Source organism: Coptis chinensis, chromosome 5, assembly GCF_015680905.1.
Source record: "Coptis chinensis isolate HL-2020 chromosome 5, ASM1568090v1, whole genome shotgun sequence".
Taxonomy (NCBI): Eukaryota; Viridiplantae; Streptophyta; class Magnoliopsida; order Ranunculales; family Ranunculaceae; genus Coptis; species Coptis chinensis.
In genome coordinates this window covers 94,994,288-95,045,099 of record NC_141460.1, presented here as the reverse complement: position 1 = coordinate 95,045,099, position 50,812 = coordinate 94,994,288, and the positions used below count along the sequence as shown (strand labels likewise).

Below are 50,812 nucleotides of genomic sequence, written 5' to 3'. Positions count from 1 at the left end.
CTAGGATAACTTTTCTCATCAAATCCTACAGTTTCCGACCACCTTCAATTTACACCTTTACTTTGTCCACAATCACTTATTTCCCAATTCCTTTACATAAACCCACCAAATATAACTGATAATGGATGTAAACTTGAAAAGATTAACACTTTTTTGCTAAACAGCAACAAAACATTACTAAATGCTCGATCATAATTTATTCATAGTGTAGCCCAGTATCATTATCTAATAACTAGATTGAAGCAATATTACGTGGATGACTATTTTTTTAACTTAAGGTTATTTCGCATCTCTTTCTTCAACGGAGAGATATATTCGATTAATGATATTCATATGAATCATATAAAAAATTTAGTGAAAGCCAATATAATATTCATATCTCATAACTCTACATAGAACATGTAGATAATAAGCATACACAACCGAATTGAGAAGACAAAAACCGGCCCACAAAACCAATATAATATTTATATCTAATAGCTCTACATAGAACATGTGGATAACAGTTATATAACCGGCGGAGAAGAAAAAAAGAATCACCCACATTAAAAATTAAGTACAATAATTTAATATAACGGCACCCGTTCGTAGGACGGGTTCGAAAACTAGTTTCTTTTAAATGACTACAATAGTTTTATGTTTACAATCACATAAAATTAACTTTAAAGTTTGGCTAAGCAAATCAATGATAATTCATGCCATATTTAATATTTATATTATTTTTTATTTGATATATCTATTTTTTTTATTACTACGCTTCACTTCAATCAAAGCGCCATATTCTTCAGCCTTAAGGCACAAGAGGGTGTTATTTTTTAGGAGCCTTTTACTTTTACTACACTGGTTTTAAGATTAGTTCGATGCAATTTCATCCGGTTTTTTATTTCCTATTAACTATTCTTTAAGGTTATTTCAATGCATTTGCATCTAGTTTCTGATTTTCCGTTAATTATTCTATGAGCTGGTTAGTTCAATGCAGTTGCATTCGATTTTTGATTTACTGTTAATTATTTTTTTAGGTTAGTTCAATGCATTTGCATCAAGTTTCCGACTTCTTGTTAATTATTATTTGAGGTTTGTTTGATGCATTTGTATACCGTTTTAGATTTCCCGTTAAATATTTTGCAAGGATTTACATCCAATTTCTAATTTCTTGTTAGTTATTCTAACATTTAATACAATTGTATCAAGTTTCTAATTTCTAGTTAATTACTTTTTGAGTTTAGTTTATTGCATTTGCATAAAGTTTCCAATTTACCGTTAATTTTTCTTTGAGCTCAGTTCAATATATTTGAATCCAGTTTTCGATTTCATTTTAATTACCCAATGTGATGTGTAATAACAACTTTCTACTGATCCATCTGTAATGTCTTTGCAAACATATATAACATAAAAATAAATTATGCTTGATTTACTATATATGATCATCAAAGATTATCCAGTTTCTGATTTCCCGTTAATTATTATTTAAATTATATATACCTGACTCACTTTGTGGGATCTTCAAATATTATCAATGAACAGGTCCTGTCATATTAATTATTATGAAAAATATATGCAACTATATATGCAGAACTATTATATACAAATATTATATTGATCACTCATCTAAATTTCTTATAACATGAAAACCCCACATATTCTCTATTAAAAAAAATAACTCGCCATTGATAAAACTCTTTAACTTCATTTTGTTGTTTAATAATATAGGTATGTGTTTCGACCCCCACATACGTGACAAACGTCCATTATTAGGGGTCTCCATTTTATTCGTTTAATCAATAGGGCTAAAGCCCAATTTACAATAACATGGATCAATGTACAGGCCCATTAACTCATGTGTCTAAGGCTGAACCTTAGCCACATGGCTTGCCACTAATGTACGTTAATTTATGTCCAGATTCATTTCTTATCAAAGGGATAATTATCAGTTGAGAGTTATATTCTATCACAATTACTCAAGCTACAAGATTACTTGAGCTACAATGACTCTCTACTCTACCTATATAAATACCAAACTATTTTTCATAAGGAACTACGTGGAAACTTGATCCTTAGAGAATAGATCTTGGGTACGTAGGCATCAATTATCTTGGTTCAGTTTCATCTCCCCCAACATCAAATTCCTCTATTTCTTAGTGCGTTCTTTACCATTGCTCTCGTTGTGTTAAAGCAGTTTATTGCCGAAACATAATTGGGGCCGTCTGTGGGTTTTTTGAATCCATTATCACGTAAAACAATCAAGATGGTAAGCACAAGAAGCAGACCGAACAGACAACATATTCCTCCTCCCAATAGGAATCGCAACCCTTGAAATTCAAGTCGGGCAAGCAAAACAATTTGAACAATCGAAGTTTGCTCCTAGTGGTAGGATCAATTCTCAACATCCAACTGCAAAGAAAAGATCATCGCCGCCGCTACCGCGAAAACCGCGATACAAACGCCCGAAGAAGGCATCACGGAAAGTATAAGGAAAACCTTCATCCCAGATGGACCGACTGACAGGAAGGCCCGACCTCGCAGATTTGAGGAAAATCGTCATCCTAGACAAGTTCACCCAGACGAGGAAAGAAGGCGCCACGAAGAAAGAAAGTAAAGGAAAACCTTCATCCTAGATCGGACCGACCGGACAGGAAGGCCGACCTCTCAGATTTGAGAAAAAAACCGCATCCCGCATGTGTCCAACCGGCAGTGGAAAGAAGGCATCACAGAAAAAAAATATAAGGAATACCAATATCCCAAATGAGACTGACCTGACAGGGAAGGCCAACCTCGTTGACCTGAGGAAAATCGCCGCCCTAGACAAAATTACGATCCAATAAGGAAGGAAGGTGTCACATAATCAACTAGAGGGAAGACCACAATCCCAGACAAACTACCGACCTAGATAGGCTGGTTACACGCAAAGAAAAAGACAATCTCCAGTCGGACCCGAACGTGTGTATCGCCTAAAATCTCTAACTCTTGTAAGAGGTAATGACAGGTGTCATCTTCCACATAGGCTCGACTAGGGGCGTCTGTCTGTTTAAATCTTCTCGATAAAATGGATTTCACCCCACTTAACACGAAGTCCCTTTAATGTAACTTCCCACTCATCGTAAAGTTCATCTGAACCTTAACGAAGCTTGTCCGATTCATCCGTATCCGTTGCCACGAATTTCCGAACTGGTAGATGCCACTTCGGGCTTCCAATGCCTATCTTTCATGGATGCTTCTTCAGGGTACTACCATATCTCTTTGAATGTGGATGACCAAGAGTTCACCGCCTTCATTACCGACCAAGGCATTTTCTCGCTAATCGCTATGCCTTTTGGTCTGAAAAATGCCGGTGGAACCTACCAAAAGCTTGTCAATACAATTTTTTTCGATCTGCTGGGGATAATAATGGAGGCTTATATCGATGATATAGTCGTTAAATCGAAGCTTACTGGTGATCTCTTTCCGATCTTCAACTTGTTTTTGATAGGCTTAACAAGTATAACATGAGACTCAATCCCGCCAAATGTTCTTTTGGCCTCTTTTTCGAAAATTTCGGATACCTCATGACTCGTAGAGGTATTGAGGCTAATCCCTCGATCAGATATGTGCTATTGATATACCATCACCAAAAAATAAGAAGGAAATTCAACGACTTACTGGTCGGCTTGCCGCTCTTCATAGATTTATTTTTAAATATTTTGATCATTGTCATCCCTTCTTCTAGACTTTAAAAGGGGCTGCAACTTGGAACGTTGATTGTGAGATGGTATTGCAACAACTGGAGAAATACTTAGTCAGTCCTCCTATATTGACAAGTCCTTCAACGGGTCAACCTAGTGGCATATACTTGGCAGCTACAACTCAAGTTGTTAGTGCTGTTCTTTTCATTGATGATAGTAGACTCGTCTTTTTTATCAGTAAGACTTTAACCGAAGCTGAGTCTCGTTATTCAAAGATGAAAAAAATTGCACTTGCATTGGTTCATGTCGCTCGCCGATTGAAACCATACTTCCAGGGGAGGTTGGTCAGAATTATACTGAAAATCCCTTACGCAAGATCTTTCGTAATGCACAGGAATCAAGTAGATTAGCCAAATGGGAAAGTTATCTTAATGCATATAGCATTGTCTTTGAAAGTCGTATTTTCTCAAAAAGGACATGCTCGCTTCTTTGATAGCTGATTTTCCGATTGATGATTCTCCTATTGACGATTCCTTGTGCCAGGAAGAATCTATGGAAGACATTCTGCCGCCAATAACTGGGGGCGATGAAGACCAACATGAAAACGCAATTCCTAATCTTATTGACCTATGGATTGTTTACTCATATGGCTCCTATAGTAAATCTAGGTCTGTAACTGGATGCATTTTTAGTTAAACCCGGCGGAGAAAAGATTGGGAAATCTGTGCGACTTGGCTTCGCCGCTTCAAATAACGAAGCCGAGTATGAGGCTGCCATTTGTGCCTTGAGAATAGCTTTGACACTGGGGGCGCGAAAGCTCCAGTAATACACGGATTCTCGCCTTGTTGCCAATCAGCTTGGTGGGTCTTTGGAAACAAGATATGAGCGTATGGCGACTTATCTTAGTTTGATATATAGTCTTGCTCGACAATTTGATAGCATCTCTATCACTCAAAGACCCCGATATGACATACGTCATGCAGATTTATTGGTTTATCTCTTTGCCGTCGTTAGAAGCGAAGGGTCAAGACACATCACTTTTGCAGTAATTTTTTTCGTCAGTTTAAGTTTGAACGCTTTTACACTCGCTTAGTTCATTACTATCATTACGAAAAAATCTGACGAAGTTACCACATTTAGCTTTGTCAATCTAAGTTTGAACGCTTTTACGCTCGCTTAGTTCATTACTATCATTACGAAAAAAATCTGACGAAGTTACCACATTTAGCTTTGTCAGTCTAAGTTTGAACGAAAAAATCTGACGAAGTTATTACGTTTAACTTCGCTAGTCTAAGTTTGAATGTTTTTACGCTCGCTTAGTTCGTTAATATTGCTACGATAAAATCTGACGAAGTTATCGCATTTAACTTTGTCAATCTAAGTTTGAACGCTTTTACGTTCGCTTAGTCCATTACTATTGTTCCGAAAAAATCTGACGAGGTTACCACGTTTAGCTTCGTCAACCTAAGTTTGAACGCTTTTATGCTCACTTAGCCTAATTTTGTAAAGTTAAGTACGCATTGGGGGAGTTTTTCTCTACATGGGGGCGTCTCGTTCTATTTCATTTCAATTACATAAATCTACAATATTGTCAGTTTTCCGCAGGTATGTTGTCTGACACAACAACAATATTCAATAGCAAACCCATCTTTATTTTTATTTTTCATCAAAAGAAGTTTTAGCTCTATGGTATTACATTCACACAATTACCTAATTAATTGTCTTATGATTGTTCGATTAAATCTTTATTTTCTTCTTCGAAATCTGCATTCGCTTCGCTTAGCGCTTTCGGTTAACTATTTTCCACAGTTATTATTTTTTCTAAGGCATTGTGTCGATCTTTCTACGAAATATTTTCCGAGCAAAAATTTTCGTCAGCATCATTATTTTTTCTAAGGCATTCTACCGATCTTTCTATGAGAAATTTTCCGAGCGAAAATTTTCGTCAACTTCATTATTTTTTCTAAGGCATTGTGCCGATCTTTATTTTCTTCTTCGAAATCTGCATTCGCTTCGCTTAACGCTTTCGGTTAACTATTTTCCGCACTCAATATTTTTTCTAAGGTATTGTGTCGATCTATCTCTGAGAAATTTTCCGAGCGAAAATTTTTGTCAGCTTCATTATTTTTTCCAAAGCATTGTGCCGATCTTTATACGAAAAAAATTTCGAACGAAAATTTTCGTCAACGTCATTATTTTTTCTAAGGCATTGTGCCGATCTTTCTCTCAAAAAAAATTTTCCGAAATTTAAAATTTTCGTCAATATTCTTCTTTTTTTCTAAGGCATTCTGCCGATCTTTCTACGAGAGATTTTTCGAGCGAAAATTTTCGTCAGCTTCATTATTTTTTCTAAGGCATTGTGCCGATCTTTCTACGAAAAACTTTCTGAGAGAAAATTTTCGACATATTCGTTATTTTTTATTTATTTTTAAGACATTCTGCCGATCTTTCTACGATAAATTTTCCAAGTGAAATTTTTTGACAGCTTCATTATTTTTTCTAAGGCATTGTGCTGATTTTTCTGAACGAATCTTTCCGAGCGAATTGAACCGTTCCAACAGTTTCATTATTTTTTCTAAGAAATTGAGCTGCTTTTTCTGAGCAAATCTTTCCAAGCGAGTTTAAACTTTCCAACAGTTTCGTTATTTTTTATAAAACATTAAGCCGGTCTTTCTTAACGAAATTTCTGTCAGCTTCTTTAATTCTTCTACGGCATTAATTGACACTTTTTTGTGCGACTATTTGTGAATATATTTTGCTCGTAAAACCGTCGTTTCTCCGTGCAGCGTAAATTCACATTACATCAAATTCCTAAGCGAAAATTATCTTCACCTTCTTTATTTCTTCTAAGGCATTGAGATCATGTAGAGCAAAACTTTTCTTCACCTTCTTTATTTCTTCTAAGGCATTGAGATCATGTAGAGCAAAACTTTTCTTCACGGCCTTTCCGTAAATTTCTTTCGCCCATAGTACCGCCGTTTCAACCTGCGGCAAAAAATAATAATAATAAATATATATATATATATATTCTTTTTGGATCGGTGAGTTGGCTCAGAGACAACTCATCGTCATCAACCTCAAGTTTGTACCAACAGTAATATAAAACACACCTTTTTCCGTCCACAACCGTACTGCCACCCCTCAAAAGCCTATCATCAGATTATGTAAACTCAAATCCAACCGTATGGATTGATCTCTACAATCACAATACCTCATCCACCAAAATTCATCACAATCCAAAAGCAGATCACAAAGATCCAACGACTTAAAATTGAGAAAAAAAAATTAAGCTATTTCACGGGCTATCGACGACGACGAAACACATAATATTTCTTCCAATACTGGAGAGCGAGTTGATGTGGGACACTACTAATTTATTCATCCAAAATAATGGTGTGGCACTTAAGGTCCATGAGTGAGTCCAGCAGTTATGTTGAGGCGATGCTTGCTTAACCTTATATCACTTCTTTTTCACCTACATTTATAGTAAGTAGTTTGTCATATTTGGACTTCTTTATGTTTTTTGTGTCAGGGGCTGGTACTATGAACGTTTCAAACTTAAGTTCCTTTTTATTGTGATTTTTATTGTGATGACTTTTATAACAAAGCCCAATACAGAGGCCCAGCTAATCCATCCAACCCCGTACAAGTTCCGTCTAATCGGTCCACCGATTACTTCAACGATTAAATACCAACTCAGTTCGGCTATGCGCCTAGCGCCGAGCCACTGCCTAGCCTAATTTTTATACCACTACATTACACATCCTACTCCTGGTTCTTTATTCTGTTTATCTTTTCTCATTATTTTTCCTCGTTGATTTTATTTTCTCTTCTTTGCCATATGAACTTCGTTCATTTAATTTATTCCGCTGGCATGCGTCGTCGAAATCAATTTTTGTATTATTACGTAATACGTTCGGTACAGTTTCGGCCATCAATTTCTTTTGCAATTTTTTCTGTGCATTTCCAGCCATCTTTTCTTTACCTACATTGCGTCCCGTATACGTTAGTTTGTAATTATTTCGTTTATGATAATTCACGAAATTTTCCCAACTGTCCATTTTCCTATCATTTACGTTCACACGACACTTTGTTATACATTCCGCTTACTCTTTTCTTATTCCATTTTTTCCTTGCTTTTTCTTCTCTTCTTTGCCATGTGAACTTTGTTCGCATGACAAAGAGGAGGCGGTATTTCGACCCCCACATACGTGACAAACGTCCATTATTAGGGGTCTCCATTTTATTCGTTTAATCAATAGGGCTAAAGCCCAATTTACAATAACATGGATCAATGTACAGGCTCATTAACTCATGTGTCCAAGGCTGAACCTTAGCCACATGACTTGCCACTAATGTACGTTAATTTATGTCCAGATTCATTTCTTATCAAAAGGATAATTATCAGTTGGGAGTTATATTCTATCACAATTACTCAAGCTACAAGATTACTTGAGCTACAATGGCTCTCTACTCTACCTATATAAATACCAAACTATTTTTCATAATGAACTACGTGGAAACTTGATCCCTAGAGAATAGATCTTGGGTACGTAAGCAGCCATTATCTTGGTTCAGTTTCATCTCCCCCAACATCAAATTCCTTTGTTTCTTAGTGCGTTATTTACCATTGCTTTCGTTATGTTGAAGCAGTTTATTGCCGAAATTTGCTCTTTACTTATTGCTTAAGATTTTTCTTTTAAATGACTACAATAGTTTTATGTTTACAATCACATAAAATTAATTTTAAAGTTTGGCTAAGTAAATCAATGATAATTCATGTCATATTTAATATTTATATTATTTTTTATTTGATATATATATATTTTTTTTATTACTACGCGCCTCACTTCAATCAGGCACGCGCCACGCCTCTCGCCTAAGGCATAAGAGGGTGTTGCGTTTTAGGTGCGCTTTTACGCCTTTACTACACTGGTTTTAAGATTAGTTCGATGCAATTTCATCCAGTTTCTGATTTACCGTTAACTATTCTTTGAAGTTATTTCAATGTATTTGCATCTAGTTTCTGATTTTCTGTCAATTATTCTATGAGGTTAGTTCAATGCAGTTGCATTCGGTTTTTGATTTACTGTTAATTATTTTTTGAGGTTAGTTCAATGCATTTGCATCAAGTTTCCGATTTTTCATTAATTATTATTTGAGGTTTGTTTGATGCATTTGTATACTGTTTTAGATTTCCCGTTAAATATTTTGCAAGGATTTACATCCAATTTCTAATTTCTTGTTAGTTATTCTAACATTTAATACAATTGTATCAAGTTTCTAATTTCTAGTTAATTACTTTTTTAGTTTAGTTTATTACATTTGCATAAAGTTTCCGATTTATCGTTAATTTTTCTTTGAGCTCAGTTCAATATATTTGAATCCAGTTTTCGATTTCATTTTAATTACCCAATGTGATGTGTAATAGCAACTTTCTACTGATCCATCTGTAATGTCTTTGCAAACATAACATAAAAATAAATTATGCTTGATTTACTATATAGGATCATCAAAGATTATCCAGTTCCTGATTTCCCGTTAATTATTATTTAAATTATATATACCTGACTCACTTTGTGGGATCTTCAAATATTATCAATGAACAGGTCCTGTCATATTAATTATTATGAAAAATATATGCAACTATATATGCAGAACTATTATATACAAATATTATATTGATCACTCATCTAAATTTCTTATAACATGAAAACCCCACATATTTTCTATTAAAAAAAATAACTCACCATTGATAAAACTCTTCAACTTCATTTTGTTGTTTAATAATATAGGTTTGATTGAAGTTTTGTGGGACTGTCTAATAAGACAAAGTTCATATTGAAATTACTTGAATAGCAAGCTGTTCCCAATCATACGAAAAAAGATAAGATAAACACCATTTTAAATGCAAAACTATATTTATTGAGACATTCCCACAACATATAACACAACTATATATTAAAGTTAGTTCAATGCATTTGCATCCAGTTTATGATTTTATGTTATTTGTTTTTTTAGGTTAGCTAGTTTAATGCAGTTGCATCCAATTTCCAATTTTTTGTTAATTATTATTTGTAGTTAGTTCAATGCATTTGCATCTAATTTTCAATTTCTTATTAATTGTTCTTCGAGGTCAGTTCAATGTATTTACATCCAATTTCCAATTTTCCGTTAATTATTTTTTGATATTAGTTTAATACATTTGCATCCAGTTTCTGATTTCTCGTTTATCATTTGATAAGGTTGCATTTGCATCTAGTTTCCGATTTCCCGTTAATTATTGTTTGAGGTTAGTTTAATGAATTTGCATCCAGTTTCTGATTTCCCATTAATTATTTCTTGAAGTTAGTTCAATGCATTTGTATCCAATTTATTTTTTGAGATTAGTTCCGTGTAGTTGCATCTGGTTTTCGATTTTCCGTTAATTATTTTTTAAGATTAGTTACACGCATTTGCATCTTATTTCCAATTTATAGTTAATTTTTTTTAGGTTCGTTCAATACAGTTGCATCTAGTTTCCGATTTCTCATTAATTTAATCTTTGAGGGTTAGTTCAATGCATTTCCATCCAGTTTTCGATTTTCCGATAATTATTTATTTATGTTAGTTCGATGTATTTGCATCCAAGTTTTGAAACTATTCTTTGTAGTGTAAGGATTTTAGGAAAATCGTTTTTGGTTGAAACTATTATTTTTAGTAATTTAGTTTTTTGTCTTTGTTTTTTTTCCATAATTAGCTATATTGTTTAGGAAAAGTTGGAGACTTTGTAAAACTTTAGATGAGATTGTTTCTTTATTTAATTATATCATATTTTTTCGTAATTAGTAATAGAGTTTTAAAAAAATTGGAGTCTCTGTGAGTGCTCCAAAAAATGGATTAGTGAGGGTATAGCCTATAATAAATATCTAAGGATTTGGATTTTTTTTTTCTCGTAATTAGTATTGGAGTTTACAAAAAATTGGAGACTTTGTGAAGCCTTGAAAATTAGAGCCAAGAGGGTATAACTATAATATATACTAGCTTGTAGGCCAATACATATGCACCGGCTCTTTTGAAAACATTTAGATGTTTTTTAGAAAATTGGGACTACCGTTTTAGTCACTAACCCGTTTTAATTTTCTAATAAATTGTTTTAAATAAAGTTTTAATTAAATTTTAAAAACCCTTTTTTTCAATCGGGAGAGAGATCCTGTTTTAATAGGAGAGGAATTCTCATTATAATAGGAGATGAATTCTCGTTGTAAAAAAAAAAATCTCGTTTTTCAAATTGGAGAGAAATTCCCGTTTTAATAAGGGATAATGTGGAATTTTAATAGAGTTCGAAAAATACCCTTTGTGGGAGCTTTAGTATTAAGACTAGCTTGTAGGCCCGTGCATATGCACCGGCTCTTTTGAAAACATTTAGATTTTGTTTAGAAAATTAGGACTACCGTTTTAGTCGCTAACCCGTTTTAATTTTCTAAACATATAATGATACTATCATCTTTAGGCTCATCACTAGGGGCATGAGAGTTTATTCTCCCCCTTCTATTTCTCGGTCTACCACGACCCTTGTGCATGTGCATCCCTTCGCTCTCGGTACTCAAAGCCGAACCCGATATCAAGCCCCCATCCGAACTCCTTCGAATTTCCTTCGCTAGTATCATACTAACAACATCGTCGAATTTCAACTTATTCATTCCCACCGAGCCACTAATAGTCGCAATCGTAGCCTTCCAACTTTGAGGTATTTGTCCTATTATCGCCAACGCTCTCACTTAATTCATCACTAAATGTAATCTCAACCGACTCCAATTGGTCTTTCGTTGGGTTGAATTCATTTAAGTGATCCTTGAATGAATCATTCTCCGAGATTCTCATGGAGAAGAGCTTGGTAATCAAATAGACCTTGTTCGCGGCCGAAGGTTCTCATACATGCACGTGAGTGCCTTCATGAGAGACACCGCTATAACACCTTGTCTTTTTATATTATTTTTCCTAGTATAATAATAATAATAATAATAATAATAAGAATAATAATAGATAATAGATAATAGATAAAACAAAAGATAGGATATACATTAGTAAGGATAGGAAACCCAGTAGGGTTAAGAGATAAACCTTTCATCCTTGTTTTTAGTGGGGGTTTTTTTTAAAAAAAAAAATAAATAAAAAAATTCTCACGTAGAGTTTTTGGGGGGAAATTACAGAGAGTTTAAACACATAGAAAAAAAAAAGGAGAGTTATACTGAGAGAGGAAACGGAAGATTTTTCTGATAGCTAATACCAGCGGGTAGCAGGAGCGTATCACGGGTGAGTAGATTAGTTTTCTATTTCACGTCTAACTTTACTGTTCAAGGTTTCCGCTCATGTTTTCGGCTCATTCTTTTGTCATTATTATTCGTCCTGACGTTGTTAAAACTGGTTAAACTATCGTTGTTAAAACTGGTTAAACTGTCTGTTGAACTCGGAAATCGACATTGAACTATCGTAGCTTGATTGGGCCCGTTAATGGCGGCGCGAGCCCAAACAAACATTTTTCTTGTATATTGTTTGAAACCGTTATAATGTGTTGTTGTGTGGGTTGATTTCGGATTGGTGGTTGAACTGTCGGGGTGTATGGGAAGTCGGGTTTAGAATCGGTGGTTGGGTGTTGTCGAGATTGAAATTTGGTGGGTTGTTGAAGCTTGGGAAAAAAAGCTTGAACAGCTATTAATGGCCGCACTAAAAAATCGCCAATAAAACTTATGTGAACTGTTATTATTGTTTTTGTTGTTGATTGAAGATGGGTGGTAGTGAGGGGTTGATGTTGGTTGTTGATGTTTGGTTGGGGTGCCGTTTGAAGCTTTGGATCCGGCGTTAATGGAGGTCGCGATTGAGATCTAGTTTTTGATGTTAATAAAGTGAGTTTTTGTGTTTGATAAAGTTGTAGGGGCTTTTGCAAGAAGTGAAACTGATGTGTTGACGAAATGCGGGGTGGTGGCTGGAAAATTTGGGCTGGTGGTGGAGAAGAAGCCTAATGGAGAAGAAGACCTGTTGATGTGGTTGGGCCTTGGGCCAAAACCTATTAGGGGGGCTTGGGCCTTAGTTGATTTTCTTTGGGCCCGATTTTTAGTTTGTTTCTATGGGCTAGTTCTATTTTGTTTGGTTGGGCCAGTTTCATATCTTAAGATATTTGGGCCGAAACTCATTTGTGTTGTTTGGGTCGGACCACATTAGTTGTTGGGGATAGTTTCTATTTCTTTTGTTTGGGGCCAGTTTCTATTTTATTTTGGGCCGACCCACTTGACTTAAAATAGATCGAAGTGAGTCTTAAATGTTTAGACTTTTGGGCTTTGATTGTGGACTTTTGTTTGTTTAATTGTGCTACATTTTATGTTGTAAATTGTATGGACAAATCCAATGCTAAAATGTTGCGGAAGCATGTATAAATTAGTTTGTCATATTATAAGAGAGAATTGACGTTGATATTATCAAATTATAGACACGTGACGAGATTTATATTTTAAGAGACATAGACATAAAAACTTTTGACTTGGCTATGATTAGGTCTGTTGGGATAGGTGCTTGGCTTTAGGCTAAGACCTGTATATATACATGTGTACGTGTATTAACTACTATGTGATATTTCAGTCTTTATGATATACGACGCTATGACACTTAGACATCGATATATTAATAAACAATTTTACCACCCCTTTTTTAATCTCTCCACGCCTCAAGTTTTTGAAATGAGTTTTTATGACTGATGATGTCATATGCTAGGTGGGCATTTATTAAATATGCCATAAATGACCCGTTAGCGTTATAAATGGGTATTCATTGACTGTGCCATGAATGACCCGGGTATTCATTGAATGTGCCATGAATGACCTGAGGTACATATGTACTAAAGGGTGGGTGTATAAGAAAAATAATTGATTAATTGATAAGAGAAATTAATTTGATTATGCGGGTGTGCTTGGATTTGCATTTAAATACCTCTAGGATATCTACACATGTTATACAAAATTTCTAACTTTCTTTTGCAAGAGGGTAGGACTTAATAATATTTTGTGCAGGGATGCGGTCCTACCCTTATACAACAGTGGATATCGGTAAGTTTTAATTCAATTACTTAGTTATTAAAACGAGTTATTATAATGAGTTAATAGAATGGAAGTCTTGCTTGGGAAGAAGCTATGCCGGTTGAAATGACGGAACTACATGTCTTCCAAGCTGTGAATGATTAAATTATGGGAAAATATAAAGTGATTGTTTGGATAATTAAAGTATGACATTGTTTTTATGTGGTTAGTCTACTCATACCAGCAAATTCTATTTTGCTGATCCATGTTTGCTTTGTTTTGGTAACGTGGGTGTGTTCTTGGGAACATAGGTGGAAGGCAGTGGAACCACGGCGTTTGATTAGGATTCTTGTCTGGAGCAGTCCATTAGTTCTTTTATTAGGTCTGATATTTTTTGGAAAGATGTAATAACGTAGGTTACATATTCATATGACATGAGAATACGATATTGGAGACTGTTATTCTTAGAGTTTGTTTGATGTTTTTTTTTTTTTTTGGCATGAGTTGTATCCACCCCGTCATAGCTTGGGTTTTTAGACAATTGAACATAGTGATGTTTGAGATATTCATATTTCAAATATTCACTTTGTAATTGTTTAGAAATTCGGGCTGTGACATTTTGGTATCGGAGCCTAGGTTAGCCTAGATAGTGAAGGTTTAGGTGATCCTCGGATTGTGGTAAATGGGTAGTAGGAGTGTTTTTTTGTGGTATTTTGTTTGGCTTTCTGTTTTGTGTGTACTTTTATAATGGAATGTTGGGATATGATTAGAAAAATATAATGGTTGAATTTTGGTAGATGTGAACAGTTGGGACACTTTGTTAAGAACTGCACTGGTTAATATTAGGTATATTTGAATTTGTTGTTTACTAGTTCCTCTATTGGTACTTAGCATGTAAGAATTGATCGTATGATTATGAAAATAAAATGCTTGTTGTTTTAACGATTAGTTTCTTATGATATTTATAATCGAAATTTTTCAGCATGTTATAGTGTTGTTTTCCTAACAGAGTTTTCTATTTTAAGTAAGTATTGACTAAAGAAGAAATGGTTATTTTAAAATTTCATATTTGAGTAAATTGGAATTATCCAAGGAATAAAGAAACCCTTTTGGAAAAGGTTGGATTTGATTTTTTTTTTTTTTTTTGATATTGTCCAAGTTATGTATATCGTTGGTGTGTGATCCAATATACATAACATCTCTCTGTATGCATTGTTGGAGTTTGATCCAGTGTGTGTATGTACACCGTTGGAGTGTGATTTAGTGTGCATACCACACATCGTTGGTGTTTGATCCTATGTGATGGTAGAAAGCTAGTATGCATCTTTAGTGTGTGAACCAGTGTATACTTACACATCGTTGGTGTGTGAGCCAATGTGCACGCATCACATTGTAGGTGTTTGATCCTATGTGATAGTGGACATAATATAGGTCGTTGATGATAGGAATCAGCCTATATAATGGAAATTTTTATTTTTTTCGAACATGTGGTGTTTGTGAGACCCTAAGAGAAAGGTTAAATTTTTCTTTACACCAAGATGGTGGATGGAATTTGTGAGTTTTTAAGCGAAAAGATTTGACTGGGAAGATTGTTAGGAAATGAAATTATTAGATGTTTATTAAATGTGGAACGCTTGGACTAGTTGAGAAATACTAAGAGAGGAACTGATTGCCTCGGTGTTAGAAGAACTACCTTGCCTTCTTAGTATGATTTAACTTGAAAAATATGAATCTGTTGAACTGTGAAAGAATGATTTTAATTAAGTGATTGGCAATTGAAGAAACTAATTATGTTTATTCTTTTGAGTTGTGTATGCTAGCATGTACACGTATTTTTGGGGTTCTATACGTATATAGACACACTTTCAAAGTATGTGATTTGCATATTAGTATGCCTATCTATATGATATTGTATATGTGTATTCCTTTTAAGGTGTGTATACTTGCGTATACACGTATGTCTACTTTCTGATATTGGTTTACTATGATCATTGGGTGCAAGCTGTAAATGATGTGTTTAATTTAATCTCCCTGGTGACATGTACTACATTATTACTTAAAGTTTAGTTGTTGGGATATAATTTGTTAACTTTATACTCTATAAAAATTATTGTTTGATGTATTGTTTGTTTGTTTGGGGGGAAAATACAGAGAGTTTAAACACAGAGAAAAAAAAAGGAGAGTTATACTGAGAGAGGAAACGGAAGATTTTTCTGATAGCTAATACCAGCGGGTAGCAAGAGCGTATCATGGGTGAGTAGATTAGTTTTCTATTTCACATCTAACTTTATTGTTCAAGGTTTCCACTCATGTTTTCGGGTCATTCTTCTATCATTATTATTCATCCTGACGTTATTAAAACTGGTTAAACTGTCTGTTGAACTCGGAAATCGACATTGAACTGTTGTAGCTTGATTGAGCCCGTTAATGGCGGCACGAGCCCAAACAAACATTTGTCCTGTATATTGTTTGAAACCGTTATACTGTGTTGTTGTGTGGGTTGATTTCGGATTGGTGGTTGAACTGTCGGGGTGTATGGGAAGTCAGGTTTAGAATCGGTGGTTGGGTGTTGTCGGGATTGAAATTTGGTGGGCTGTTGAAGCTTGGGAAAAAAAGCTTGAACAGCTATTAATGGCGGCACTAAGAAATCGCCAGTAAAACTTATGTGAACTGTTATTATTGTTTTTGTTGTTGATTGAAGATGGGTGGTAGTGAGGGGTTGATGTTGGTTGTTGATGTTTGGTTGGGGTGCCATTTGAAGCTTTGGATCCGGCGTTAATGGAGGTCGCGATTGAGATCTAGTTTTTGATGTTAATGAAGTGAATTTTTGTGTTTGATAAAGTTGTAGGGGCTTTTGCAAGAAGTGAAACTGATGTGTTGACGAAGTGAGGGGTGGTGGCTGGAAAGTTTGGGCTGGTGGTGGAGAAGAAGCCTGATGGAGAAGAAGACCTGTTGATGTGGTTGGGCCTTGGGTCAAAACCTATTAGGGGGCTTGGGCCTTAGTTGATTTTCTTTGGGCCCAATTTTTAGTTTGTTTCTATGGGCCAGTTCTATTTTGTCTGGTTGGGCCAGTTTCATATTTTAAGATATTTGGGCCGAAACTCATTTGTGTTGTTTGGGCCGGACCACATTAGTTGTTGGGGCTAGTTTCTATTTCTTTTGTTTGGGGCCCGTTTCTATTTTATTTTGGGCCAATCCACTTGACTTAAAATAGATCCAAGTGAGTCTTTAAATGTTTAGACTTTTGGGCTTTGATTGTAGACTTTTGACTGTTTAATTGTGCTACATTTTATGTTGTAAATTGTATGGACAAATCCAATGCTAAAATGTTGCGGAAGCATGTATAAATTGGTTCGTCATTTTCTAAGAGAGAATTGACGTTGATATTATCAAATTATAGACACGTGACGAGATTTATATTTTAAGAGACATAGACATAAAGACCTTTGACTTGGCTATGATTAGGTCTGTTGGGATAAGTGCTTGGCTTTAGGCTAAGACCTGTATATATATACGTGTGTACGTGTATTAACTACTATGTGATATTTCAGTATTTACTTAGACATCGATATATTAATAAACAATTTTACCACCCCTTTTTGAATCTCTCCACGCCTCAAGTTTTTGAAATGAGTTTTTATGACTGATGATGTCATATGCTAGGTGGGCATTTATTGAATGTGCTATAAATGGCCCGTTAGCGTTATAAATGGGTATTCATTGACTATGCCATGAATGACCCAGGTATTCATTGAATGTGTCATGAATGACCTGAGGTGCATAGGTGCTAAATGGTGGGTGTATAAGAAAAGTAATTGATTAATTGATAAGAGAAATTAATTTGATTATGCGGGTGTGCTTGGATTTGCATTTGAATACCTATAGGATATCTATACATGTTATATAAAATTTCTAACTTTCTTTTGCAGGAGGGTAGGACTTAATAATATTTTGTGCAGGGACGCGGTCCTACCCTTATATAGCAGTGGATATCGGTAAGTTTTAATTCAATTACTTAGTTATTAAAACGAGTTATTATAATGAGTTAATAGAATGGAAGTCTTGCTTGGGAAGAAGCTATGCTGGTTGAAATGACGAAACTACCTGTCTTCCAAGCTGTGAATGATTAAGTTATGGGAAAATATAAAGTGATTGTTTGGATAATTAAAGCATGACATTGTTTTTATGTGGTTAGTCTACTCATACCAGCAAATTCCATTTTGCTGACCCATGTTTGCTTTGTTTTGGTAACGTGGGTGTGTTCTTGGGAACATAGGTGGAAGGCAGTGGAACCACGATGTTTGATTAGGATTCTTGCCTGGAGCAGTCCATTAGTTCTTTTATTAGGTCTGATATTTTTTGGAAGGATGTAATAACGTATGTTACATATTCATATGACATGAGAATACGATATTAAAGACTGTTATTCTTAGATTTTGTTTGATGTTTTTTTTTTTTTTGGTTTTGGCATGAGTTGTATCTACCCCGTTATAGCTTGGGTTTTTAGACAATTGAACATAGTGATGTTTGAGATATTCATATTTCAAATATTCACTTTGTAATTGTTTAGAAATTCGGGCTGTGACAACCGCCGTCTTCTCATTTTTAATATTGAAGGCCACCGACTTTGAGAGACTCAATCGAATTGTCGCCAATGCTTTTCTATCTAGCAAATCCCATTCACTTTGCTCGTAACTCGTTGGTTTCTCCCCCATCAAAGGTTCATACAAATCCTTCAGGTAGAGGTAGTCTTCAATTTGCATCTTCCAATAGCCGAAGTTTGTACCATCATACTTCTCTATCTTGTGGCTTTTTTTATTGGTCGTCATGACTTCCAATGAACCAAAACAACGGTGGAGACCCTCTCAGAGGAATTTCTACAAAGACCTAGCTTTCAATGCTAAAGGTGGAATCTTTTCCTCACACACCTTGTATACAATGATTTAGGAACCAAGCTCTGATACCACTTCTTGGGAGGTTTTACTAGGAAGTCACACCTTAACCTAGTTACTTTCTATCCCAAATGGTTTCAACTTGGAGCTCACACTAAGAAAATCACCCACCCAAGACTTTGGTAGTTATCACAACAAACTCAACAAAGCAAAACCACTAGTTTATCATCACAATTCATAACAACAATAAATATGAAAGTAAATAATACAAAGAGACACAAAGATTTAGGGTGGTTCGGTAAATGTTATCTACGTCCACATAAGAGCCGAGTTTCCTTTATAGTAAAGATTGGAGAGTTTACAAGAAGTAACAAGAATAAAGAACAAGAGGCCTCACTCAAACCCTAGCTTAATAGAGCTCTCACAATTCCCATGAAATGAATCTCTCAAAGTTGTCTCAAAACCCTATTATATTTCCTTTATATAAGTACACATAAAAAAAGGTGAGAAAATGGGCTTTGGGCCGAAATATCGAAACACTATCAAAATTTCGGTAGGCATGAGCACAGGGTGCGCCCTGACCAAGGCATGGGCGAACGCGGGTCGCGCCCCCTTCTTTGCTGACTTTCAGTGAATTCTGCAAGGCATGAGTGCAGGGTGCACCTCGACCAAGGCTAAGCCGAGCGCAGGCCGCGCTCCCTTCTTCGCTGACTCCCAGCAACTTTCTCGAAGCACGAGCGCGTGGTGCGCCTTCTACAAGGCCAAGTGGAGCGCAGGTTGCGCCTCCTTCTCCAAACAGAAAGTCGTGAACGCGGCATCGGACACCGGAGCAAACCTCGACGGTTCCACAAACCTAACACTTCCTTTCTCTCCGCAACTTTTTTGTTTTATATAAAATTTGCATGCTAACTATTTTTTATTTGGTTTAAACAGGTGTGAAGAAAGAAGAGATTAAAGTGGAAGTAGAGGATTCAAGATATCTGATAATAAGAACAGAAACAGTGGTAGAGTCAAGAGAGCCAGCAAAGAGCTTCATGAAGAAATTTAGACTTCCTTGTTTGGTAGATATTGGAGGAATTTCAGCTGGTTTTGAAGATGGATTGTTAACAATTACAGTACCAAGATCAAGACGATTTCGTATTTATCCAGCTGATTTACCTGATAGACATGAAATTTTAGCACCAGCAGCTTGATTCATTAGACATGATAGACATGAGGCTAGTGTTGTTAGATTTTATATTTTGAATTTTAGTTTGTTGTCTTTTCTGATGAATTAGTGTGGTACAGCGTATGTAAAAGAGTTCTTCTGCAAACCTGTAGTATGTTCTGTCTGATTAAGTGGTATACTGGTATCTGGTCCAAAAATAAACATAGCAATCATATTCAATTAGATTGACTATTGGGCAGTTAAGCCTGAGATACGGTCAGAAGTTAGATATGGTTCTAATGATTTAGCAATTGATTGGCGTTAAAAGTGATAAATTAAGATGATATGTTGTCATGTGGATTAGAAAGGGGCCTCTGTATTTGGTGGAGGTGTGTGAGTTCAGGACAAGTAAGTGGTAGGGAAACTTTCAGGCATGAATAGCATGCAATTTCTAGTCCACCCAAGTAAAACACAAGAAGTTCCCTAGAACAAGTATAGCTGTGAATGCCAAATTGACAATGATTGATCTCCCCTTTTTATTTTTAATCGCACCTCATTCTCAGTTATGTAAAACGAAATTAAATCCAATCAAAGTATAAGACTAAATTAATTATCTAAAACGAAAAACATTGTTACTTAACTGAAAACAATGACAAACTACATGAATAATCTTCAGAAATTGGGACTCCTCCACACTAACAACAAGTCAATAACAGAAGGTGGATATTTTGCATCAACCAACCAAACCCTCAAACAACATTATAATATAAGGTAAAACCCATTGGCGATTAACATAACTCTGATGAACCCTGATATCAGCAACTCGAAAAACCCTCTCTTCCCTACTATTTACTATTTTAACAGTATACTTCCCCTCAGTCTCAATTTTCACGAGTTTGCCTAACCAATAACTACTATTAATCCACACCTCAACAAGTCTATCTAGTTGTAATGATCCACTTGGTGGCTGGGGAGGTAAGGGTCGTACAAGATCTACACCAACAGTTTCCATACGTTGTCCAGTTTTTGTATCAGGGATGTTTTGATGTTGTTCCAAGTAATGACCGTTAGACGTACGAGTGAGTATTGTTGCTTCGTAAACAGAACCATTGTATTCCTTGTCCAGCCCGTGCCCTATGACTTCAACTCTATCATGTGTATTGAACTCCATTATTTTAGTAGACCGAAGAGGAACAGACAAGGCTGGTCTATATAGAAACGACTAAGAGGACTTGGTCTGTTTATTCCTTAAGAGACCAAGTCCTTCAGGAAAAATAGTTTATTCCTTAAGAGAATCCGGAGTCTGGCTCTGCTCCTGCTCCTGGCCATCTTAACAATGACCGACTACCTTAAACCACGATAGGAACAAGGCACCCATCCCTGCATTGAAGAGAAGGAAAGAAACGAGGACATGAACAAACATGCATACAGCATCACCATAATAGAAAACCAACACCGTAGCTTATTTTTTACATGACAATAGCAAACTGATGAAATAATATAACTTGTCCGATGAAAATTCTATCTGTAGGACCGAGCGAGCATACCTTGTGAGAAACTAGCATATATTTGGTGAATACCACATAGGACGCGGACAAACATATTTGGCATCAACTGGACAAATTGCCTCAATACTACCATCCTTCAAGTTGAATATGCCATTATCGTGACCTCCTGTGGAAATGTACTGTCCATCATCATCAGCAAAGTAGATACAATTCTCTCTGCATCCAGGAAAATCCAAGGCAATAACAGAGAAAGAATTATTACTGCCAACAAAAAATGCGTGATCGCCTATATCCTCAGCCTCCACCCACTTGGACTTACTAAAATCTAGTTTGAAAACATTAAATGTTTTAGTAAAGGGGCGATATGATTCATCCTCAATGAAGTCATGAAGAAACCTAACTACCTTCCATAAGTCATCAGAAGATGCCAGGAGATAATGATAGGCTTCATACTCTTCCACTGATAGTGATGCAACCAAAGAGACAGTGGGTGGAGACAAACCATCAAGGCCATTCATTATATCAAGCGTTCCATTGAATCTGAGAGCATAAAAGTTGCCTTTGTAGAACGTAAAATCATGGTAACCGTAATCCCCTTTCGGTATTACGTTCCAACAGTCATCCTTCCCAGGTCTACAAAAGTGCAAATTACAACAGCCGAAAATCCCCGGGAGCACTACGACTATGGAAGGGTGAGAAGAAGATCTATCAGGATAAAAAAAAGTCTTTGCCTTATGAAGGAGGGTATCACGCATATATCCCCCCGAACCAATATCAAAAACTGTTCCGTCGGGAATGTAGACGGAATATATGAGGCGTTCTTCTTCGTCAGTTCGAATGCCAGCCACGAAAGGGAACTTTGAGATAGCAGGAAGACGCACAATTTTTTTGGTTAAAGGCTGGAAAAGTTGCATCTCTGAATTTCCATGAACTGTTGTGAACCATCCAAAGGAAGCTCCCAAAATTCGACGTTCACGTAATTCAGGTGTCTCTATCTTGTAAGTAATTCCATCTAAAATACTAAAAAACCCGAGAAGACCATCCCGACAGTAATTGTCAGATTCGTCAACATTTCTATCAGCTGTATAAGGAACTACAAGCCATGGTAGACGACCTTTGTGGCGTAGTGCTGGGGCCGAAACAGATTTCCACGATGGACATACACAACCGAAACGGATCATATCAGGAAGAAGAAATCTTTGGCTTATTGAATATACAAGTTCTTCAAGAAGCTCGCTCCAATCAAAACCATATTCCCCACCCGTTATTGTTGTAACCTTCATGCTCTTATTTTCCACATCGGATTTCGACTCCTTCAACTGAATAATTGTTTTAGTAGCCATCATTGGGCAGAGAATTGAGATATCCAAGAGTATTTATTTGAACGAGAAATCCCACGTAGAGACTGTTTATGAGACAGACGGACGGACTTTAACCCCGTTACCCCTAGAGTCGGAAGTTGAAAGTTGCGAACCAAGCCCAGAGAAGAGAACCCGGGAGATGATTGTTTAGCGAAGTGAGTGGAAGATGTAAACGCTTGCTTGCAGCAGGTGAATAAGGCGGTTTGGCAAAGTATGTTGGTAGTTTAGACATGCATTGGGAATGAAAAAATTGTCCACCTTGCGTGGCATGGAACTCATTTGGGCAATGTGATTTTGGAAACAGTTGTAGACTAGGAGTTATGGTTTTGGCACGCATACTTTGTAATGGCTGGACCGTATAATGATTTTAATGTGTTAGATAATTTTTATTTATTTGATAACTAGGTATAACCCGTGCCTATGACACGACTGGTTATGAGTGTTTATTATATTGAATAGAGGTGCTTATTATGTTTTAAAGACATGTACATTTTGTGATCCAATGTGCAAAAGGAAGCTTTAAGCTCAGTGCATGAGAAATTAGGCACAAAGTATACTAAATACCATCATTGAAGGTGCATGTCTCTCAATTTAGAATCACATTCAATCAAAGAAGTCTATGAATTAGTGATAACTTGTACCCAAAAATTAAATTTTATTTAAGTTGACCTACCTAGGTAGTCAAGACAAGAATAAAAAGTGACTACCAGGACATCTTTGATAAGGCTCTCAATGAAAAAAATCTAAGCCACAAATTAAAAACAAAGCGTCCCGCATTAGATAAGATAATGGACTGAATATGATTGTTCAATTTAACATAATATGTATGTCAGTCACCACTTTGCAATATTACATCATTAGGAAAAATGGCTCGCAGACTTGGGATGCAATGTATTTATATCATGGGCATTCACACGTTTTTTTTTGGATAATTTCTCATATTATTTTGACAAAGTGCAGGTTTTTGCCACTCCAGAAGCTCAAGTAGGCTTCCATCCTGACGTTGGGGCTTCATATTACCTCTCTCGGTTACCTGGCTATCTAGGTAAGGTCTAGCTGTTCAAGTGGCCGTCGATCCGCCTACATTATCATGCCGCTCTGCAATGTTATATACTTATATATAATTTTGCATACTGAGTTTACCTTTTACTTTATTTGTGTAATTGTTTGAGTTGGTATATATAATGAATAGTTTTGTTTGGAGTTACTTTAAATCTATGTTACATGGGCACGCCATATTTCAAAAATAATCCATGTAGGATACGTATCCACGTGTCCATAGACACGGACACATATTATATGTGATATAACTCAATATTTCGCTGTGTCAGACACTTTGTATCCATGACGGATACGGACACACATATCCGTATCAATGTAACTAAGGTTTAGATAATCATGGTTTGTTGCAATGTTTCTCGCTTTTTCCTGTTTGGATATCTTGGTAAGAGTGGGTGAGATAACGTAGGAAGATTGTCATCATATTACTAATTATGAAGATTGGAACCGGAAGAAGTTACCAAATGTCATCCATGGGCGGTGATGGGTCTGATGGGTTCAGGTCAGTCGCTACTCTCTAACTATGTTGAGTTGTGTGGGAGAAGATATGGTTGGGAGTTGGGACACCAAAGGGAGGTCAAGTATACATATCAACCTCTTTAAGAGGTTTTGCCTTTTCTACTAAACATAATGGAGGACTTAAAAAAAGAGGATCTTTTGGCTTGGAGTTCCAGAGGAGCTATAAAGTAAAACCTTGTTCATTTCATTCTTTCGTCAATGTTGCAAAGGATTCAAAGACGGTTACGAAACCATAGGCTGATTGTAGCAAGATCCTACTTGGCTAGCAAAGAACCCCAAAATTACAACATGAACCTTCAAATTTCAAGAATCGATCTCTAAATGTCGTTCCCTCAAAAATTTGACAAACGCTTGCCCAACCGAGGAGCACTCCTGTATAGTTCCCTTTCTTGTTGCTTGAAGACCCTCATCTACTCTTCCATAAAGTCTATATGATGGCGGTTGGAGATGCTTCATGGACATCTAAGCTTACTAGTGGTGGAAGTAAAATAATCTTACTGGCCAAGGCTTCTCTAATGTTGGAGGCCTCATGGTTTAAGAAAAGATGTGAAGAACAAAAAAGGGCATGTGATGATTGATCAACCTTTCCCTCATTCACCTTACAAAGAAAGCAAAATTTGGTCGATCCATGTTTTGGATTCTCCCCAAGTAGCAACTCAACAAAAGAAGAGGATTTTGATGATCTACTCAATTTAGAGGATGAGATGTTGGATTTGGAGTTATTGGATGAGGTGATGATGAGGTGGAAGTAACGGAAATAGGGGAAGGGGAGGAAGATGAAGATTAGGTGGGCTTCGTAGGGATGTTGGGGTGGGGTTTTGGTATTGAAGAATTAGCTGCTGGAAAATAATTGAAGTTGGTGTAGTCCGATGTTTATGTTAAATTGCTAATATATCAAATTTAATGTATCAGGAAGAAAAAAAATACCAACAAGTGAAAGCGACTCTATATATGATCACCTCATTGTTCACTACGACCTCAACTGCACACTCCTTATTAATATTGTCTTTACAGAACAAAAACCAATTATCAACACATAAGACGCAATAAAGAAGGTTCTACTAGCTCTAAGCCTGTTCTCTAGTCTCTTGACTATGAGCGAGTCCGAATAGCTTCAATAACAAGATTTGAGAAGATAGGGAATATAGGATTTTCTGGTCTAAGACCTCTCCTTAGGACAATGGTATCACCACAAGATCCATTAACCAAAACTTAGAAAGCAGAGGATAAATGCAGCTATGGTTCATATTAGCTCACTTAGAAGCAATCCAGTTCTACCGAATGTTACAAATGTTAGACCACTTAGAAGTAATCCACTTTACCATGTCTAGCTTCGGGGGTGCTATCTAGTCTCCGCTTTGACCTTCTTTTGTTATCTTCCTCATTAAACTTATGACCTCGCGTGCCATATGAATTTGATGGGGATCTAAGAATTTGTTTATAGGTTTAATATCCCGCTATTTATTATTGTCATACAGGGAATACTTGGGTCTAACAGAGAAAAATCTCGATGGAGAAGAAATGATTGCTTGTGGCCTTGCTACACACTTTACTTGAATCAATGCGGTTGGTTGTGTTTCTCCCTTTTCTCGATATTGTACCTATTTATTTTCTGCTATATACCTTTACCTAACAGACTTCCATGGGTCAAGAACGACTCCGAAAATGATTACAGATGATCCATCTCTGATAGGGTCTTCTCTTGCACAATATGTTGACCTTGTTTACCCAGATAAGGGTAGCGTACTTCACAAGTATATTATTCCGTTGTAATTAATAATTGTGAACTGCATCTACTTTTCATACATTAAATATCAAATTTTGTGTCTGGTAAAGTTCCCAGCACTTCATTTATAGTTTAAGTGATTGTTCGTCTTTCCATTCTGGACCCATCTACATCTTGGTAGATCAATTCATGTGGCTTAGTCAGGAAAAGAACCTGGTAAATGAGTGAAACTCTTACGCTAAATGAGAAACCAAAGACACGTGAAGGAAACATGGAAATGTACGAAACATGTGCGCTAGGCAGATAAAAGTGGAGGAATTTGTGGATGCGAAGATAGACACTTTTGAAGATATAGGACGAGCTTCTATAGTTGAACGGGATGAATATGCCTGTTGCCATCACCACAAACATATGTATTTGTCGTCATAATTGGATACAAAAAAAGGCTTTAAGCCAAGCAAATCACTACTTCTTTAGTGGGACTAAAAGCTAGTGCAACTGTGGGCGTACACACAAATTACCTGCATATTTGTTTGACGTATACATTGGCACAGTGCTATTGTTAAGGATTAAGGGATCTGCCTACCGCTATTGTTAGTCTTAAACTTTAGGAGCATCCAAATGTGGGACTATACTAACATCTCAACATGCCCTCTCACGTGTGGTGTTACTTGAGCCTAACCCGTTAAAGACATACTTGGGTGACGTGGAGTAAATAGGCCCTTCTGGGCGAAACACAATACCATCTTAAAATTTTAAAGTGTCCAAGTATGCTTTCCACGTGTTAGGCTCAAGTAACGCCACACATGGAGGGGGGGGGGCAGGGCAGTATAGCATAAATGTTCTTAGGCTTCTCCACTCATCACCAATTGAAGTGTTTATTAGTTTAATCCCAAATGGGACATTGAAAGCCTCTAATCACAATATATGAGTTCACTTTGTACAGTATTGTATGGCTTTAAGCATGCCATGTGGGACTACACTAAACATCTCAACAATTATGTCAATTATGTCATATGCTCCTTTGTTAAGTGGACTTGTTCAACCATAAACCCTCTCTACTTGATTTTGATTCTAATTATTCATGCTCTCATATTCGTTTTTCCACTTCTGTGACACTTATTCAGGATCGAGAAAATTGATAAATGTTTTGGTCAGGATACAGTTGAGGAAATTATTGATGCGTTGGTAAGCATGAGTGTTTGCAATGTTCATTCATTTTATTTCTGCTCTCCTTTTTTCCCTTTAATTACAAAACTCCTGTTGGGAAAAGTACCGCCCCTTTTTCCCAGTCCTTATAGGTTTGGGCAACTATGCTTTGTGGAGCTTCATATCTGGTGGTGAAACACATGTTCAAGGAATGAGGTTGCACAAGCTCTAGATGGAAAAACCTAAACTTAGGTGGACTGGGAAAACCTAAACTTTGGTGTACTGAAATTTAGACTGAGTTTTATTTCATTGTTTATTTACTGGTACACTAAGTTTTATTTCAAAAGATTATTAGATAGAAACTTATTTAAGGGACTTTGTGGTAGACTGACAAATAAACCAGTGGCAATTCAGATGTTTATGGAAATCTGGAATTGTTATATCTGATAAGGTTTTTTGATGATTTTATGGTAGGGTCAGGCTATATAGGTGATCACCTTAGAAAAGTCAAACACGTGTGACGGTGTTATTGTAATTTCAGTAGAAAGAAGGCAAAGTTTTTAACTGAAATTGTAAAAATAGTCAACTGGAAATAGTAAATAAAATACAAGAAATGTAATCATGTCATTTTTGGTGCAACTCAAAAAGTTTGGAAAGGCAGGAAAGATATCGGAGCCGCAAAATGTGGTTAAATTTAAAATTTGATGGAGATAATAAAGCAATGCACGAAATCCAATACTGGAATATGGATTCTCACAAGTAAATATTCCTCGTATGGTCCTCAGCTGATTCTCATACTGACTGAACCGTGTCATAATGATATCCCTTGCTCAGGAGAACGAGGTAGCTACTAATTATGATGAATGGTGTACTTTGGCATTGAAGAAACTGAAAGAAGCCTCACCGTTGAGCCTAAAGGTTTCCTTAAGATCAGTAAGTTACTATTTTTCAAGTATAACTGAAACTTACTGTTATAGTTCATAGCTTAACTGCTTTTAATTTCCTGAACATAGATACGGGAAGGCAGATTTCAATCGCTTGATCAATGCCTCAGTCGAGAGTATCGTTTGTCCCTTCGTAGCACTTCCAAACATGTCTCTGATGATTTCTGTGAGGTAAGATCATATCGGTTATGTACCTGCGCATGTAAAATGTCACTATTATTATTATCCCTTCTCTTGTTAATTAATTAATGTTTTTTCCTTAAGGGTGTTCGGGCACGACTGGTGGACAAGGACTATGCTCCAAAGGTACCTTCACTTCCTATATGTTTCATGATTTGCTGTAGACTCTAACAGACCCACTCAACTCGTTATCATGTTTTTTGCATTGGGCATTCAGATATCTAATTAATATTGGGTTTGTGATATGAAATATGCAGTAGGACCCTCCTTGTTTGGATCAAGTATCAAAAGATATGGTTTGATTTTTATTTTGCGCCGTTTAATGAACTTGAGCCTGAATTGGAGCTACCCACAGCGGTGCGGGAGCCTTTCATCTGATGCATACCTGTAGTCCAGTGGTTGTGAATCCGACAGTAGGATTGTTAGTTATATGAGATTAGATGGACCGAGTTTTGTTGTAATGGTTATGGTCATCTTTTTAAAAGGGCATGACTTTATTCCTCAAATTTTGGTAGAATCAATCACTTGGGAGTTTTCGAAACATGGTCGTGCTAAAATAAGCCCCATGAAATGGCAAACCACGAAAACACAGAAACGGGAAGAGAAATTAGAAGAACTGAAATCGTGTTTAAGTCCTTCAAAAGCATTAGTTCATGTGAATAAGTTAACGTGTATTCAAACTGAGTGCTAAATTCGGTTGATGCTGACATGCTGTAATTTAGTAGATGGCTTCTTGTTTGCACTTCTTTCCTTTCTTTCTGAATATGATACTGGGAGAGCTGGACAGCTTACAGACCAGCATTTACAGACAGTACCAGGACTGAGGCGGAGGAATGTGAAGGAGCTCAAATCTGTGCCACCAAAGTACCAAAAACGTGCGAAAAAGTGCAACTCAATGTTCGTGACGAGCTCCTTCGCATTAGTTAGGGGCAACCAGCCGACCTCTTTTCACGGTGTTATTGTGACTCTGTGAAAGGCACTGAATCACTGATGCTGGTAGAGTGGATGTAGTAGGTATTTAAAATAGGTGACATAATGTTATGCTAAATTTGAACTTATTGAACCTTAAACCCAACTATAGTGTTACTCTGTGCATATCAGTTACACCCGCATGTTGGCATGAATATATATATATATAGTCCGGCTTCTCAAAGGACCTTAAATAAGTACCAAATCTAAAACACTTACAATTTCACATACAAAATTATTTATAACCTAATCTTTTGTACACATGATCTACTAACCATAAAGAAATTTAACTTGTTTGACAATTTTTAACATTGACAATGATTGCAAAAACTAGACATTTCTAGATCTTTATATATATTTTCAAAAGTGGAAAACAATTTTATCTAAGTTAAAAGATATCAAACGAGTTGAATTTTTGTAGAAATGTTCTTTATGGTTAGTAGATCATATGCACAAAAAATTAGGTTTTAAATTATTTTGTAGATAAAATTGTGGGTGTTTTAGATTTGGTACTTATTTAAAATCTTTTTATATTACTATATTAGAGAAATATAGGGGTCGATGAACAGTATTTTTCACGTGCGTCACAGGGGCATTTTTGTCTTTTCGATCTCTATCTCGACGATTCTGGAATACTTCTCTCTCCGTGTGCTCCCTAATATCTCCATTCATGATTTCTTTCTCTCCTCAATACCAAATCAAAAATCACGTTAGGGTTTTTAGTTACAAAAGCCACATAAAATCATATGTTTTGATTAAGTTTAAAGGAAGGACTGACTTCTATTGAATTTCGCCTGTAATAAGGTAAGCAATTTTATTTGGGTCTGTTCTCTTGAGTTTTTCCGCATCTGGTTTGAATATTTGTAAAATCCAAATACTAATTTGGATAGTTGAAACTCATTTTAGACGAACGAATCTAGAATGGAATTGGCGAACGAATCTCTGCTGTTATCTCTCTATTGCTTATGAACCTCCAATCGATCAGGTATGATTGCATTTGGTCCAATCCACATGAGTTATGCTGTTATTCATAGATGGGAAAAAAGACTTCATTATAGTCAATCCACTTAAGAGAGCTTAGATCGATCAAAATTAATCAGTAGGTGACTCTCTATTCTTTTTACAACCACATTTTGTTAGTTATGTAATATTTATGTTGTTGAAACATACATGATAAAGGGAGGACAATGTGTTAGGTACTTTGTACCATTGTCCGAACTGAAGTACCTGCCGAGTGCCCATCAATTGTTATACTTCACAGTTTTTATGTATGCTAAACATTTTCCAACCTAAACTGTTTATTCAATTTAAGACATAATCTCTAATAGAAAAACTGAAAGAACGCTTAAAGATCAACTTGATTTTCCTCCCAACATTTGAAGTAATTGTTCTTTCCTTGATTTCTTGATTGCCTTTAAAATGGATTTCCCTGATTATTCTTGAATTATTTTCTTGATGTTTTTAACTTCCATATGATTCGTGTTTGTGCAATTAAGCTATAAATGTTTGACATGATTTCACTTCGACTATGTAGAATGCCAAAAGCAAGGAGAATGAAGACGTCATCACCCTGTCTGGGGATCATCTTTATCGAATGGACTATATGGACTTCATACAGGTACAAAACTGAACGTAGGTTAGTTCGTTAGGGTTGTTCACTTAATAGATTCGATCTTGACAATCTACTTGCCTCAATTATGAAATTTAATGCTATGAATTTAGAGTCATCACAGGGAAAGTGGTGCTGATATTACTCTTTCCTGTTTGCCCATGGATGACAGGTAATTGGTTCATTCAATTTTTAACATAAGATTATTCAAGTTATTCAAGGTACATTACTTATCGGTTCTATTGTTGACAAAAGGACGCAGAGGGCATTCGCGAGGAAGTCGCGCGACTGAAGGGAGCTGACATAATACGGGAAACGGAATTCACCGAGTGGTTGTCCAACGTGGTAGCGGTACCGAAAAAGAATGACAAAGTACGGATGTGCGTTGACTTCACGGATGTAAATAGAGAGTGTTCGAAGGAGTTACCCCATGCCACGGGTGGATGAGTTGGTGGATAGAACAACGGGGTACAAAGTATTCTCATTCATGGACGCATCTATGGGATACAACCAGGTTGCGATGTATGGGCCAGATCAAGAGAAAACAGCCTTTGTGGTAGAAGGCGGCACGTACTACTATACAAGGATGCCATTTGGGCTGAAGAATGCGGGAGCCACTTTCCAAAGATTGGGGGAGAAAATGTTTGAAAGCAAGATTCGAAAGAGGATTGAAATATACATAGATGATATGGTGGAAAAGAACATGTCGGAGGATGAACATTTAGAGAGCTTGCGGGAGACATTTGGGATACTACGGAAGTACAATTTGAAATTGAATCCAGAGAAATGCACCTTCGGAGTGACCACGGGAAAGTTCTTGGGTTACATCGTGACTCATCGGGGAATAGAGGCCAATCCTGAGTAGATAAGAGTTTTGATAGAGATGCCTTCCCCGCAGAGTGTTAAGGAGGTACAGCGGCTAGCAGGAAGGGTGGCGGCATTGAATAGGTTCATTTCCAAGTCATCCGATAGATGCAGGCCGCTATATCGATTGTTGAGAAGAACTCCGGATTTCGTATGGACCACGGAGTGCGAGGAGGCCTTCCAAGAGCTGAAGGGGTATTTGGGCAAGGCTCCTTTACTGTCCCGGCCCGAAGAGGGGGAGAAGTTGTACTTGTATTTGGGTGCCACTGAGTATGCAGTGAATTCTGTATTGGTCCGTCTAGTAGACAAGGTGGAGAAACCGGTGTATTTTCAAAATAAAACATTGTTGGACGCAGAGACGCGGTAGAGTAGAATTGAGAGGTATGCCCTGGCATTGATTTTTTTGGTGCTAAAGCTGAAGCCCTACTTCGAGGCTCACTCCAACGTAGTGGTCACAAACCTACCTCTCAAACAGGCACTAAGGACAGAAAGGTGAGGGAGAATGTTGAAGTAGGTGGTGATGCTCCGCGCATGAAATAACAGATTTAGTATGACACGGTTGAGCTAATTATTTACTCAGGCTATAATGATGACACGCTATATTTACTGAGCAAGGGATATCATTATGACACGGTTCACCATTCTTTTGTCTTGAACTAATTGAGTCAGATTGAGCTGAGCTGTATCCATAAATACACTACAACGATTTGTCTCAGGATCCATTACAGATCTGACCTAGCAGTCCCTGTTCCAAATGATCTGTAACAAACGTTTTGGCCTCATATGGAAATATGAACCAATTGCATGATATCTTAAATTAGATGTTCCGTTGATGGAATATGTACAGTGGAGTTCTCAGTGTTATACATGGTCAAATACAAGGACATTACTGTGCTACTGAGTTTTGGACAACAAAGGAATGCAGTATATCAATGCAACACGGACATTTTTTATGTCCCATTCTTTTATTTCAAATCCCATTTCATTCATTGGTGAAATCAGAAGAAATTCAGTTTAATAAAACCAATTCTAATGGTATCATGGACAAAAAATACATAAACATACAGTAGATAGAGGCGTAAAGCTTCATAGCTATTTGGTGCATGTAATAGTTTAATAATATTTGCTCTGACGAACTGTCATTTTGTTGTGGGGAGCAACCCACACATTGTTCCTGCCTATATTCAATCATACGGAAAACTACCAAGGCCCTCATTAACAATGTAACAGCAAATCAGTGGCATCTGGAAGCTAGATATAAACTTAAGTGAGAAAATGTGTGTGTAAAAAGAATGCAACAAATTAAGCACCTGTGCCAGCAGCTCTCGATTATCGACACCCACAATGGGTCCAAGTCTTTCGGGATCTCAAGCCGGTGATTCATAAATCCTACAGCTCCCATCACCTACATAACATACCACGAAAGGTTGAAATCTATGTTTTGATGGAACTCTATAGTTTATGCAGTGCGGGAGTTATATTCTAAAATTCTTTGGAACAAGCATCAAGAAATTAGTAGATATATGGGGGTCAGACGAAAGATAAAGCTGACGTATCAGAGAAAAAATTTTCTAGTTCATGCAAAGAAAGGGATCTCTTTCCTTGATTTTGTTATTGACAGACTTCTATAAAGCATCCTAACTTCTTCATAGTACGTTCATACCAAAAAGTGTCATTCATGCAATCATACTCAACTAGTGCACTGGAACTTGTCATGAAAGTACCCGATGACATTTCAGAAGCAAGTGGGTTAGTGACATGATAATTAAATTCCACCATAACTTGATGTTTGTACTTTTGTCGACCAAAACAAGAACAAGGAGAGAGCTCAACAACCTACAACACAAAAGTCATTAGTGGTTTACGCATATTTAGTTATTGAGTTCATCTTCCTAGCAACTTAGCATGAGCTTAAATAAAAAATTGAATGAAAAAGAGTATCATGTTGATGAGCCAATGCTTGGGTAAGGCTTAAACAATATTTATGTATAAACCATTTTTTGTCATGTTTTGCATGATACCTATTATGCTACAAACTTCACTGTCAAAATAAGTTCAAATCTACTACTGTATTAGTGTATTATGTTCACAAATCTATGGTTTTATACATTAGTTATGAATTAATTGTGTGGGTGGATATGATTCCTCACTTTTTGAGTGGTAAGCAAATTAAATTCCTGGCACTTCACCTACTTATAAGGTAAATTGAACCGACATTGTGATAGTACTTGTCATGCACTCACATCAGTTCAACTGACTAGTAGTGCAGTGACAATAAGTGCCGTTATCAGAAAATAATACCTGCATTGAGTTGTGATTTTCCCAAGGGATCTTCTCAGTGACAAGTTCCTACAATATTACACCATAGCTATACACATCGGACCTAAATTTTTCCACATCTCAACAAGAAAAACAATAACTTTTAACTAAAGAATATTAGAACTATAAGTAATGAAATAAATAATAATCAATTGCCGCTTAAAGATTTCGACTTACTTCTCATCTGCGGGCTCATTACGAAGAACTTCTGGAGCCATCCATTGTGGCTAAAAAGAGGAAAATATTGTCCTTGAGTTAATTACTTTCTTTAAACAGATCGACCCAAAACAAATGACAACAAGAGTAATAGCAACCTAAAAAGTAAAAATAACTCATGGAAATGTTATGTTATATACCGTTCCTTTCCCATTCTTTGTCAGGTACATTTCATGTTTCAGACGCGAGAGACCAAAGTCGCCAACCTGATAAAAGGAAATAAGGACAACAAGTGATTTTTGTTTTCTACATAGAAACAGATTTACAGAAATATAGCTGAGAGAAAACAAGGGAAAGAAATTGCTTGAGAATATATATATGATTCTACCTTCACACTCCAGTTTTTATCAACTAGCAGGTTTGACGACTTTAAATCGCGATGGATGACAGGTGGTTTGCAACGATGAAGATAATTCATGCCCCGCGCCTACAGAAAGGTTAGACAAGAGTATGATAAATAAGCAGTGATGATATATAAAACTGGACCCGATGTATGAAACTTGCTTCTTTTCAAGTACTTATGTCATTAATCTTTATCAGATTTGATTAGACAGCAGAGCCCATAGCAAAATATTTTATCAAGTTACATGAAATGGTATATATAGAAATATTGCATATACCAAATGCGTACATAGTTTTATATTTTCCAATCTGATGAAATGATGAGAACTACCAATACTTACAATATCCAAAGCCATGTGAACTCGTCGCCTCCAGTCTAATCTAGAAGTGTTTCTTCGAAGCAACTGAAACAAACTTCCACTGCATCCAGATGAGCATAATCCTGATAAGCAAGACTTAGAAATGAACTATGCTAGACAATTCCACAGCAGCAGGAAATGTAGTACTAGGAAATTAAAGTGAACACTAACTAAGGTGATCCATCCCAATATTGATGGTTTTCAAAAGGAAAAGTAGAGAGTAAACCGTGGAAGGAACTCTGTGACAATGCAAAGACGCTCCAGTGAAGTCACTGCTCCCATAAAGAGTAGAACATTTGGATGCCGGAGCTTCTTCATAAGCGATACCTTCATACATAGGAACTAATATTTAGACCAGACAACCATGTTATATGTAGTCACAGACACTACAAATGTTAATTCAACAACAATGTCTGCCAGGTTATGGTATCGGTCAAAAGGGAAAACAAATTCCATTAAAGAGTATCTAGTTTAAAGAAGTACCAAACCGGATAAGGTCCTTGGCAATATATACACAACATTCTGCCCTGGTATTGCATTCTATTTGAGTATTTTCACATGCTTTAAGTACAAATTTAAACCTTCCACTCTCATCTACTCTGGAGAACTGAGCACAAATTGCAGCAGAAAAGATCCAAAGACAGCGATAGGAAATTAATACTCGGCATAGGAATACTCTTGTAATGTAATGCAATTCGAGTGTAATTAGGTAATGGGATAATTGTTAGAAATTGCTAAGAAAATAACCCCATCATATATATATGTCTTCTTAATGCAGACCGTATATCTTACTAAGTGTAAATCTAAACCAAAAGATTTAATACACAACTAAAGTAAGAACATCAGCACAAGAACCAGAAAATTACTTGAGAAAACAATACTGAGTATGCTGTGAAAACTTACCTCTTTTCTGAAAGAAAGAAGCAGGTCGTCAGAATATTCTTGCTTGGAAAATACCTTGATCGCAACATCCTGCAGCAAAGTAGAAATATTTTACTTCATACATAGTAATGAGGTATACAGCATTTTAGTACACTGCCTTTGTTTTAAGTTAAGAAAATGTGCAACTGGAGCTGGAGAAAGATTGAAAACCAACCAACTAGAGAAGGACAAGGTGGACTAGAAGAACAAGAAAAGAAAAACGCTGATCACAAATTCACAATGATGAGCTCCAGAAGTAAGAAACCTTGACCTGAAAGAGAGATTTTGAAGAAAAAATGCATGCATTAATAGGCACTTTGTCCATTGTCTAGCATAATCTTGGAGGAACAAAATATCGCAGTGCACCCTTTGTAAGGATACTATTCCAGAATGGGGATCAAAAGTCACAAAGAATATATGTTCCCAGCCTCTGCACAGCTTATATTGCCATGTTTAATATCTTCTATTTAGTTTTCATAATTATAAATAAGAGCATGTTTCAAGAAACAACTGTTTTGTTGATTTAGGAGTTTGTAAAAGATCGAAAGTTATAGTTTTAGGGTATCTATCAAGAACCGTAGTTGTTTTTCAGAGTACTTTTTAATTAAATTCTTCCTTCTTGACTATATACATTTTTTTTTTATATACATATGATTTTTATTGGCAAAATATGTTATACTAAAATCTAAATCTAAATTAGTAGGATGAGATATTGAGGTATCCTACAATAACAACGAAAACAGAAAGATGAGAAAAACTAAAAACTAAAGCGGATAACGAGATAATGATAGGCCCAACCTGAGAGTTTAAATATTTCTATGTTTGGTTTTTTTTATTTAGTTTCACATTTTGTTTTTTGTAGCCCAAGAATTCCAATTTAATTTGTAGACTTAAAACTGGCGAAAGCAACAGTTTAACAAAATCAACACTTTAATTAAAAACAAATCAAAGAAAACCTAAGTGGGTGTTTGGTTCTCATTTTTTCAAAAAAATTATTTTTTCTTAAAAAACACTTTTATGAAAAAGTATTTATTCTAAAAACAGTTTTTCAATAAACATGTTTGGTTGTGACTTTTCTTAAAAGCAATTTTATCAAATCAGATTTCACACTATGTTTCTCGATATATTTTGGCATATCGTGGCATAAATCACTAAAGTCTAAAACATCCGGAGAGTTCATTTGCCTTTAGCACCAAAAGTGTTTCCTTCAAAGAAAAATAGTTTTTAACTTAAAAACAAGTTTTACCTAATTATCATAAAACAAGTTTTTGGGACCAAAAAGTGTTTTTTGGATGAAAAACTATTTTTTTTTTTAAATAGAAACCAAACACATTTATTTTTTCAAAAAATGTTTTTTCACTAATAAACACTTTTTGACAATAAATAAATAGGATCCAAACACCCCCTAAATGTCTCTCTTTATTTCTTCTCAAAAATTTATAAACATCAACTACTGAAAAACTCTAATTACAGGCCCTTATCTATACTAGCTGACAACAAAACAAGCCAATTAAGTTAAGACACATGGTTGCTACTAATTAAAACAATTTAAGTTGGACCAACTTAGAGCATCTTTAGGAGAGAAACCAAGAAAACACCAAATATTTGAACCAAACAAAATACCAAACCAAAAAAACACTAACCAACTTCAGGAGTGATATCAAATAGTTAACATCAAATGACGCGGTTTTGGATAAACCGCACCGTATAGTCCACACAGCTTTCGCAAAACCGCTCCACAGAAGCCCACCTTAGAAGCCCAAGCCCACGCGGTTTTCCAGAAACCGCGCGATGTGTCGCACATCAACTTTTTTCTTTCTTCTCTTTTCAAATCTCTCGCGCGGTTTTCGCAGAACCGCGTGATTGAAGCCCACACTCTAGCCCAAGTCCATGCGGTGTTCAAAAAACCGCGAGGTTTTTCCAAAACTGCCGCAAGAGAGATTTGATACAACACCAAAGCAAACACCAAATCGGCCAAATTTTGGCCGATTTGGTGTTTGCTTTGATGTTTTTTTGTGTTTTCATCAACATGTGACTCTCCTGAAGATGAAAAAACACCAAATTATTGAAAATTTGGTGTTTGATGCTAGGATAGTGTCTCACCTAATAATGCTCTTATATAGGGTTCTCCTAATGCATGCAACCCAGAGACTTGACATGACTATGACCTAACTCATGTCCACATCAGTTAGTGAAATTTCGGTAGGTTCCAAGATGATATAAGATGAGCTGCACAGAGTATTCGTGGCGTAACCAGAGAAAAACAGCACAACTCATAAATGGCAGGTGGAAGACCAAAACTGACATGAATGAAGAAAGTATAGAAAAGACACGTACCTTAACCTATGTTCCATGGATCTGGCAAAACACACATCCTCAACATGACATGGACAAAAAGTTCAGGTTTGGGATGGGAGAGGATGATACAATCACAGTATATAATGAATGCCACAGGCTACTCGTTATGAGAAAGAAAGGCAACATACCGATCCATACCAAAGACCATGATAAACAGTGCCACAAGAACCTGCAAAAATGGTGAAAATCTCATAATGAAATCTCAAAGGAGTGATTTGGCACAAAATTTATTGGAAGAGAAGTAATTTTACATAAGAGTAAAAAAGATACAAAGAGAATGGAGTTAAGTAACATGGACAACTCAGATTCTCAAAAAACATCCATGTCCAATACGTATCCGTGTTGGACACACAAGCACATCATGCATACAATTTTGAACTAAAATCCTACAAGATTAAAATCTCAATCTATTAACATTGTCATAACCCCATGATATCCCACTTGCGTAATAATTTTATTTGAGGCGCTTTGTAACGTCTTGATCCCAAGAAATAGTTGTGTAACAAAAGAATAGTAATAATATTGATTTTAACATAGTTGTGTCCCGTCCTACTTTATATACGTTGCCGTTTCTGACACTCCTTATCGGTGCCCGGATACCAACAAGTGTGCCCATGTGAATGTAACTTAGCTTTATAGTATACAACAGATGGGAAATATGCCAGACTTTTACATATCAAATGTATATAATCTATTCGTTTTCTCATTTTTCTTTTAATTTTCGCTTTAGTAATGCAAGTAACAATTCTTTGAAAGTCCTTTTTCCTTCACGATGTTCACAATCCAAAAGGGGTGAACCAATAAACAATATAAGTATACTTCTAGAGTTCTAGTGAAGATCACATTGTAACCTTTTTTAGCAAGAATATAACAGGTAACGTATTGAAATATTCAGGTAGAGATATATAGATTAATCCCACATCGGGGGTATAAAGCCTTGCAAATTACTGTATAAGTTTCTGGACCGCTCCATTCATAGACAAACTATTTCGAGATGGAAGCTCTGAAGGTTAAGAACTTAAAATCAAGTGGCTATGTTGGAGCGGCACACCTTGCCCTATCTGCTCTCCAATTAGCAAGTCTTCCCACAGAATTTCACAGTCCAAGCAATCATTTTCCATATCCATTTTATAAACAACACAGCTACTGGTACTCCCACTACTGCTCACACTACTTGTGCTGTTAACATTAAATGATGAAGACCAGGATCCGGAGGCATCATTGTTTCCCACACGGTTATATTCTCCCACCGGCATTCCCGTCTTTGCATTAGATTCAAAATTGGTCTCATGACTAAAATCATCTACTTGATCATGATTCAAAGCGGGGCCATGGTTTTTGTAAGACGACGAAAGTACCAAGTCAAATAAAAAAATATATCTTGTGTCAAGATTCAATTGCCATTTAACACACTTTTGTTTTCTTGGTCAATCTAACCAGCAGAAAAGTTCAGCTCATCTCAAATATTGTGAATGCAGACAATCACATGAACTAGGTATTCTTCATAGCTTCTCAAAATCTTAGTTAATCTTAAAATATCAAGGAAGGATTAAGCCGTGCATTCAATGCTGAATTCAAACAGAAAACTCATAATTTCTTATCTACTTAATATTTTTCACTTTGAAAACTTAGTAACTAAAACATCATTGCAAATGCAAAATACCCACAGCTCGAATTCACCAAACTCATAAAATAACTTTTCTAAACAGAAGAAGTATATGAACAATAAACTTCATTAACAGAAACTCGATTTCGATACTTCACCTGTAAATTATTCTTCCCAAATGTCAAACTCAAACACCCTTTAATCTAAAAACTAAGGCAAATCCCAAATTCCCCACAAACCCAACTCACCAAATTCATAAAAACAATACACCTCTATCAAAAACAAAACAATAAAATGAACTACATTTCAGTGACTCACCAGTAAATAATCTTCCCCTTGAGATCAAATATATGAACAGACTGACCCAAAACAATTCTTTATTAGTTTTAAACCTAAAAACTACTTCCAATCCACATGTGTATTTACTAAATATATTGTTGTGACATTGGAGGTGACCAAATTATATGTGTTGTGATTTAATATAGAAACTCCTACTACTAGGTCTTCCTCACTTGAGTGACCATTTTAGTAGAATTTTGGCGCACGGGAAAAATGGATGCTTACAATTTGCTTGGTCAACTAACTCTTTATTCACACTCGATCCGACTTTCATGCCTCACTACCTGAGGACCTTGGTCCAAGTCAATTCCGATAGCAGTTGTTAAGTTTAATATAAGGAGTGATTTTTTGCTCCCAGCGTTCTTGCCTCCAAGGGCTCCAAGCGAATTAATAGCCACACACGTATCACTAGTTCCACAAAAAAAGGAAGCTACAGCTCGCAGAAGATTCTCAAAAGTTCTGAATTTACATGTTTGTCCCTCCTCCTAACTAAAAAGGAAAAAAAATACGAAATAAAGAAACGTACATGTATTCATTACTTGTGGGCGCTATCTCTTATCAGGGTTAGGATTTGGTTGATCCTACATCATCTTTGATAATCAAATATGCATTGTTACTATGTCAAACAACTAAGGAACAACCGAACCTTTTGAAAAATGATGTTATTACTTACTGGAAATTCAATAGGAAATCTGCAACAAAGTAGGATCATTGTTTCTCATTCAAATACTAACTTTAAACCTTGACAAACTTTGGGTATATGTTTGTTTCACCTAAATAATACTCATGCATAGGAAGTATTTTTTATGAGAGAGAAGTGTTCGTTTTTGGATTGGAGAAGAGAACTGGGAAATATGTATGGGAAAAAGATGAAGAGGTTCGATCTTTTTATCTTTTTGTTCAAATTCTTTTTTGTATTCCATCGCCCCGTTTTCGTCTTTTGATTTTGTTTTCATTTTTTTTTAAGAAGGACAAATCAGTAAAACTGAAATTTTGATAATCTTAACTTCCCCTTTTTTGTGGAACTGGTGATACGTGTGTGGCTTGTAATTCGCTTGGAGCTCTTGGAGGCACGAACGCTGGGAGCAAAAATTCACTCTAATATAAGGTCTCCCCATATTTCTCGTTTCGTTTTCCCATCCATTCCATAAGCCAGGTGCCCAGGTCTCTTGACGTTATCTCATTTCCATTCTCTTCTTCACTCCTGCTTTCTTTCTCATCCACCAACTCTTTGTTGCTTTTTTTTTGTTTCTGTAAGCTCAAACATGAGCAAGCCAAGTTATTCAATCGGAAATTCGACGTACGTATGCCAGTATCCGGGTCAGATCATCTCCGTGAGTTCTAGGGGTGTGTTCTTGGGTGATAATCCACTGCTCTACTCGGTACCTCTCATCATGTTACAGATGTCTATTGTCTCCTTAATCACCCATGCTACTAATTTCTGCCTCAAGCCCTTAGGACAATCTTCAGTCGTTTCACAAATCCTTGTGAGTTTGTTTCTCATTAACTTTGTGTACGTTTTTTCGCCGTCCCTTTTGTAAATGCAGATGCTAATGATTTGTTTTAAATTGATTGTTCATGGAACCAGGCAGGTATAATTCTTGGACCATCCGTTTTAGGCCAAAGTGACGTCTTCACATCACACCTATTCCCAAGAGGAAGCTACAGCACACTAGAAACAATCGCAACATTTGGTGTCATGTTTTTTCTATTTCAAGTTGGAGTAAAGACAGATCCAGGCATGATAAAGCAATGTGGAAAAAAGAGCATAGTTATAGGTGTTTTAGTGTTTTTACTTCCATTGGCTTTTGCAACATCAATGGCATTTATCCTAAAGGCTTTTGTCACCATGGACAAAAGTCTAGCAGACGCTCTTCCTATGATCGCTGCGTCGCAGTCCCTAACAGGGTTCATTGTTATAGCTTGTCACCTGACTGAGCTCAAGATCATCAATACTGATCTTGGTCGTCTAGCAGTATCTTCATCAATGATCGGCGACGTACTGGGTATTTCCTTAACCGCAGTTTCTCTAGCCTTACAACAAAGCAGAATTGACCCACTTGATGCGGTGCTAGGAATAGTAACAGTTATAGCAATGGTCGGATTTCTAGTATATGTTGTCCGACCATTGGCACTGTTGATGATTAAACTTACTCCGGTAGGAGAGCCTGTGAAAGAGATTCATATCTTTGTGCTTTTCGTAGGAATCCTAGTATTTGGCTTCATGAGCGAGTCCATAGGTCAACATTTTGTCTTGGGACCGTTACTGTTAGGATTAGCCTTGCCGGATGGTCCGCCATTAGGAGCAGAATTAGTAGAGAAGCTCGACTCTCTTGTTTCTTTTGTGCTTTTCCCAGTTTACCTTGCTGTCAGCGGGTTGAAGACCGACATGTTTTCTATAGAATTAAAGTCTTCCTGGATCCTGGCTGTTGTTGTATTTTTCGCTTTTGTAGTGAAGGTTGTGGCCGCTATGTTACCTTGTCTTTATACCAACATGCCTTGGCGTGAATCTTTTGTTCTTGGCCTCACGCTAAACACGAAAGGAATAGTTGAGCTTCTCCTATATAACATCTGGAAGGATACCGGGGTACAGACACTTTGATAACTCTAAACCTACTTTATTGATGTATTTATCACTCTTTTCTGACACCACATTACAAACTTGCAGTATATACGAACTCATATTTGTTGTTACTTGTGGTGACAGGTTTTGAAGGAGCAAGAGTTTTCCCTCACAGTTTTGTCAGTGTTGTTTCTGACAGCAATCATATCACCATTGATGAGAATCCTTTATGATCCTTCAAAAAGATTTGTATCCTCAAAGAAGAACACCATACAACATGCCAAACGCAATGCAGAGCTTCGCATACTAGTCTGCGTTCACAAACAAGAAAATGTCCCCAGTATCATCAATATTCTTGAAATCTCTCATCCCTCGGTAGAGACTCCCATTGGTGTTGTTGTACTCCAACTCGTCAAGCTTGTTGGTCGTTCAGCACCAATGCTCTTGTCCCACCAACCCCAACATAATTTTATGATTGGCAGTTCCCGCACTCAGAACGTTGTCAATGCTTTCAGACAATTTGAGATGCAGAATCAAGGGCTAACCAGTGTTGAACCCTACACAGCAATTGCACATTTGGCGACCATGCACGATGATATCTGCAACCTTGCAATTGATAAGAAAGTGAACTTTGTTATCACCCCATTTCATAAGGAATGGGCTATTGATGGTAAGATCGGGTCAGAAAATCGTTCCATTAGAACAATGAATCGCAACATCCTAGAGAAGGCACCTTGCTCTGTAGGAATCTTTGTTGACCGAACTATACTAAATGGATCCCTGTCAGTGCTTGCAAGTCGTTCATTTTATCGTGTTGCAGTTCTCTTCATGGGTGGGACTGATGATGTAGAAGCACTAGCCTACGGCATACGCATGGTGGAACATCCACAAGTAAACCTCACAATACTTCGGTTCCTTGCTTTTGGTTGTGACAATGCAAGGAATAGGAAACTGGACAATGATCTTATAGACGAATTCAGGGCCAATACTGCATATAACAGAAAAATTGAGTATAGAGAAGAGGTCGTGAAGGATGGCGAAGGGCTTTCCGCGGTGATCAAGGACATGGGTAAAATCTTTGACCTTGTGATGGTGGGGAGACACCATAAAAAGGAGACACAGCTCTTAAGTGGCCTCACCGAATGGAACGAGTGCCCGGAGCTGGGTATCGTTGGAGACATGCTTGCATCACCAGATTTCAAGGGTATGTGTTCTATTTTGGTGGTACAACAGGCTAGAGTAAAACCGGGAATGAGAAATCGTGACCCTGAGTTTACGGTTCATACTGCGCCACAAGAGGATACTGCAGTACCTCGTAATGATGGAACGTGGAGAATTTCCGTGGAGAGATGAAGTTTGATGTGTAGTACTGACCTCGAACTTACACATTTTTTAACTTTTTGTTCTTCCCATTCTGTAATCATCAGTGATAAGTGTCAACTACTGTAAGATACGTACAGACAAATTAGAAATCAAAGTTTCGTGTTCGTTGTAGAGCAGAACAACAAATATGTTTCTTTTCCCTAGGCCGAGTTTAAGATTCAATCAAACTTCTTTAAGCACAACACATGAATTGAATCAAAGTGGCGGGGGGCTAACAGAGGAGAGCAATTCAAAGTGGACATAGGAATTAACATGAACTTGTGTTTTGGTATCAAACCAATTAAAGTGTTGCTCCTCATTGGAAATGTCACCGAGTGGCTGATGCCCTGCCCTCACCGGCGTACTTAATTAACTAGTAGAGCTGGGGATGCAAATCGCCTTAAACTAGTACATTAGTACAATTTTAAATGGTATCATAGCTTCATCAGATGTGTACACGGTTGTGAAATGTACTTACTGTACCAATATATCAAAAAAACATTTAAGAGTCCTTATGTGGAGAGATGGAAGGAGTGCACATTATTGTAAACCGTTAGATAGAAGCAAATCCCATCCCAAAAAGAGAACACAACTATCCTTTTGTTTGGGGCTATGACGTGGCTGGCATTGAAAAGAGAACCAAAATATTTAACAGAGAAATAGCCAATATTTTGAGGCCTTCCAAATCCGAGGCCTTAGGCAGCCGCCTAAGTCGCCTAATGATGAGCCGGCACTGGCTGTGAGAATTCTATGACGAGGCTGCAAGAGTCTACCGAAAAATTGTACCACCATAATTTGTTTTGTAAGAACAGCTAACACCACCTAACATCGCACTATTACCCCACGAGCTTTGTAAAGACATCTCCGAAGTAATTGCAGTATTTTTTTGAACTTTTAGGGGGATAGATAAGACCATTAGCGAGAAACTTTGGTTCGTAAATGGATTTTTCTAATGAAGAGATAAATGAAGGGGGAGATTTTTGTTACTCGAGCTCATTTCTAGCTCAAGAGAGAGGTGAGAACATAAAAAGTACAATCACCTGGAAAGTAAGGAGAGAGAACTTGTTTCGTTAGAAAAAAACGGGGAGAGCAATTTCAGTAGGGCTGGTCATCGAGCAGTTGAGTCGAGCTTTAGCGAGTTCGAGTCGAGCACGTGTGTCTCTCGAGTCGAGCTCAAATTCTTTCGAGTCGAGCTCGAGTTGGCTCATCAAGTATCCGAGTAGCTCTCGAGTTTGGATCTTTACGGTTCAGAGCTATATGTTCGAACTCCATCACAAGTTTTCAATATTAATTTGATTTGTTTTGTGCATAAGTTTGAATTCAAACATATTCTAGATACAAATGAGCAAAAATAGATATATAATACTTACTAAATATCAACCCACAATATACGTGAGTGTGATTACAATTCACTAAAATAACAATGAGCCTCTATCTAACAAGTATTATAAGGTGAACACACTATTATTACAATTAATATGTGATAAGCTATTATAATTCAAAACACTATTATAACAATTATCCTATATTTTAACAAAATTATGTAAAATACGAGTAGTTTCGAGTAGCTCTAGCTACTTGATTTCGAGTTTGAGCTTTAAAACGTGCTCATATTTGACTCGTATTTTTAAATGAGCGAGCTCGAGCCGAGCCCAAAACGAACACCGAGCTGCTCACGAGCATCGAGCCTGATGACCAGCCCTAAATTTCAGTTCTCGTACTTTAATTATTGTCGGCTTGGCTAGTAAGCTGAATAAGTCACTCAAAATCTATTTAATGTGTGTCGGCCCACATCTAATCTCCACCATCAATTCTGTTGTGCTGTGCGGTCAAAATTTAAGATAAAAGATGAGATATATCCCTTGTGGAAGTTTTAATATTAAGATATAGATATAGATGTAAGGATATGGGCAGAGATAGGAGAGATATATATAAAAAAATATTAAAACAATATTGCCTTGTAAAGGAGGGGCGCCATTATTAAAATATTTTAGATATATCGGACCTACGGGATTCCGTAGCCGGTGTATTGCTGATATATCACAAAACTTTCGGATGATTATATATCGTATAAATTTTCCAATCAGCAAAACTTTTTCCAACTCTTCTGATCAAGTTTGAAGGCCAAATAACTTAAATACTCTCCAATGTAAATTATCTACTATCTATATACTAAAGGAGAGACCTTTAAAGAAGGATTTTCTCTCTCCTATGTGGCACTCTAATATGAGAGTTAGCTTTTTTTTTCTATCTTATTTGGCACTCTAATATGAAAGATAATATTTTCTAATAGTCTCCCACGTACATGGAACTCTTTGGGAGAGTTTGAGTGTATTTCTAATTCTTATATTTTGAGAGTTTAAGTGTATTTTCAATTCTTATATATTTGATCAAATAAAAAAAAATTACTTAAAAAAATAGGTGATTTGTAGAAATACGAATCAAACACTTTTAGTGTTCCAATTCTTATATATTTGATCAAATAAAAAAAAATGCTAAAAAATAGGTGATTTGTATAAACTAATTTCCTATTACAAATCATACAATTTTAGTATCTATGATAAAACACCGACTTATTTCGAATATATCCTTAACATGGCTTCAAAACATAGTTAAAAACAATTATACAAAATATATAATAGAAAATGAAAAAAAAAATAACGGCAAATCAATAATGAAAAATATTTTAAAATATATATAATATTGAATGAAACTAACGACAAAAAACAATTAATGGGGAACGGAAAAATGGATGCAAATGCATCGAACTAACCTCAAATAATATTTAACGGGAAATCGAAAACTGGATGCAAATGCAAGCATTAAACTAATATTAAAAAGTAATTAATAGAAAATCAAAATATGGATACAACTGCATTAAACTAATCTCAAAGAATAATTAACATAAAATCAAAACTTGGATACAAATACATCAAACTAACATCAAAAAATAATTGTCGGAAAATCAGAAACTGGATGCAAATGCATTGAGCTAACCCTCAAAGATTAAATTAACGGGAAATCGAAAACTGGATGCAACTGTATTGAACTAACTTCAAAGAAAAATTAATTATAAATTGAAAACATAATGCAAATGCGTGGAACTAATCTTAAAAAATAATTAACAGGAAATCGAAAACCGGATGCAACTGCATTGAACTAATCTCAAAAAATATATTGGATGCAAAACCTCAAGAAATAATTAACGGGAAATCGGAAACTGGATGCAAACTCATTGAACTAACCTCAAACAATAATTAACGGGAAATCGGAAACTAAATGCAAATGCAACTTTATCAAATAATAAACACGAGAAATCGAAAACTTGATGCAAATACATTAAACTAATCTCACAGAATAATTAACGGGAAATCAGAAACTGGATGCAAATGCATTGAACTGACCTCAAAGAACAATTAATAGAAAATTGGGAATTTGATGCAAATGTATTGAACTAACCGAAAAGAATAATTAACGATCAATCAGAAACTGGATGCAACTGCAATGAACTGATCTCAAAAAATAAATAATGGGAATTGAAAATTGAATGCAACTGCATTGAACTAACCTCAAAATATAAATAATCTAAAAATCGTAAACTAGATGCAAATGCATTAAACTAACCTCAAAACATAGTTGGGTTATATGTTGTGGGAATGTCTCGATAAGTATAGTTTTGTATTTAAAATGATGTTTATCTTATCTCTTTCCAGATGATTAGAACTCCTTTTGTTATTCAAGTAGCTTCAATATATATGAACTTCACTTTATTAGGCAATCTCACAAAAATTCAATTAAACTTCAATTATTAAACAAAACAAATGAAGTTGAAGAATTTTATCAAAGGTGAGTTTTTTTAATGGAGAGTGAGGTTTTCACGCTATAAGAAATTTGGTTGAGTGATCAATATAATATTAATATATAATAGTTATGCATATTTGCAAATATTTTTTAGAATAATTAATATAACAACACCCATTCGTCGATAATCTTTGAAGATTCCACATAGCGAGTCATGCATAATTTAAAGAATAATTAACGAAAATCGAAACTAGATAATCTTCGATGATCCCACATAGTAAATTAAGCATAATTTACTTTTTATGTCATGTTTTCAAGGACACTACTGAGATGGATCAAGAAAGTTGGTATTACACACCACATTGGATAATTATAAGGAAATTGGAAATTTGATTCAAATACATAACCGAGCTCAAGGAGTAATTAATGGGAAATCATAAAGTTTATACAAATTGCATTAAACTAATGACAGAGAATAACTAACGGATAATTAGAAATTGAATGCAAATCCTTGAAAAATATTTATCGGAAAATCGGAAACGGTATGCAAATACATCAAACAAACCTCAAATAATAATTAATGAGAAACCGGAAACTGAATGCTAATGCATTGAACTTTACTCAAAAAATAATTAACATAAAATCAAAAACCGAATGCAACTGCATTGAACTAACCTTATAAAATAATTGGTGGGAAATCGAAAACTAAATGCAAATGCATTGAAATAACCTCAAAGAATAGTTAACGAAAATAAAAAAACTGGATATAATTATATCAACTAACCTCAAAGCATAAATAATCGAACTAGATGCAGATGTATTAAACTAACCTTAAAGAGTTATTAACGGAAAATCGAAACCGGATCCAAATGCAATGAACTAATCTCAAAGACTAATTAATGAAACATTAAAAAATGGATGAAACTGCACTGAACTAACCTAAATGAATAATTAACGGAAATTATAAATTTGATGTAATCGCATTGAACTAACCTCAAAAAATAATTAACCGAAATCGAAACTTGATGCAAATGCATTGAACTAACCTCAAAGAACAATTAACATAAAATCTAAAATTATATGCACCGCATTGAACTAATCTAAAAGAATAATTAATGGAAAACTAAAACCGGATGCAACCGTGATTAAACTAAAATCGAGATTAACTAACGGAAATCAAAAATTGATGCAAATGCATTGAAATAACATAAAAAATGGTTAACTAGAAATCGAAGTCGGATGTAATCAAGATCGCGACCGACCTCAAGGCATAAATATCCACTTTTTAGCCTTCTCATATGAATAATTACAAGTAATTATGAACCCAAAATAAAAGTGAGTTTATAAAAACAGACTCTTACATGTATGCAAACTGTATAGAAATTGTAAACTATCGAACTAACCTAGAAAAGCAATTAACATGAAATCAGAAACTGGATGCAAATATATTGAACTAACCTCAAAGAGTAATTAACGGGAGATTGGAACCTGGATGCAAATGCAATGAACTAATCTCAAAGATTAATTAACGAAACATCAAAAACTGGATGCAACTGTACGTACTAAATTAACTTTAATGAATAACTAATGGGAAATCATAAAGTGGATGTAATTGCACTGTACTAACCTCAAATAATAATTAACGGTAAATCGAAAACTTGATGCAACTGCATTGTACTAACTTCAAAGAATAATTAATGAGAAATTAGAAACGGGATGCAACATACTATATTAAACTAACCTCAAAGAATAATTAATGGAAAATCATAAACTTGGTGCAAATGCATTGAATTAATAACCCTAAAACATATTTGTATTTTATGTAGGGAGAATAAATGTCTCGACAAATATAGTTTTGCATTTTAAGCAGTGTTTATTATAATTATTTTTATTGTGATTGGGAATACCTTGCTATTCAAGTATCTTCAATATTATCTTCGCCGCATTAGGCATTCTCACAAAACTTTAATTATTAAACCTAACAATAAAAAAAAAAAAAAAAAAAAAAAAAATCGATTAGTTTTATCAAGATTTGGTTCTTCCTTTTTATAGAGAGTGGTGCAAGAAATTTAAATAAGTAATTAATATAATTTTTATATCTCATAACTATGCATAGTTGCTAATATTTTTTAGAATAATTTAATATAACGCACCCGCTCAGAGGGACACGCTCATATGATAAATCTTTTCAAGTGGGAGTAGTGTATTATTTGAGGATATGGAAATAATCAATCTGTTTTAGTGATTTGTACACATTAGTACGTAAGTTTAACGGTGATGATTTACCGCTAAATCACCATAAATCTAATAAAACTATTATACAAGCTAGATCGAAGTTTAAAATAATTTTATTTGAAAATTACAGATTAATATTATAAACCACAAAGTGAATAGACTATCTCAATTTGATCCCTTAGTTTCCAAGTACTTATACACCATAATCGCTGCTCATTAACGATTTCGGTTTATTTTCAATAAAAATATATTCTCGATTCAAAAATTTGCCGCTAAATCACCATAAATCTAAGAAAACTATTATACAAGCTAGATCGAAGTTTAATATAATTCTATTTGAAAATTATGGATTAATATCCTAAACCACAAAGTGAATAGGCTATCTCAATTTGATCCCTTAGTTTCCAAGTACTTATGCATCATAATCACGCTCATTAACGATTTCGGTTTATTTTTAATAAAAATATATTATGATTCAAAAATTTGTCGCTAAATCACCATAAATATAATAAAAAACTATTATACAAGATAGATCGAGTTTAAGATAATTCTATTTGAAAATTACGGATTAATATCCTAAACCACAAAGTGATGAGGCTATCTCAATTTGATCTCTTAATTAGTTTCAAAGTACTTATGTACCATAATCGTTGGTCATTAATGTATTTCGGTTTATTTTCAATAAAAATATATTCTGATTCGAAAATGTGTGTGAGACATTTTGTAAAGCATTTTCAGCCCACAAAATATTTAATA

The 50,812-nt window shown here is 35.8% G+C and overlaps 3 protein-coding genes, 2 long non-coding RNA genes and 2 pseudogenes across 9 annotated transcripts; 3 read left to right on the top strand and 4 right to left on the bottom strand.

Moving 5' to 3' along the window:
• Positions 1–6,209: 6,209 nt before the first annotated feature.
• LOC147500397 (uncharacterized) lies at positions 6,210–7,119 on the bottom strand. The gene is made up of 3 exons (XR_015194675.1): positions 6,770–7,119; positions 6,600–6,644; positions 6,210–6,545 (listed from the first exon to the last, which is right to left on the bottom strand). It is a non-coding gene; the product is annotated as an uncharacterized LOC147500397 (long non-coding RNA).
• Positions 7,120–20,353: 13,234 nt separating this feature from the next.
• On the bottom strand, positions 20,354–22,737 carry LOC147500395 (F-box protein At2g26160-like). Its single transcript, XM_086562043.1, has 2 exons — positions 21,295–22,737; positions 20,354–21,127 (listed from the first exon to the last, which is right to left on the bottom strand). Exon 1 carries the CDS (start codon positions 22,599–22,601, stop codon positions 21,306–21,308), a length of 1,296 nt encoding a protein of 431 aa, XP_086418169.1. The 5' UTR covers positions 22,602–22,737; the 3' UTR covers positions 20,354–21,127; positions 21,295–21,305.
• LOC147500396 (uncharacterized) lies at positions 20,481–20,918 on the bottom strand. Its single transcript, XM_086563640.1, has one exon. It carries the CDS (start codon positions 20,916–20,918, stop codon positions 20,481–20,483), a length of 438 nt encoding a protein of 145 aa, XP_086419766.1.
• A 701-nt stretch (positions 22,738–23,438) lies between the features above and the next one.
• On the top strand, positions 23,439–29,190 carry LOC147500394 (small ribosomal subunit protein mS47-like; annotated as a pseudogene). The gene is made up of 9 exons (XR_015197065.1): positions 23,439–23,444; positions 23,577–23,674; positions 25,673–25,764; positions 25,831–25,948; positions 27,048–27,108; positions 27,904–28,002; positions 28,083–28,184; positions 28,278–28,319; positions 28,451–29,190. The product of XR_015197065.1 is annotated as a small ribosomal subunit protein mS47-like (transcript).
• A 634-nt stretch (positions 29,191–29,824) lies between these two features.
• Positions 29,825–33,769, top strand: LOC147500393 (uncharacterized). 3 transcript variants are annotated; one of them, XR_015196329.1, is made up of 5 exons: positions 29,825–29,966; positions 30,069–30,147; positions 30,697–30,780; positions 30,885–30,943; positions 31,027–33,769. It is a non-coding gene; the product is annotated as an uncharacterized LOC147500393 (long non-coding RNA). The 3 variants fall into 3 exon arrangements; XR_015196328.1 differs by having other exon boundaries at positions 30,697–30,943; XR_015196327.1 differs by having other exon boundaries at positions 30,697–33,769.
• Positions 32,862–40,304, bottom strand: LOC147500392 (putative serine/threonine-protein kinase SIS8; annotated as a pseudogene). The gene is made up of 10 exons (XR_015196326.1): positions 39,202–40,304; positions 38,279–38,319; positions 35,775–35,843; positions 35,098–35,198; positions 34,854–34,932; positions 34,499–34,597; positions 34,311–34,376; positions 34,132–34,181; positions 33,937–34,018; positions 32,862–33,040 (listed from the first exon to the last, which is right to left on the bottom strand). The product of XR_015196326.1 is annotated as a putative serine/threonine-protein kinase SIS8 (transcript).
• Positions 40,305–41,229: 925 nt separating this feature from the next.
• LOC147500391 (cation/H(+) antiporter 15-like) lies at positions 41,230–44,167 on the top strand. The gene is made up of 3 exons (XM_086559332.1): positions 41,230–41,582; positions 41,684–42,682; positions 42,803–44,167. Exons 1-3 carry the CDS (start codon positions 41,361–41,363, stop codon positions 44,009–44,011), a joined length of 2,430 nt encoding a protein of 809 aa, XP_086415458.1. The 5' UTR covers positions 41,230–41,360; the 3' UTR covers positions 44,012–44,167.
• Positions 44,168–50,812: the final 6,645 nt, after the last annotated feature.

Excerpts from the sequence above, each read along its gene's own strand:
- LOC147500396 (XM_086563640.1), bottom strand. The coding sequence starts at position 20,918 with ATGGAGTTCAATACACATGATAGAGTTGAAGTCATAGGGCACGGGCTG.
- LOC147500391 (XM_086559332.1), top strand. The coding sequence starts at position 41,361 with ATGAGCAAGCCAAGTTATTCAATCGGAAATTCGACGTACGTATGCCAG. Across the intron at positions 41,583-41,683 it reads CAGTCGTTTCACAAATCCTT|GCAGGTATAATTCTTGGACC; the intron begins GTGAGTTTGTTT and ends TCATGGAACCAG. Across the intron at positions 42,683-42,802 it reads ACATCTGGAAGGATACCGGG|GTTTTGAAGGAGCAAGAGTT; the intron begins GTACAGACACTT and ends TTGTGGTGACAG.
- LOC147500395 (XM_086562043.1), bottom strand. The coding sequence starts at position 22,601 with ATGATGGCTACTAAAACAATTATTCAGTTGAAGGAGTCGAAATCCGAT.